This window comes from Mercenaria mercenaria, chromosome 4 (assembly GCF_021730395.1).
Source record: "Mercenaria mercenaria strain notata chromosome 4, MADL_Memer_1, whole genome shotgun sequence".
NCBI lineage: Eukaryota > Metazoa > Mollusca > Bivalvia > Venerida > Veneridae > Mercenaria > Mercenaria mercenaria.
The window spans coordinates 51762396-51828135 of record NC_069364.1 but is presented as its reverse complement, the minus strand read 5'-3'; the positions used below and the strand labels follow the sequence as shown (position 1 = coordinate 51828135).

The window sequence follows — 65740 nt, the reverse complement described above, 5'->3', positions numbered from 1 at the left end:
ATTTAGGTATACACCTGTTTCCAGTTTCAAAATGTATCCGTTTGACACGATTCTTCAAATTCCTGTGTTTTTTGAAAACGTTTTTGCACTAAGAACACGCGTAAGTCATTTTTCTTCGTAATTCAGGTTTATATTTTTCACCTAAGAGTAACAAAACACTAAATGACACAGGACAGCTTACATTACAATTATTATATGATTAAATGTTGACAATTTACATATGAGTAGAGTTTGTGTACATTAAAACAGAAGCAAATATTAATTGAATACTACCTAAGGGGGAAGGGTAGATATCTGAAACACTTATCACTTACTTGGACCTTTAAAGGACAAAACACGTATTTACATACCACTGCTAATATAATACTACTGTTAATATGAAAACACTAACTAATTTTTCGCATATGCCACCGTCCCGCCGCAGAAAAACAAAACATGATTATCATAGATCCTTCTGCATCATATCATATCTATTTACACTCAACTTTAAAATTCAGCTACACAATATACATATTTCCTTCTGAACATTATATGCATGTTAATATATAGGTAATTTCCATTGAAAACACTTCACAGTCTAGTATTTTCATACAATTTTCATACATTCTTTTATGCGTTGCTTCTTGTCGGCATGGTGTACGCTGTGAATTTTCGTTTCTCGTAGGAGGTTATTTTTTTAATCAGCAATACAATTCATACATAAGGGCTAAACCTTATTTTCCCCATTTTCTTACAAATTGAGCGAGCTGGGTTTTTTTTCAAACGGGAAAAATTCTCTCTCTCTCTTTCAATACAACCGAGAACAGTTTTGTTGTATCCACCAGAAACTCGCACGAATAGTCACTTGTTTGATTTTCACCAAAATATCTATACAAAGTTCAACTAGCACATATGCATGTACCATAGTTAGTTTTGCGTACATGGTTGTGTCTAAAATGGTTTGGAAGTTGACAATTTGTCTGGTCTGTCAGATTTTCATTTTAAGGAGGAATTAAACCTTGCCCGTGCCACTAAACACCACGCTTATAAATATGGGCCTGGAGATCTACAGAGTGTTTCATGGAAGGCCCTTGATGTGGCTAAAGGTGGCCGATGTCATGGATTGGTAGTGAAACTGTTAGAATATCAAAAGGTCTCGAGCGTTTAAGCAATGTTAGATCCGTTTTTTTTCTAACCAGTAATATATATATAAACATATGTTGACTTTAAAAATAGTCATACTGAAATGGCCCCACTACAATATTCATAACATTGGCTTGCCTGTCTCCTCTGCAAAGTTCAGATCTGGTCATGAAAGGTGTTCTTGCAAAAGTTTAGTAAATGGTTCTTATCAAGGTGCCAAAAATATTGCCTAGAAGGGCACCTAGAGTCATTATCCACCATTAAAAGCTGAGAATTTGCTACATTACCTGCAGTGTGTCGGTTTGACTTAATCCAAAACAAAACCCAAGCGGGGAAGTTGTCAGTTATTTGGAGAGAAAACATGCGAAAACTGCGTAGCAATCTGGGTAAGTAATCTGGGTAAGTAATCTGGGTAAGTAAACTGACCATCGTTACATTAGTGAACATTCAGAGTGATGTAAAGTGCAGTAGCTATCCAGCTGCCTTGTGGACGGACGGTCGATGGTTTTACTTATGTGTCGTTCTACACATAGTTCGATAGGCGCTCTGTTGAAAGATGTGTTTCAATGATTTAAGGCACTGAATAAGTTCTTTCATTAGCTATTCCTCTCGCAAAATGCGTCGAGAAGTTTTTGCCCCATTTCCCCATGATTTAAATACTGTCTCATCTGTTCTTTTATCATAATTTGAAATCTTGACCATCCTGTGAAAGATCACATTCTTGAATGCCTGTTTTAAGATTAAGGCAGATGAAGTGCCTGGGTGTTATCGCAAGATTTGAATTGATGTCATCTCCAACATAGACTAGGGGTCTGGAATTGACCACAGTTTCAGGTGTTTAAATGGTCTTTACTCAGTAACCTTCTTCCGGTCACTCTGCTGAGGGATCTCTTTACAATACTCACTAAGCGTTCATAAAACCAACTGATCTAAGGAGTACGTTCGACGATACATATCCATTTCCTAGACTCGTAGAATAGTTTTGAGTTTCAGTATTTTTCCAGACTAATTTAATTGATTTTTGGCTTATTTGAAGTGCTTTCCATTGTCAAAAACTTTATCATTAGGTGTTTGTTTGCTTGAAATGAATTTTCTCAGACAATTCAGATAGACAACCAAGCACTTACATTTCTGTTTCCTTTTGCCCCCTAACATATAATGGACCAAGATAGTTTATTCCCGAGTGTGCGAAAGGAGGCGATTCTGTGACTCGTGTTTGCGAAAAAGGGCTATTAATGGCATGGACCTTCAGTCTGACGACATGTCAAGCTCTGATTTAATACTTTTCTAACCGTCGATCTACCGTAAGTAATGGAATACTTTTGTCGAATTAAACTCAATGTCTATAAAACACCACTATGCAGCGATCTTTTTGTTTTTAAGTGAGTAAATTTACTATTTCCGTGTAGTAACATTGGACATCTTGTCCACTCGTATAAGTATGCGTGTTCAGCAATTTACTCTTTTCACTTTAACAGGTTACAAGTCTCCTTTCCTGTTCGCATTTCTTCTCAAGGTGATGCCATTGTGCTAATCGTGCTGTGATAAATGTGAATCGAGTAAAAATGCGCACGTTTTGTTTATAGATATTTGATAGATGTTTAGCTTTTGACAATGCAGTTTGCATCAAAACCATTTCGCAAGATAATAAAAGAGCATTTCCTCTAATTCTGGTGTTGGTATAAGTTCATCTGAGACTTCCCAAGAAACATAAACGCTCTCCTGTTAAAGCAATAGTTCTGAAGCGTAACCAGTCAGACACATGTAATATCTTGTAAGCCTGCTGTTAAGGTTTAATGGAACAATTGTCCAGCCGGACAGTATGAAAATAATAACAAATGCGACAATCCTACCCATCTTTCAAGTATACCTGAGAAAATGTCCAATGATCTTTTGCCTACAATAATGAAAGAAACCTTTGGATCAGTTCAGGAAAATTTCGTATTAAAGCAAAATTTGAAACATGATGCAAAACTCAATTTGAAGGACATCAGTAATGGAATAGACAAGGTATCTGCCTATAGTAAAATTAGGAAGTACATTTGAAAAAAGACTTCAAATTACCCTTACTGGACCAACTGATCAGACTTATATCACACTAGTTCCGTCTGTGAAACAAAGTGCTTATGCTTTTGTTGATTTTATGGAAAATGAAAACGGCATTTGTTGTTATTGGCAATGCAACTTTCGATGATCAATTAAAGTGTACCTAGTACCATGCCTAGTTCATGTATTAATGAATCTCACCGAAATTATCATGATAATAATTAGGACGGAGAGAGGGAGAGAGGGAGAGAGTGTGTGTGTGAGAGAGAGATGCCTGTTATAGGGTTCTTAAATTTACAGTAGACTTATGTTAAGTTAACTGGGCCTTATTTTGAAACAACACAGAAATGTTTTCAATAAGTTTGTTTGCAAATTGAATATCTCATATAGAGCAACATTACTAGAATGTTATAAATACAAAACGTAGAGCATTCTGTGAATACCAAACACCTCGGAGCCTTTTGTCCGGGTTTCACAGATGTGCGATCGATATTGTCAAAGTTTTGATGAAATTTTACAAGTAAAGCTAGTAAAAATGCAACTCAAAGACATATATAATTTCATGTTTTAAGATTCATTATGTCGAAAGCTTTTATTGTTGATAGGTTAAACCTTAAAGATAAATGTGATAAAATATATGTACCCGTTTTTTTTTTTAAATAGTTAACAATATTCAAATTTTATCAATGATAAAACTCAAGAATATATAAATACAAATTTTATTAACACAGATTAAAATCAAGAGTTGAAAATTGTCTCACATGCGATTTGACGATAACAAACTGTTTATTTTTACCGTCCGCTCGGATAATTTCATGCTTTAACCGGACATACTCAGTAATTTATTTACAGCTCGCCGCGTTACACCATATAGCATATAAATAAAAGCTGCATTACTATGATGACAAAATTAGTGGTTTTATGTTACATAAATACTAGTAATAAGGGAAGTGTTCATTCTCAGAGTAACCTGTTTTTTAACATGGACATCAACACGGAGAATATGATATAGGATACAGATTAGCAGGCATTGACGAAGCATAAAAGATGTATATTGCATTTTCAATAAGGTAAGCCAAAGTCCTTATATTTCTAATTAAATAATCTGGCATTGTGAAATCGTTAGTTCCCAAGAAGTAATGAAAAACATCAAATCTGATTCGATGAATCTACCAGAGGCATGCTCATAATCAAGAAAACTAAATTACGGGTGGTGCACTATATATTTGATAAAATGTTTTGTAATATATTTTTTAAAGTTCATGTACAAGTGTAAAGCTAGATTATTTAAAACTAGATTATTTTTGTTGAAAACTCACAGTAATTATTTGTATATTTTATAAAATAAGTGTTATTTTATCTTTCTTTTTCTATTTTTCAAACATCTAGTTTGGAACTTTTTAATCAGAATAAATATAGTTCCTTTGTTAAACCTATTTTTCAAATATGATGCGATGATGAACCAGCCCGTTTGTGTCTGATTAAGATGAAATTCTAAATAAAGTTTACAAGTTGTTATAACGCATTTTCCTTTTTTATTTCAAGTTCTTTTCAATGGTTTACTTTTTTATTTGAGCATTCACTGTCTCTTTCAACCATTGAGATAATCAAGAAATTATATCCCTTGATACGCGGAAGATTATGAAATACAAGTAATCGGAAGCTTACAATAGAAGTATTTGAAATAAGACACGGATATGCATATATACCACCAAGAATACAAAATACACACCCACCATACGAAAAGGAGACAAAATCATGTATGTGAAAATAGTTTAAAATTTCATCACATTTCAAAATGATATATTTGCTTAGTCAGTACAGCCAAATACATTTCACTCGTAACATAAAACAAAGATTAGGTAAAATTTGAAACAAAAACATGTTAACATTACAGTTTATATGATTTTCAATGCAGTTGGAAGAGCTCTTGAAACAATCTATTGAAATAGAGCGAAAGACGCTCATGATAAAATGAGCCTGACATTGCCCTTAAGATAAATAAAGGTTATCGTTATCAACATATTGTTCATATCGTTAGATTATTTCATATTATATTGATATGTTAACATCTTTTTTTCTTTAAAACGCATAAAATAAATATACCTTAAATATCATTTAAATGTGGGTTGTAAATTTTAGAAAATGTGAAATTTCTCAACTATTATGCTTCACGAAGGGGCCCCTTAAAGCTCCATATGCTACAGAAATTGCGGGGAGCATCCATCGGTGTTACCAATTACCTTGTTATTATCTTTAAAAACAACAACAACATCATTACCTATTTGATATTTTTATGTCAACATAATATTCTGATTTATTCAGATATAGAATCAGGCACACATGTGTTCAAAATAACAGTCTGAAACATGTTACATAGCGGGTCGTTTGCTGATGTTGCTGTAGTCCCATTTGTATATGCTGTTCAACTGCAGTGGTTGCGCATATCCCTTGATAGCGAAAAAAATTAACTATTATTAAACTAAAATATGGTTTAAAATGATGGAATTACGCAAAACTAAATAATTACTCTTTGATTCATGAAAAGTTCATATAACAACGTATTTAATATTATAAAAGATTACATAACATAGATGTAATCAAAAACATATTGGGTAAAACAAAGATAAGGCATCCCGATGATAAAGTGGTAACACACTTTGACTGTCAATTCAGAGGTCTTTGGTTAGATTCCCAGTAACGGACTGGAAATTTCCCATTTAACTATGGGGCAAGTACTGGCTCTTCTCAGGAAAGGCGGCTTGGCGTGTAGACTGACATTTGGCAAGAGCTAGGGTAAATTGGTTTTAACAGTATTTTATTGATATAATTTCAATCGTTACAGTAATTTGTTAAATGTACAACAACAATGGATTGAGTAGGAAGCTATAAGCTTTTTGAGAAACTCTCTCCCTAAGCAAGCTAGGGTAAATTGGCTGCTCTCTCTCTCTCTCACACACACACACACACACACACACACACACACACACACGCGCACACACACCTACTCTCTCTGTTGGGGGGGGGGGACTTTTCTGTCTGTAATAAGTTAATAACTCATTAGTGTGTTGTTATAACTTGCTTCTGGTTTGGTCTGATTTTGTACTAGTCATGAAGAATAAAAATATGCTTTTACATTTTAACAGCGTATGGTTTTTATTTGACACTTTTTGATGATTATGTTTAGGGTTGATAACCAAGATAAACACCAGTATTCTTGATGTCATTATAATGTAGCTATAATCCAAACAAACTGTCTATTTTTCAGAGGGCAATTTACTGCGAAACCTGTTTAGTATCTTACGTAATTTGTACAAACTGATTAAACGCTCTTTGATATATTTATCTAGGTCACCGTTTAAGTTATGCTGTTCAAGGTTAATATAGCAATTCTGTTTACAGACATCTGCATTATTATCTCTTGCGGCACTCACCATAGAGCGGACATCTGACTAGTTAGGTGTAGATAAGCTATTTAAGATAAAAATAGATCAGCCTTTTAAAGATTTACATTGTCAGTCTCTCACAATATAAATTGATTGTATATGTAGAGCTACATATATAATTAAACGACATGCAATGACGATTGTTAAAAAACCTTCCAGTTTTTACTGGTAGTACAGATTTGCTCAGTCTTAAGCTATACATATGTTAAATATGTACTATTTTAATGTACTATTTTAAACATTATGCACAGTGCTGTTAATATACATAAAATGTTAATTAAATAGTTTATATTGTTAAATATAAAATTTGCGTCTGGTAAACCTTAAAAAACAGAACGAGGCTTAATCGGATCCCAAACGTGAAAGGATGCTCTCAGAACTACTATTTGAAACTTACAGAAATATAAAATGAATGGTACTTTCTAACTCATATTATATTAGCTTCTTATTGTTCTGAAGAGTCAAGTTTCTGACCCATCCTACTCTTCATATAGCGCAAAAACGGAAAAGAGATCTCTTATTTCTTATTTCTCATTTCTTACATTTCTTATTTCTTAGGTCTAATTTCTTACATTTAATGACTTATTTCTAAGGACTGACGTGTGTTTATAACTAAATAGAAACATTTATTTTATGCTAACTAATGAAATACTGTATTCTATCAGTTAAATATTTTCATATTTCATCACTCACACTGTGAAAATATGAATTCTATATTTTCACATTGTGAGAGATATAGCTCCATCCCCTCATTACATTGTGTATGAATTTTAAATTATTTGCTTAAAACAGGATGAAAACTGTAGTCGCACTTTGTTCTTTATAGTTTATTTCTAGAATCAAATTATTTTACTTAAAGAGAATTTCATAACGCTATGCAGCAAAAAATAAAATAAAATGGTACTTTATGTTGTGTGCGTCTTATTTGTTTACGCGCGTCTGTTTCCCGCGCCGAGATTAAAAATAGTTGCAAAATGCAAATTTCAACGTAACTGAGCATAAAATAAAAAGAAAATTTGTTTGTTTTCGTGAATATGGAATATATCTCACCTAGAAGTGAGAAAATTTTCACATTTTTGAAATTTTCTCACTTCTCGGTGAGATATATTCCATATTCACTCAAAACAAACAAATATCCTCTATGCACTCGTTCATCTTCTTCTGATAAACAACTCACCATTGATTTATTTATAATCTGCAAATGACATGCTTCCTAAAATATATCGTACATAAAGTGTATTGAGATAAAATAAGGAAACAAACAAATAAACGCACGTACTTATTTACGCATATTCGTGCACACAGTAATGATATATACCTGTAACTGAACCTATTGTGAAACATGTAGTCAACTTAAAATGGCATGTGTTCTATAGACAGTTGACCTATATATCCAGCTTTTTGGTGTAGGACATAATGCAAAACCTAATTATGCTTATATTTTGTTTATAATAATGTACATATTCTTGTATCATGTTACGTATAAACACTCCGTTAAAACCTGATAGGCTGATGGAAGAATTTTCTCTTCTCAAAAAGATGATGTTCCATCACTTTCTTAAGGAATGCATACTGTGTCGTGAATGATGATAATAATTTTCAGTGTTAATTTTTACATCCTTACATAGCAGCTATAATATTGCATTGATGAATTTGTTTTGAAAATGTTGTTACAATGCTTTTAGTCTTCCGTCATCGACACACAAATAATTTGATTTGTGGCAGCTTTGTGCACATGAGGCATGTCGCTTACAATCGCATTGACCTACTAAGAGTAACAATGCATTAAATTTATTTTAAAACTACACGTCACTAGTAATGATAATGAAACGTTTAAAGGAACAATTCATGGTTGAAATAAATTATTAAGAAGTAGCCATCCATCGCATATGATACAAGCATTTGGTGGAAATATACTAGTATTGAAGAACTTTGTTCTTCCGAAATGTGTAAATATGGAATAAAATTGCAACGGGAATTTAGAGCATCGAATTCAATCGTGGAAATACCCAGAGTTTACATACTTCAGGTAAACATTCAAAATAACGTTATATGTAAGAGCATCCTAATTACCAGCAAGTGTATCGGGTATTATCAATATCTTATATAACACTGATGACTTTTTAGAATTTGCTTTAAGTTTATAAGCGTTTTCCCTTCTTCATTGTAATCAAGCGAACTTTTCAAACCGAAAGTAATATTCATAGGAACAAGACGTATACGTCTAGGTGTTTTTCCGTTTCTTTGCAATTTATTGGCCAATTCACCTAAAATGCTCGACCTACTGTGGTACATATTACATAACTGCCATTTCTAAAGACAAAAATAACTCAGCATATCAAATGGAAATATACACAGTACGAGGAATGCAACCAATCTTTGCACTGGTTAATCTTTCAAGTAAGATACTCTTTAAAGTAAGATACAGATATTCTGATATCTGTGTTCTGGCCTTGGTCATCGGGCTGTTTCTCTTGATATTCTGTCCTACAAATGCATCGAGTACATACGTTTTTGGTTCTAAAGGTTTGCTTTTTATATAAGTTTACAAGAGCATTTTTGTGTTTTACATACCATGCATTTTGTTGCCATTGCATGTGTTAGGGATTCATATGGAGAGGATAACTTTTTTTAAACTGTCCTGTGACTTTTGAACATGGTGGGGTTAAGAGTGACGTTAGCTGCACCATAAACATGCTAAAGCTCCCCTATGGCGGTTTGCCACTGACCGTTACAAGGCTGTGCCACACCGTATTCCTTTTCTTTTATCGTTTTCTCTTTCTGTTTCTCTATCTGTCTGTCTGTCTGTCTCTCGCGAGCACGTGTGTATGCGAATGTGTACGTGTGCGTGCTTATCGTATGCAGGTGAGTTATGGTTTTGGAAAATAATAAATAAACTTAAAGTTTCATATGTCAGCTGATTTAGCACGTTTGATTGGCTATAAGACGTAACTGAGCTACATGTTTTAGCAACCAAAAGTGAAATAGTGTCTTTACAAATTTTATCAAATTCTGTTTTGGAAAAAGTACAAGCTGTAAGTTCGTGAAGAAATAGCCCACTCAAAGTTGACATTTACACTAAACGTAGGTATCTCGTACATGTAGTATAGAAATATATGATAACCCGAACAGGAGTTTCCGTGAGAAAAAAACTTTCGAATGAAAAAAAATGAAAAGAAAACTGCCTTTGTATTTAGATTTTTATAATTTATGTGAAGACTAGAGTACTAGAGTTTGGTACAGGTAAGAGCGGGGATTCGGGGACCCTCCTTGGGGATTATTGAAATTCAAATAGAGAATATGAGGATTAAAACGTCACTTCATACAAACTACTCAACTGTTTAAATAAATGTTATATTAAAGGGCATTTATTATAAAATTTTATAAAACAATAAAATACATCAAATTTGATAAACTTTAAATATTAAGTGAAAACAATCAGGCTATGAATCTTTTTCATATAAATGCTATGATAATGACTTGAGCATTTTTAATGTAACGCCTAAACAATGAGTTTATCATACTAACACATTTAACATTAAAAGAAGTCTAACTACAAAGAAGATTTGAATAAATGATTTTTAATTGTTTTTTCTCATCGACTCAGGTTTATAAATGAATAGGACATGATCTATTCGAAAATTTTGATGAAAATGTATTGAAAAACTAGGCAACAATTCAGTCATTCTTCATATGCGTAGATATATACACTCTTTCTACTTCGGTTTTTATTTATTTTTAATATATTTTGAAGAAAAAAATATTGAGATGTTTACTGTGGAATGCTGCAGCTGTCTTATGTGGGAACATTTCATGTTATCATGTCAGAGTATGGTGTTAACTTGTGGAAACAGTGTTAAAAACTATGTTATCATGTTCACTGTTTTGACAAGTTAACACCACACTTTAATATAATAGTACGCTCAATAGATAAGATCGCTCGGTACACTGGCTCCAGACCAAAAAGAAAATGCCTCTGTACATGTTATACCCTACCCCTAGGTATTCTATAAGAACCATGGTCATGAACGTGAAAGTGCACTAACCCATTTCAATCGTACATTTCTCACCTAAAACGCGCAGTTCGTTGAATGTGTACCCAGCATATTGAACAAGCGGTAATTTATCTTCCATCGTGCACCAGTCACATTGTCTCAATATTTGATATTGCAGAGATACACCACATATTTTACGCTTTCGTTAACGTTACAGAAAAACACTTGCGTGAACTTCCCTAATGAACATCCGGTCTAGAGGCCACAGTAGTGTCCACATGTTAGGCGAAATGTAAACAAATAAAACAGAACGCAAAATATTCACAGTTTTACAGTAAAACACAAAATGATGAATGAAATTCATCTTATATATGATCTTGAATTTGGAGTCATACATTGGTATACCTCTGTACTGTTTATCTAATTCATATTGCACATTTATGCTGCATATGCACATACTAGCGTACACGTGTAGTTAAACGACGACTGACATACATTTTCACATCAGCCAATCAGAATTGTTTTGTAATCTAGACCTGACTTTCACTAGAGAATTTCAACGATGCATTTTTTGCAATGTGGAAGAAACTGTAAGAAACTATAAACTACGCGTTGTTTCTCCCAGAAAAGAAATATTGAAGAAATGTGACCGGTACACAATGGAAGATGATATACCACTTGTTCAATATATAAATATAATAATGAAATGCGCGAATAAAATGGGTTAGTATATTTTCCCATTCATGACTATGGTTCTTACAGAATACATAGGGGTAGGGTATAACATATACAGTGGCAAACATCTTTCTGCTCTGGTTCCAGTGGCTAGGTAGTTTGAAAAGATAACATAACTTTTTTAACATTATAGGCAAGATCACATGGTACTTTGACAAAATAACATAGCATTTAACATAATAAGACACTGCTTTGACAAGTTAACACTACACTTTAACATGATAACAAGGCTTTATAACATAATAGCACTCTCGGTAGACAAAATTACACGGTACGTTAACAAGATAACATATTTGTTTTACATGACAATACGCTCTGTAGACAAGATCACACGATATCTTAACAAGGTGACATAGCTTTTTAACGTAATAACACACTCTGCAGGCAAGATCATACTCTGACATAATAAAATGGCTAGTAAATTTATTATATATAAGACACTGTTTCGACAAGTTAACACCACATCTTGACATAATAACAACACTTCCTGTGTTGACAAGTTAACATCACGCTCTGATATAATAACATGAAATACCCCCACATAAGACAGCTGCGGCGTTTCATATTTACTCGTGTATTGAAAAATGCAGTTTGCCGAAACAATGAATCAGTGTACTAAACGGCGCAAAATATGAATGATGCGCGGCCTTTAAATCTATGTTTTGGCAATTTACAATAATTCTCTTACTATTGTTTTGTTGAATTTGGATTATGATATTTTTGGTAAGTGCAAATAGTTCTAACTTTTATTAAATATAATTTTATTCTTCCTTTGCTCCTTATTATCAAATGATTGTTTGTATAAAAATAGATAGCCATTTGTTTACAACTGCATTAACATTGTGTCCTAGTTATTAACATGAGCATTTTTATGTGGTCATATTATACTGAAATAGAATACACAAAATTGAGTATTTTTAAAGTGGAAGAAACTCCACAGGTTGCTCATAATGGTGTATCACAGACGGCTATATTTATCGAAATATTGCCCTTGTTTCCACCTGCTTTATTTCTAAAATGGACTGGTTCATCATTCAATTTGGGGAGTACCACTAATTATTTAAAGGGGTGTTCACTGAAAATTTACTGACTAAATAGCGAACAGTGCAGACCATGATCAGCCTGTACGGATGTGCAGGCTGATCTTGGCCTGCACTGGTCGCAAAGACAGAATCACTTGCCACCAGCAGACTAAAGTTTCAAAATAGGTTTAGGTTCAACATCAACAGGTTTAAGCTCCCTAGTGGCGGTTTTGCCACTGAGCGTTCCACTTTGTTTATTTACATATTCTTTTTGTCCTTTGTGTGTTTGCTTTGGCTGTGTGTGCGTGCAGAAGTGCGTGCTAGTCGTTAGCACGTCCACGTAAGGTGTGTTGCCGTCTGCGGAGGCGGCGGTTTTATTTTCAACGTGGCTTTCCCTCTTCGATACTTAACCCTGTTTTTAATTAGCTCTTCGCCCGCGTTTGATGGCGTATTGTCATTTATTTGGATAGACACATAACAATATTGCTTAGTCTGCGCACCCCATTCACAAAAATTCGAAAATGATTTACAGCTGAAATAGGAAGTTTAAAGACAAGAGTTATTTTTTTTCCTTGTAATATCTGGCTAAACACGTGCAGAAACGAAAGGAAAAGTTGTTGCATTCTTAAAATAGTTCAAAGTCATAATTGTTGAAACGTAAATCAGTAGTGACCCGAACGTCAACCTTGTCTCGGACTGGATTTAGTAAGCACCTGTATTTATAGAGTTATATATTTAGTGCTATACAATATAACTACTGTATTTATTTAACATTCACGGATTCACTAGACCTCAAAAGAGACGTATATAAGATCAAGTATTGTTTTACACAATGCATTTATTTACGCAGAGTTAGGTAGAAGAATTCTTCAAACTTACAGAAATTACAATACAATCAAGTTTTTGCGAAAAGTATGTAAAAAGCAATGAATACAAATACATTAAGCATGTGTATAATTATTTACTAAGATATAACGAATGAATTGGGTTTCGCAAGTTGAACAACTATTAGCAAGGTTAGGTTTTTACGAAGTTTGGCTCTCACAAGGAGTAGGTGATGAGAAACTATTTTAGCAAATCTGAAAACAAAGGGTTATGGATATCCTCTCATAGACTGGCCGTTGAAACAGGCTGGTAGAGAAAGCCGGTAAGCATCCCTTTTGAGGAACGTAAATGTACATCTCGTAACGTCTTGGAGGACGAAGTTTATTTTGTCATGGAGTGCTCAGTTTTTTTGGCAATATATAAGAAAATACTATTGGCAAAATTCGAGTAATTTTAAGTTTTTGCAATTGTTACAACTTGAAAACGTAACAGAAATAATTCGAAATCTCTCGACTTACATCTATAAAGCATTTCAATTGAGAAATTGGTAGTCAAGTGAACATTTATGTTAGAAACAACATAGATACTCAATCTGACTAAAGTACAGTTCCTATTGCGCTACGATTAAAATCTGAACACGAGCTATTGATAGCCTCATTTTGACGACCCTTCCGCTAGCCAATCAAAAGCTAACTTACAACATTCTGCAAGCTTAAAAAAGCCTTGGGTTTTGATATCTTCAATTCTTATGTTGCGAGAGGTCAGATAGCCGGTTAGCTCAGTCAGTAGGGCACTTGCTCTGTAAGCGAGGGGTCCCGGGTTCGAACCTTGGACTTACTGCAAATTTTTCTTACTCTTTGACATTCGAACAAGTCGTCTGATTGGTTCAAATAAAATTAGATTTGCGAAAATAAAATTAGCAATATTGGAACTCCAAAATATACAGAAGACGAATGTGAAGGGGTCATTCTCAGATCTTCGTTTAGAAGATCCAGCACTTTATTCAGATTGATAGATACTTACACCTAGAACATTTTATTAAAGATCATTGTCATTGTTACAATATAATCATTTCTGTCTTTGTTGTATTGCATTGTGAAAGGCAAAACATTTTCAAGTTATTGTTTTTAAATTTTTATCTAAAAAGCAATTTATGCTGTTTTTATACTTGAGATTTTGGATCTTTGCACTTACAGGGTATTAAATCGGAAATGTTTGCCGTCTTGCCATAATTTTGATATTTAGATAAACTGGATACATGTATTTATCATCCTATGCTGGCAGATCTTATAGGATTCCATGCATAATAAAGATTCTTCTTCTTGTTCTTCTTCGTATGCATAATTGGAAAAGTCTATGCTGCCACATAAACCAATAAATAACACAACTTTGAAATTTGAGTCACTACAGCTACATCGAGCATAGTAACAAGCAAAAAGCCAAAATATGCAAGATAACTTTGAATGAAATGATATACTTTAGATGTTTTTATTTCGAAAGATGTTAAGAGTTTGTATTTCCTTCTTGTAACAGTAATGAATGAAATCTAATTGTCCAAATTTTCTTTTAAGTGATTAGGTTTGGAACAAAAACGGTTTAAGTGCTATATTAGAAAGATAATATAAAATGGATTTGCGCCAGCCTTCGTTATGATAATACAGGAAAGAAGCTATCGCATAACGTATTTGAGTAATATGTTTTTTTATGCAAACAATCTTAGCTAAGTACAGACACGTTTACCAAACGCGCAAGGCAGTTACCCAGCGCATATAACAAATGTTAAATAAGGTTGTTGCCCGATTTACAAATCGCTGTGCGAAAAGGAATTTTTGCTGTGCCATTTACCGAATACGCAGATTGGTTATTTTCGCGTAACAGATTTTTAAGGGCCTGAAATGTGTGGGTTAGTCCCTTTAAATCTCTATCTTACACATCACAAAGGATCAATACAATTTTATGAACTTCTTTTTGTACTACGGAGGAGTTGTGATATAAAATATAATGGGGAACTTTTAAGTACATCCTTGACGACATTCATTAAATATTTGCCAGTTTTCAATTGGTTTCTTTTCCAGCGCGCCTCTATGCCGTTTGACGCTATGACGCAAAAATTGTGACATCAGAACAGTGAATTATTGTATAATAATTCACTGTTTTCAGCCTTCTTTGTTTTAATAGGAAAATGAATCGGATCGTGTTAGAATTATGCACAATGCTATCAATTAAAACAAACCAAACAAAGTAACAAACAGAGTGCTTTGAAAATTTAGTTACTATGTGCACATCTACCATAACAAACAAAAGTTTATGAAACTACACGTATTTTACATGTGGTTAATGTAATGAATGGGGATGTTAAATCGTAGGATCATATTTCGTTTTTATTTAGAAAGCTGTCAAGTATGTGCATTTTCTTCCTGTGATCTGATGTGTTTAATGAATGACAATGGTGTGTAAGGCTTGTTTGAAGTATTCAGGTTTACGCAACGCTCTATAATTGCTACATTAAGACGAGAATGTTCCAATATTTTGGTACAAAACCCTTGTTAATATTATACTGTAGTCAGTGACAGTTAAGTAGCTTTCATTTTTTTTTTTTAAATTTCAGTTTCATTTCAAACTGTTTTTCTAAATATACTAGGAGAAGAATTCTATAAGACTTGTCTTTCATTCTTATCCTTTCCTGTTTTGCTTTCATCACAGTATGACATTTGTATCAATATATGCACTTCATTTTGGGAATAAATATGTTTAAACTAAAAAGTGCACTTTGTCTTTTAGCATAGGCTTTCGATATTTAGCAACCTTTCGGGGATATGACTAGCTTAACGTTACTGTCCATTTGGTCGAACTGCATGCCTGCCCACTGATCCATAAACATGTTGTCACTAATATCTTTATAAAAAACAGTCGGCTAAAAATGAGCCCCGTTCTCTAAGTTCATATTACATAAGGTATACAGTCTATTTTCTGGTTTTTCTCCGACATATCGTCCTGTTTCAGTTCTTAATGGCAGTATACCTATACGAAATTGTGTAATTTTCTTGCGTAAACGCCAATTTAAATGTAACATATGTTCATAATTTTCTAACTAACACTATTTGGTGAGACCATATATTGGAGTAAAAAGTTTCTATTCTAGATTTACACAATTCGAGTTCAACAGCTATCTTTTGGTCAAAGTATTCCGTTAATTCTAGTTTATGTATATTTCTGCATTTATCATAATCCATATTGAAAACCTGTTTAGAAATTCTGTTGTCATCAAACACTATAAGCCTATTCCAGTACTGTATCAGACAATACTAATCCACCGCCTGTAATCGCTTGGTAGCCATGCCGTGTTCTCCGTTATAGCCAAAATTAGAGCAAACATGTGTACCCCGAGGAAATAACGAATCGCCCTTTTTGTATATTGTCTATGGCTTGACTATATTTAAATCACAAGACAGCAGCTGAGTAATCCAGTATAAACGTGGCATGGGAATAGAACATTTTTTCAAAGGTTTTAAATCCAAAATCTTTAATCTTATGTATCTTCGAGATAATTTTATTGAGTGCACCTCCACCACTTTTAGCAAGCGCCAGGCAGGTTAAAGAAAAGTCCTTATAACAGTGAGAGACGATCCCTAAATACTTATATGATAGGACTTTTTCAAGTACATTATTGCCAATGGTGAATTCATATTCCGTCTGTGCGGATCTTGGTTTTCTGAAGTGGATACATTTCGATTAGTGTTAAGTAGCACTTTCCACTATTTACACCACCTATGCATAACGTCAAGCAAGTCGCAAGTTAGTTTATGATGTTGCTAACTGCGTTATCGTCTGCATATAACAAAGCTGACAGTTTCTATTCACCAATTTTGAAACCAATGTCAAGGGCATTTAATTCTGACAATCATTTATCGGGGACTAATTATCTCCCTGTTTTACGCCTTTGAGGCAACCAGTCTGTGTATTTCCCGTTTATACATACACAAGATGTTTGGCAGGCTATATACTCTTTTAATAGAATTGTAAACTTTTCCAGCAACTTTGTTCAGAAGTATACATAGTTTGTACAACATCATATCACGGTCTTTGAAATCAAAACACTTACGTAAATCTATTAACGTCGTGAATAAGTTATCGTTATTACGTATAAGACTGTTCAATGTGAGTACATGGTCTTTGCAGGAGCGGTTCCGACGGAATCCATTTTGTTTGCTTGCCCAATACATTATTTTGTGCTAGAAAAGCCTATTATTTAGGAATGATATTATATTTTTTACTTATACATAACAGTAAATTCCATAATTCATTGTCACTCTGGCCTCTTTAATCAATTTCAGTAGTGTTTTGATATTTCTGAACTGTCGAAACTCGATAAACTTGATGTTCACATTTCATAAATCATTCTTATTTACAAAAGGCCATATTCTTCTCATATTAAGATAAAATACTGAAAAATGGAAGTCCAGGTCTCCGTGGTGGATGGTCATTGCACCTTTAGTCGCTGCAAACAGTTAACAGACTGGAGTGGCTAAATCAGCTTCACGTAATCAGCAATTATTAATTGTCCGAAAGCCTGAGAAATCTAGATGCATCTTTATTTCAAACTCGATAAACCCGTCTTGTCATCATAATTGGGCATATTTATTATTGATGATATTATTTTTCTAATTGTTGACTTTACATGTAACTGATATTTCTAAGATTTAAATGTACATTAATAAATAAGGAAGTTAAAACGGATAGGTATATTGAAAAGGACACGTTATCTAATAAAATAGTACATAGCATAACCTAGCATTGAACCTGACAGTCCTGCCTCGGACGTTTGTTTGGTGAGTTACATGTTTGTTACCAATATCGGACTCTCGTATAGTTCGAGTCAATTAATTGGACTACGAACCTATTAGCATTCTGAGTGATCAGTTTTGGTTTGCATTTATAAATTTTTCTGAGAATATTGTAGTCTGTGCAAATGTCATTTAAGTAAGGTATCTGTAAGGACACATCTGACAGTTTCCTATATGTATGTAGGCAAAATGTTTCCTACGGACAGAATTTCTTAAACTTTGTGTACTGACTGAGAATCAAGTTTAAAACGGAAATATGTACTAAAACCATAGGTACTGATGTTTGATCTTGAATTATCTGCCCTTTAAAATCAGAAAATGCTAAAAGATCCGATTTGCAAGGGCAGATAATTCAGGATTAAGGCAAGGAAACTGTGCATTTTAATTTATATTTTTGTTTTAGTCATAATTTGCATTCAGTATACAAAGTTTAAAAAAATTTGGTCCATGGGAAAGACCAGGACTTTTAGGTATCATTTTGTCATGTTCATAGTCAAGGACAATTGCAACAGTGTCTATATTGACATGGAGCAAAATTTTCCTACGGATAGAATTTCTTCTCTAAACTGTGTTTACTGACAGAGAATAAATCGAAAACAAAAATATAAAATAAAGCAAATTATTGGTACCCAGTTTTGGTCATGAATTGTCTGCCCTTGAAAGTCTGAAAGTACTGAAAAATCTATTTTCAAGGACAGATAATGCAAGATCAAGAACCGGTACCTATAATTTTTAATACACATATTTCCGTTTTAAACTTGATTCTCAGTCAGTTCACAAAGTTTAAAGAAATTCTGTCTGTAGGAAATGTTTTTACTATATACATATAGGAAACTGTCAGATGTGTCTTTATTTTTTATGTATTTTTTTCTTTTCTTTTTTGTTGGGTTTAACGTCGCACCGACAATCATAGGTCATGCGTTAATGGTGGAGGAAGACCCCAGGTGCCCCTCCGTGCATTATTTATTCACGAGCGGGCACCTGGGAAGAACCACCGACTTTCCGTAAGCCAGCTGGATGGCTTCCTCACATGAAGAATTCAACGCCCCTTGTGAGGCTCGAACCCACATCGATGAGGGGCAAGTACCCGCATCGATAAGGGGCAAGTGACGGAGGCCCCCTATGTATTTTATAGTATTTTATAGTGTTATTGTTGTGATAATCGCATTGCAGTGAGTCATAGCAACGAAACTGTCAAAAATATCTAATGTGTAAATTTAGTAAGAAAACAATAAAGCGGGTAAAATGCAAAATGTATAAAATTGTTTATATGAATGATGCGCGGCCTTGAAATCTATTTATAGCTATGTACTGTTTTCCCAGAATTCTATTTTTAGCTGTAGTTGACGTTTATCTGTATTTTAGCTGTCGTTGACCTTGATCTTTTGTTTGGATTTTGATGTCTGGTACGTGTATATTGTTGTTGCTTCTATTGAATATATTCTCCTTCTTCCTTTCTTGCATTATTTTGCACTTATTAACTTACGGTTATTATAGAAAGTATCGCCCTAAACCTAGTGTCCTAGTTTTTAACATCATGTTTACAAAATATAAATTGGGCTATTATACTATACAACTCGTTTAATGGGCAAACCGTGTTGTTGCACTTATAAAATAGACTGGCCCGGTTTATAGCTTGGAGAGGGCTACGGATATGTATTGTATTTTGCCATCGAAATATTTCTGTAAAATGCTTCTTCCCCTCCCGTTTGGATCCGTCCGTGTTTACAAACACGTTTGTTTATTTCATGGACTGTATATATAAGCGTGTTTAAGTTGCGCAGGTTATATTTATCGAAATACTGCATAGATTCCTTATGAAATATATCGTATTTTCTAATTTTCAAAATGTATTTATGTTAGCCTAAATCCAACATAATGAGAAGCAAAATATTTACAACGTATAACCTACACTACGCGCTAAAGGTTTGTAGCACAAAGGAAAGATATGGTCACAACAACAAACATGTCACTTTCAGTAGATGGGAACATCATTACATACACCTGCCTACAATCAACGTCAATATGACCAAAAGTAGATTCAAACCAATTACTACAGAATACCATGAATAGTTAGGCACTGTATGTGCTTGTACCAAAATGTGCTTGAAAGGCTCAGCACGGATTTATTACGAGTTAAACTTGCCGTGAACATTGGTAAATTTAATGTGTATTGTTTAATATTTATTTTAAAGATATATCTAATATTAAAAACCTGACATTGGTTCCAAAGGTATCATTTACCATTAATGACTTATTCATCTAGGGCGAAATATGGCAAACCTTTCGTATGAAAATATACATAAAATTTAGTGTAGGTAAACAATGATAACGAAAGAAAATTCCTAAAATGGAAAAGTTAACTATTCGTCTAATAATACTGTATGTTAATATATTTGTGCAGTCTGAGTATTGCTTGAGTGATGTGCATCCGAAATACCTTTTAACTAGGGAAGTGATGACTAGGATTTACCTTTCTTTATCCTTGTAAGCTTTTAAATTTCACAGAGAGAGATCATTTGAATTTTTCAAAAATTGCAAGTATCATAAATACTTATTATTAAGTTTGTGATGGAATGAAATGAAGAAAATTAATAGCTTTATTAATCATTAGTATTACAACTTTTATATGCTTGTATTTATTTGTGGCTTTGTGGACGTCGCTTAAATTTGCAACGGGATTATTTACATACTAATATTAAGCATTTCCATAGTAACAAACACCTTTCTCTACAGACGGTTTATCCTGTTTCAAACCAATTCAGAAAACATAAAAATTTGTTCTGGAAATTAAAGTATATTTCAACAAAATACAATTATATGTTTTTGTTTGATATGTTACAACAGAAGCTGAAAGTCAGGGGGAAGTTGTCGTATTCTAAATATAATCTAAGAGCATTTATAAAATTCAAAAAAAATCGCAAAATAGATAGAAATGTATAACAAAGATAACTGGTGATGATTTATTAAATTACTCTTATTTTTTTCTTCATTGTATACGTACCATTGACATTCCATTCGTTTTGTGACAAGAATTGATAAATTTACAGAATGACTACAATTGCTGATTGAAGAAAAAAGAGTCATTGGACTAACGTTTTACATTTTTTTCAAACATGATTCTAAATTTTCAAAGTAATTCCAGAAAGAGCACTTTCAGTATAAGTTTGCATCCCTTTAAAAGAACTAGGCTATGACTAGTCCACAAAGGATAAAACCAGATCGAAAGTCCAATTTATTCCAAACAAAACGGGGAAGCAGTTTACAATGTACCCTGGGTTAATGGTGTATGGTTTTAAAACATAAAATAATATAAAGTTTATTAATAAATCTTATGCACTGAGCATATCTATTACAAAGCATAAAGTAGTACAGGAAGTTAATTATCATAAGGCGCGAGGATATACGGTGTTTTCCATATTGATTAGAGTATAATAAATGAGATTAACATATTACAAGATAGTTGACGTGCAGGGTATCGAAGCATTTAGCAGTTTTCTCCGTTTATCAAACGCTTTCAGCAAAGAGGAAGCTTATATGTCGCTCCTTTCTTGGAAGTTTATAGCTGATAAATGAATTTAATCTTTCTAGGGCTGTTCCTATACATAAACAGTATAAAATGTACACGAAAACTACTATAGACAGGATAGACAGGGCATGCCAAGGTAAGATGGAATTCATCTAAAACTGTATGTTACACACTGTGCATAGGTACATGCCTGTAACTGCAAATGTTCTATTTTTAAACCGTTTGGTGACAAACGAAACTTTTGAAAAAACCTGCCTATATTTACAGTTTATAATTAACAACAGATACCAAGTCCTACAGTTTTTTTTTAATAACATCAGTGCAAGGCTACTGTGTAAGCTTTGTGGCCATTCAGCAGCGAATATGTCTTTAATCCTACTTTATTTAACGTTATAGACTGAGTTGGGGTAAATCAATACTATCACCGACACCATTTTAATTTCATAACGTTTAAACTTTATACAGTGGTTTTTTTATTTCTGTCTTCAACCCATTTTAGAAACAATTCATTCATACTTAGTCTGGTCGCTGTAAGCAAGTTTGAACCAGTAATTGATAATCCTGCATTTTCTGATATCAGTAAATAGGGCCATCCAGCTTATTTTTATATACTATGGGTAGTTTTTGTTTTCTGAAAGGGACTAACATATATTTTTTAGACGAAAATAATTTCTCTCATTCTCTTAAAAAATCATAAAAAGCGAGTACTCTGAAAGTGACATGTGGTACAAACTTATTGACCTAAGATTTTTGCAAGATATTCTAATAAATAAACAAAAGTATTGAGCAAAAAGTAAGTAAACCGTTGCAACGCTTTTGAAATAATGCAGAAAATTTACATTCGTCTTGCATATTTACTAATATCTAACATTTATTTTCACACCATCTTTCATTTTGCAGCATCAAAAAGATATTCTATGCCAAAATTCGTGGAAATAGAATGTTGAAAAAAATCACCAAACTGAGGGCAAGAAGCTTTAACGATCTGTATTTGTGTTTACATTTTCACCACGCTGCGAAGCCCATGCATACTTCAGATTTGTAATAGATGATGGATGCGACATATGCATCGAAAATTTTCGGCATATCGATGTCTGTTAAAAATATTAATAGGGAGTTTATTGATTTATTACCTTGCTAGACAACGCGTAAATGCTGCGCGTTACTGATTAAAACGAATCTTAAATAATTAAATGAGTCTATATTTTCTATGTCTGTACTATCATATGTCTACCTTTCTACATCACTTTGTCGACATTTCCCCTTAGGTATTGTTTCACACGTTTTTTATGTTTGTTCTGTTTCATTTTAGAACACATTTGCTCAGTGTATGTGAAACTGATGAAATATGATGTGTTTCAACGCAAAGGCATACTTAAACATGTTCTGCACTTACAGTCGATTAGAATAGGTTGTAACAAATATTCCCGTATTCCCGGTAGTCAATTAGATACAGTTTCTGAACAACCGACCCGTATTATGTTTGCTTTCTTTTAATGAATAAAACGACTGCATAAATTATTTATTTCTTTATGTTTGTGCAGCTGTAAGCAAAGACCTCAACAGCTGGTTGAAGTTAAATTCATGTAGAAATGTTCTATTTTGAAGAAATTAACCTACACTGCCAATTGAAATATCAACACTTTGATATGATAAGCATTAATATTGCTAGATATTTAAGCAAGTTGTTCTGATTTCAGGCATCTAAATGAAATAGTTAGTGTATGACAACAGACAGTTTGTGTAAATCACGATTTATTGAAAAGAAAAAGGCTTACATCAGAATACAGACAACATCCTAGTATCAAATAATGGCAGAATTTGAAGCCTATGGATATCAGAATAGTTTGTAAATGTGTATTTCATCGTTTTAAACAAGTTTGTTTAAAAAAAAGAAAATAGAAAAGAAAATCCTTTCAGAAATTTAAATACAATGGCACGGCAAAGTCAGTTTTGTGTAGGAATCTTTCAAAAAAAAAAAAAAAATAAATTCAAAACTGATGAAAACGATGAGAAACATGTTTATGTGTAGCTGCATCAAAACAAAGATATGTACATTATGTACATTATTGTAAAATTTCTTTTAGACAAAATATCTTAAATAGGGTTTAGATTGCTCAGAATATTTGTAAATTTACAATTGTTTTGAAGAATAATATTCAATTTTATATAAACAGTTGTTTCTTTCTGCGAACGATGATGTTTAGCTTTCAAATATTCAGATAACAAATAACATCTGTCCCATTGAATAAGCATGTTTGGATAACGTCGAATGTGTGTTCTGAGATATACTCGATGTAGACCTTAAATGAAAACTTGAATATATTTTAAACATTTTTTTCAGTTGTTGATTTATATTCGTTTTAGGTCTCATCAGCAGTCATCATAGGTAGAAAGGAATATATGTAATCAATTCTTCCTGTACTCAAAAGCGACACTTACCTTGCTTTACCTGCAATGACTTGTTCACAACGGAGCTCAGTTTAACTTTTGGTAAAATTCATTCGTGCGTTTTGCATGGCAAAATCATGGGAAATTGTCAGTCTCTTCAAGGCAATATAGCTACAAACTGGAGATTTGTTGGGCGGGATAAAGACCTGGAATCATGTATGGACTTGCTTTCCAAGAATAGATCAGTTCTTGTTTTTGGAATGAAGAAAATTGGAAAGTCGAGATTTATTGAAGAACTATATAAACAGTTATTAAAACAGTGTGAAAGTAAAAAGTACGTGTGGAAGGATTTTGAATTAGACAATATAGACTCAGGTCATACGGTATATTCTTGGTTCATTGAATTTTTGACTTGCATAAATGCGCTGGAGGAAAAAGAACGTTTTGAAAAGACGTATCCATCAAAATCAATAGCATGTGACTCTTGCAAGAATAGCCAGCAGCCTGATAGACACAAGTGTATTGTTCGAAATGCCACCAATGACTTAATAGATGCCCTGGGGAAATATAAAACTGAAATTATACTTTTCCTAGATAATATCGACACTATCATGGACAGTCCAGAATTGAGAGATTGTTTTCTACATTTTTACAAGCAATCAGTTAAACTCTCTAAGTTGCAAACAATCCTCACGTCCGCTTACAAACCTAAACTAACAACAAAAGGTATTGCATCTCTTGAACTCAAACAATTAGATAATTTAGCAATACTGGAATTGCTCTTTGAAATGACTGAAGAAAGAGAAAACAGTTCAGAGGAGGAAGAAGGACGTGACAAAACTGTAAAATACTCGCCAGAATTACAGGTATTCACACCAGAGAACAAACCATATATTGAAGCAATTGTTGGTTTATGTGACGGACTCCCATTAGGTGCAGCGATGGCAGGTACCTTAAAAATATTTGTTTAATCTTACCTGGTTAAATTAAAATATAAAAAGTACTTTTATTCTTTAAGGTTTTCAATATTTTATATCGGTTTAGTTTTACGTCTTAAATATATAGTAATGTTACATTAGTATTGTTTTCTATTCAATTCTAACTATTATATAACCATCAAAAGAAGTGTTACATAAAAATGGTTGAATTGAAACACTGTTGGAAATATGGAAAAATTGGAGTAATGATAATGTTGCTGATATTAAAAGATAAAAACAATGATAATTCATGTCATAATGCAATTCGTTGGACTGAACGTCTTTCGTCATATTATTTGTAGTTTAATGCATATTCATTTGTTGATGGATTTTATGAAATCGTTTATATGGCGCGATAAAAACTGCATAGGTTACGGACCACTTTTATTCAAACATATTTTATTGGTGTTTTATTATTTTACTCGTGCTATAAAACAATTCAGATATAATATCCAGAGAATAACAAGAGTGAAACAAGTTCAATAACAAGAAAAAAAACAACCAATTTCAGGTTTGCTGTTGACCGAAGACGATGGATTTCTTACACCTGAAGACCTTGTAGAAATTCTCATACGTGTAAGACTACAGGGACTTAGTCCAGATAACTGCCCGCCAGATGAACGCTTAGGTCAGTATAAACCAGTACATATGATCAAGAACATATCTAACATGTTTGCCTTGCCTTAACTCATAACCATTATCATCATAATTTAAGGAGTCCAGATACCAAGTTTCAAATAGTTATGAGCTACATAAACAAATTTTATTCCTTATTGTAACTACATTTGTACTGAATTCAGTTGTTGCATTTGGTAAAACTAGAATGTTTTTCTCTATACAATCATTTAGTTTAGATCATCTTGTTTTATTTCTATAATATGATATATATACCTAATAATACTGACTTTTATTTTACTACAGATATCTATACAGAAGAAATGAAAAAGTTAATGGAAGATGTTGCGTTGTTTTTCCATTGCTTAAATGAAAATATGACTGGTAGCCATTTCAATATAGACGAGGCTGTGGCAGCTGCAAGTGCTGCTGGTGATAATGCTGGTAGGCTGAATATATAGCTGTGTCATACAACTAAACATACAGAGGCCTCGATGGCCGAATGGTTAAGGTTGCTGACTTCTAATAACTTGCCCCTCATCGATGTGGGTGAATATCAATCGGGGCATTGAATTCATCCATCTGGCTTACGGAAGGTAGTCGGTTCTACTCAGGTGCCCGCTCGTGATGAAATAATGCACGGAGGGGCACCTTTTTGGTCTTCCTCCACCATCATTGCTGAAAAGTCGCCATATGACCTCTAATTGTGTCGGACCTCTCTATCTGTCTCTTTGATGTGTATATATCATACTTTCAAATAATATTTAAAATTAATCTTTGGATTAAAATTTGGAAATAATTGTACCTACCTTTATTCATATTGAATCGTACAGCCAAGTTTTGTGACGAAACTGTTACTCGCTCTTCCTCTTTATTAATGACATATAGAGCATCCATGTAAATAAACTAATGTGACCAAAATCTATTTTTGTCGAGAACTAAATAGAATACATGTATATGGTTACAATACTTGGAAGCGAAAAGCCATATGAATCATCTTTAATAGTTTTATGTATGATATTGTATTGCGTAAACTAGCCTCAGAATGGCAATGTCACTAAACTTCAAAAACGTACTTTCATATTGCAGCAACAGGGGCTATGGTGAAACACAAGATCTTGAAGCCCGGTTTAGATAGATCTATCCTGTCCATACAAAAACTACAAGGGAAACAAAAGTTGAAATGGCACGGAATATTGCGAGAGTGTCATGCTACATTAAAAGCCACACAATATATACCTTCTGATGGTAAGTATTCAACTCGGTACATATTGAAGATACACGTATTGAAAACGAATGCCTTACTGGTCAATTTGTTTCTTTTAGTTGATAATAGCAATTGTTGATAATTATCATATTAAATTTTTCAATGCGCTTTATGGTTAACGTTATAAACAAGAATGAATCGAACCTGTTAAATCAATTATACGCCCAAAAAAATTATTTTCCTCGTCTTCAGCGTTGAACTTATACCGGTTGCTATATTTACCTTTCACCATAAAATAGAAAAAGGTGGAAAACCACATGTAACGCTTCTCTACAGAAATGGAAGTGCCGGACTCTCGGCTTGATTGCGTCTATTCATAGACGACAGTAACAATGAAAGCTACCATCCACGCCTTCTAGCACCGGGTTGAGCAGAACTTATAGCTTAAGTTCAAACCAGCTTTATCATAAGCAGGCTTCGTGAAATAAGACCCTGATCCTAACAAAAGCATTCTACCATCCATAGAAAGAATATGATCTGCTTCCCGTTTCATTTTCCTACCATGGTTTTGGCTTATTTTATGTTTTTATTGATTAGGTGTTGGCTCAGCGAAAGATATGATTTTGAAGTTCATGAAGGAGAATGCTAAGAACGCTGGTCTAGATTTAGACGAAGAAACACTCTGCGACCCAGCATGTCTTGCGTTAGCCATCAGGCGTCTCGCTAACCAGGTGGAACCCTCATCACCAGGTATACGAGTTTGTGTTAAATGATGTTATACTTAAAATGGAAGCAATATAAGATATTGAGCAGCTATATCTACGTCGATAGTGAATGCAGGCGGTAACACCTTTATTATTAAGTCTTATATAAGAAATGTATTCAGGTTTTTATTTGGATATGGAATTAATTGTTTAGTTTTCTGTCTCATATTGCATAATAACATACTATCAATAATAAATCATAGGTTTAACATCACGTACCGTCGCCCGCATTTCATTTGCTGCGTAAGATTAAAGTGGATATTTCCTATGAGTACCTAACGTAAGTAAACATGCAAAGTAAATTTGACTACCACCAGACCTGTGATAAATAATCAAGCGTTATTCGCTCGAAATGTTCCGTCAATGAGGTAATATAATTACTGAAAAAAATGTTAATAGTAACGTAAGAATATATATATATGTTCTTTGGAAACTGAAACTTAAAAATTCTACCAAACAGTAGGATTAAAATTGTCATTAACACATTGTTATTTTAGTGCAAGCCAATGAAGACTGTGAGAAAGGAAGAATGTCTATTCTGAAAGAACATGAAGTGGCTAGCAAGGTACATACAAAATATTTGTGGCCTGGCACAATTTTGATTGGAAACATTTTCTACGACCTTTTATTGTTTTGTTATGTACAATCTGTTTAGCACAGTTTATATGTAGTGTTTAACGAGGAGAAATAATACGCCAATAGTTCTGCATACCAGGACTTTTTAGTGTATGTAGGGTTATTCTATTCATCTATGCGTCGTCGACGGCGTCCGCGTCCAAAGTGGTTTCTAACTTGACATTTTCACTTTATTTCTGAATTTACCCATCAAATTCAGAACTCTTGTTCCACATCATTACCCACGAGATGCATAGCTCTGGCACCACTATTTAATAAATTGTGCCTCTTTTTATTATTATACTGACATGTTAAAGTTTTGATGTATAATAAATAATCGAAACTCCATAGGTCACGCACGACAAAATTGAAAACGCTAATGGTTCGGTTTGACCGAGCCTGTTCATGTACGGTATGGGAAATGCAAGCGCTACTGTCCAGGCCCTATAACCCAGGGTAGTGTGGGGCTAAGGCCATGTTAACACTATGGTTGTTTTTACTTGGGTAAAATAAAATAATTGTTCGACCTCATCACCTGCATAACATTTACTTGCACCAATATTTCATGAATTATGCACCAGTTATTCTTAGAACTTTAGGTCAATGTTTTATATACTTTCACTCTATCCTTGTTTTAGCATTTTTTATATTTTTTTTTCATCCAAACCTAAAATATTTTTCTCGACATATAAGAGAAGGATCTTAACTGTGGCAGAAGTATTTCAGGAATTATGCCAGGTTTACAAATTGAATAATGAACCTCTATCATTTACTTTATGGATTTAATGAAAATGGATGGCTCACGCCCTGACCCACGTCATATGACATAAGGCCATAACTCTTGTATCAATATTTCATGAATTATGCCAGTTTCTATTTTTAAATGTTAGGTTAAATTATGGATATACTTACAGGCGAAAGTTTTGGTGTACTTTTACATTGATCAGTCAGCCTGTTTCTTAAATATATTGTTTTCAGTTACGTGAACCAGAAATTAGACAAAGTTTTATCTACTTCAGCCACAAATACTTTCAATAAGGTATAGTTTTAGACAGGATATCGCTTTCTACCGTATGTGATATAAAACATGCACATTTTAATTAACATGGTATAAAGGGAAAGTACGTAATTAGCTCCCTTTGAAACAGATATAGTTTACAATGAAATCTTAATCATGGCTTTTTTCAAAACTTACTTTGATATATTAATGTTTTAGCGTTACTGATTAGAATTCCATCAACTACCCTGGAGTTACCTCTTAAAGCCTAATTGTGTATATATTTGGAATGTTATATTATTTCAATCTTCTCAGATTGTTCAGCACTTTTCTGTCGTGTCATTGGTACTGTAAAGTTTCTCAGCATGACCATTTCGGCCTGGGTGGTTCCAATACTCCCGCGTTCATAGCTTTGGATATTGTATAACCACCCCTTGGATATGGCACCTATTTTTAATTTTGTCTTTTGGAAGTTCCTGTGATGTGCAGGCTCCATAACCTCAGATCCCCTTTCTCATTTCCAGTTTGTTTAGTTCTGTCCATAGTTTTCTCGTTTGAGGCAAACACGTTATTTTATCTGTGGACAATACGGCGCTTTTCATGGAATTACACGCTAGTGTATCATTGAAGGTTCCAAGTGTACCGCTGTATAAACACATCTGCGGATGTCTCTAAATTGTTTTAGCTCACCTGTTACGTATTGACAGGGTGAGCTTTTGTGATCGCCCTTCGTCCGTCCGTACGCCGTACTTCCACCCGTCCGTCGTCCGACCGTTCACAATTTCTTTGTGAACACGATAGAGACCACATTTTGTATTTGATTGTAATTAAACTTGAATACAGCTTTTATGGGCATGATTTCTCGGTTCCTTTCGAAACCTGGCCAGATTCCATCATGGTTTGCAGAGGTTATGGCCCCTTAAAGAGTCAGAATTTGCTATTTTTGGCTTGTGAACACGATAGAGACCACATTTTGCAATCAACTTTAATCAAACTTGCACACAACTTGTATTGGTATTATATCTTGGTTCCTTTCGAAAACTGGCCAGATCCTATCATGGGTTGCAGAGTTATGACCCTAAAAGCTTTTTAGCTCACGTAGTTACAGGGTGAGCTTTTGTGATCACCCTTCGTCCGTCGTCCGTCCGTCTTCCGTCCGTCCGTCAAAAATTTCCTTGTAAACACGACAGAGACCACATTTTGTATTTGATTTTAATCAAACTTGCACTCAACTTGTATGGGCATAATATCTCGGTTCCTTTCGAAAACTTGCCAGATGCTATCATGGATTCCAGAGTTATGGTCCCTTAAAGGGCCAACATTTGCTATTTTTGGCTTGTGAACACGACAGAGACAACATTTTGCAATTAATTTTAATCAAACTTGCACACAACTTGTATTGGTATAATATCTCGGTTCCTTTCGAAAACTGGCCAGATGCCATCATGGATTCCAGAATATGGGTTTCATTATGCTTTTCTTAGCTTATACAGTCATATAGAGACTTCATTTATGTTTTGATTTGATACAAACCTGCAAAATATCTTTAACAACAATAAATTTTGGATTCCATGATGAATTTGTCAGATGCAATCATAGGATCTGGAGTTATTTTATATCTTACTACCTCCCCTGATTTTAATCGAGTATCAGTAAGTACTTATAGCACTTATTTGAATTTTTAATTACTGCCATTAATTCGACTGAGACAATCAGGATAGATAACTATGGACTGATTTATGTCAGATTACCTACCATTGTTTCAAATTAAAATGGGTGTATCTCAGTAACCAATCGAGATACTGATTTGAAATGTCATTTATGCCATCAGATGGACTCAGACAATCAGTGTAGATAACTTTTGATTGAATTTATGACAAATTACCTCTCTTTATTTTATGTAAATGATATACCTCAGCAGCATCTAATGAGATTGTTTTTAAATGTTATTGAAGTCTTCCAGGGTAAGGAATAGTCATGCTAGTATAAAATTCAGCATTTGAGCCAAGGACCCTCAAACTTGGTATGGAGATTGGCTATGACTGGTATGTGACCCATGGGTCAAAAGGAACTGTTACAAGAAAAATATTTATCCTGATGATATTTAAAGTGTATGCCTATGTGATCTATGTCAAAACTCGATCTTTTCATTAAGAGCAATGGTACTCATGTGAGCGATATAGGGCCTCTTAAATTTGCTATTCTGGCTTTTGGAGCCATATATTAACTTCGTTTACGGTTTGATTTGGCTCAAACTTGCAAAATATCTTCAATTAACGTTATATTGCATGATAAATATGTCAGATACAATAATAAATTCCGGAGTTACTGCCGCTGATTGACCCCTGAAAGAGCCAAAAATGGTAATTTTTAAATTGTGAACATAATAGAAGTGACATTCTTTAGTTGACTTTAACCACACTAAATAACAACCAAAGTCGTAATAAGATCTCAGTTCCTTTCGAAAACTGGCAAAATTTTCTATTTTGGTCCTTTCAGCCATATATAGGTTTCATTTATGCTTTGATTTGATACAAATTTGCACAATATGATTATTTTGGTGATCGAAACTGGTTCATATTGATTCAAAAACTAGGTCATCATGTCAAATCAAAGGAAAATTTGGTTAACAAACTAGAGGCCACATTTATGACCCTATCTTCTTGAAACTTGGTCAGAATATTTATCTTGATTTATAGGCCAAGATTGAAACTTGGTCATATGGGGTCAGAAGCCAGGCCATAAGGTCAAATCAAAGGAAAAGCTTGTTAACACTTTTCATGACACATTTATGACCCTATTTTCAGGAAACTAAGTCAGAATATTAATCTTTATTATTCCCAGGCCAAGTTTGAAACTGGATCATATGGGGTCAAAACCTAGATCACCCAGTCAAATCAAAGGAAATGCTTGTTAACATTCTTGTTCATTTGATGTACATGAAACTTGGTCAGAATGTTTGTCTGCTTGAAATACCGGCCAAATTTTTTTCTGGGTCATGTGGGGTCAAAAAACTAGGTCACCAGTTTAAATCAAAGAATAGGTTTGTTTACACCCTAGGGGCCACATTTTTCATTCTATCTTCATAAACTTTGGTAAGAATGTTTGTTATCATAAAGTCTTTGATGAGTTTGAATCTATTTCACCTGGGATCAAAAATTAGGTCACTAGGTCAAATCAAAGGAAATGCTTGTTTACACTCGAGAGGCCACGTTTTTTGGTCCAATCTTAATAAAAATTGGTCAGAATGTTTGTTTCCATGAAATTACTAGGTAAAATATGTTTACACTGTTACGGTGTGTTACACAGGTTAGACTTAGAGCCAGCTTAGCCCTCTTGTTTGTACTTTTAAGCATGTGTAAACGCTGAGTCATGCTCAACCGGGGCCTGAGGGTTTGGACGGTAGGCTGCATTTCCACTGCCGTTCATGAACAGGCTCTATCGAATCGAGCCTATAACATTTTCGTTTTTGTCGTGTTGAGCGACCTGTGGAGTTTTCACTTTTCTAATTCAGTAATTATCGCTGGAGTTATGGCCCTTAATTGTGACATTTTACAATTTCTGCGTGGTATATGATGGAAGATAAACATTTTTCGTGAAAAAGCATTAAACACTAAATTATTATGTATATTTAAACTATGTAATATAATTTAATAAATTCCATCAATGTCAAGCAAAAAAAAGTATGATGACGATAGATTAGATGTATAAATAATATTTTGGCATCATATTCTAGAACAGCTAAATGAATTTCACATTGTGATATTTCTGAATATTTTTTCTGAAAGGTAGCTCAAAACAAGAGATCTAAATTGTTCAAACCAAACCGATGAAAAAAGATCAAGAATATATAATACAGAGGTTAAATTAAGTCTTTATCCAATGTACTTTAATTAATTCTCCGGTGAATGCATTATGCTCTTATATTACTATGACGATTTATCAATTACTTAATTCATTGAGAGAAAATATGTAACACTATGATTATAAAGAGATACAATTTCAATAAGAATAGGAACGTTTACTGAATGGTAGGTATTGAATATGTCATAATTTTATATTATAGTAACAACACATGTTTCAAAGTTTATAAAGCGGTGTGATATAACTAAATGTTTCCATCCCTCAGCTCCTTCTCACAAATCCTTTTGTCCAGAAAATCTGAATCTTATGGCAAATATTAAATCAAGATATGTGAGAAAGAGGGAATAAGGGTATGGTTTAGTTATATTTAATATCGTTCTGTACGTTTGATAAACCGGAAGTAATGGCACAACGTCATTTTTAACGTAGAATAAAGCCTGAGTGTGTTGTACGGAAACGAAAATATTTCTATAATTTAATGGCAACCCGTGAGTAATTTTATAGAAATGACAACGCTACTATCTTCCTTAAGATAAAATATGATATTTAAACGTCCGAAACTTGAAATAATTCCAAATAATATCTTAAAATCAGCGTGTAACATGCGGATCTCTTTAGTCATGGGTAAATATTTCAAAAACAAACACAGGACCTGTACATTTTATTTCGTTATATTATAGACCACTTTTCCATTTACAACATACAGAAGTTTCATTAAAATCTACATCTTAGAAAAATTTCTATTCGCAAAATATGTTTTCAGACTTGTGATTTTCTCATAGACGCCCATTACGAAAATTGTGTGAGGTCCACCTTTTTCAAATCATTGTAGCAAAACAAATCAAACATTAGACCCTAATTTTTTTTGCCTAACTATCTACGGATGTTCTACGTGAGGGCATTCGTGCCAGGTATATGTTATTAATTAACTCGATATTTCGAGCTACTAAGTCGAAATGTCGAGTAACTAAGTCGAAATTTCGAGTTACTAATTAAAAGAGTTTACGTTGATGTATAGGTCCTGGCCAAGATTAGGTACCTTGTGTATCTATCGGGTAACCCTACAGGGTCATATGGTTAAGATGACCCGGCAGCGTTTGCTCATAAAATATCACTCATCTATTTAAACCATGTTTAAGTCTGGAAGGTTTCTGACCTAGTTTAAGACCTTATGGCAAGGAAATATAGACATACCCTACATGAACGTGTTGTAATGAGTCTGACCAAGCTTAGGTACCTGGATAGATCTAGATTTCGAGGAGAGGTCATAGAAGTTGACCGGTAAGTATTCAAACTTAGAACATTTCACTATTTTGACCATATCTGGAAGGTTTTCGATCACGTTCGAGCCCCTATCACCTGAACATACCATACATGTAAATGAAGGTATATATCCTGGATATAGATTGAAATCTGGAGTAGCTCTAGCGGCTATGGGGTAGGTCATACATTGATGTATGGTAGCATATGTTCAAATCGCTAAATGTTGGGTACAATATATGGATGTGTAAATAGAATATTCCACTTCGAAGAGTCAAAAGCCGTCCATTGCATATTTGACCTTTGACAGACGGATAGACGTTAACATTTTGCGGATAAAAGGGCAAGATACGAAGTCAAAATTTCGTGTTATTAGCTCAAAATTTCGAGTTACAAGCTCAAAATTTCGAGTTAGTAAGAGATACGAATTTGTAACTCGAAAATTTGAGTCAGTGTCTCGAAATTTCGAGTTTATTAATAAAACGCACCTGGCACTAAAATGCCGTAAAATGATTAGGATTTGCATTTTTCTCTATCTCATTTCTATTTTAAGACAGTATCATTGGTATGGTCGTTCTTTCACTTTAAATATTTATGTAGCATGAAGTTATTACTTTGGGATGTTTGAAAATGTATATGTTCAATTCCGTCTGTGCAAAGAGTTGAGAGAGGGCGTACAATGTAACAGAATTGTCACACTACGGGCTACAAGTTGAGATTAATATGTTTAATCTAAATAGAAACAAAAGGAACCATTATATTATAAAAAATATCATTTTGAAACGTCTTTTCAGGAATGGCGTCACCATCTTGATAAAATAAAAATATCCCTCGAACCATTTTGGTTGATACAGTTTTAAATGGAATTAATCTAACAAAGATCAAATGAATTCTATTGCAGCAATGAATATCTGGCATGAATGTGTTTGTTAGTTTAATTAATATGATAAAATTGTGTATTAAATTGATCTGAAGAATACCTCTTCTACACGTACATAATTTGGATACTCTCTGTAACAAAATAACGTATTTGGCAGACTTATATAAGATGCAAGTAAGGTTTGTTTGATGAAGCAAATGATCTCTTAATTACAAACATGAGATAAATGATTACTAGTAGTTCGTAAGGCTTTCTGAAAAAGTATACTAGTAAATGTTTTTTTTAAGTATGGCAGAAGGAGTGCACCAACCCCGACGTATTACATTTATTCTGTATTGAAAAAATAAAATCACATTTAGCTGCATCCAAAACAAAAGAGAAAGAGAAGGTTTGGATAAAACTGTCACATAAATTCGTTTTTAGCTTCAAATTTAACCGTATGGCGTATGAGGCTAAATTGCATTTATAAGACACCAACGTTATCAAAGTCGTTATTAAATTTACTGACATGTTGCTCAGGCCGGTGTCTACCCTTTAAAGTTGCTTGAAGGATAATATGATATTATGTTATAGCTGTACCTATGCATAATTTTTGGGTTACGAGTTTCAGATAGTCCGGTCTTGGCCAAATTGGCACTTTGTATTTAAACTTTAAATAGTTGTTCCACATCATCAACCATATCATATATCACTAGGTTCTTTTTCACGCAGCAGCATTCAAATAGTCGAGTGCGCTGAAATCCTGTTCAATAAATAGGACGAGATGTGGCGTTTATCTTCCAATGATTTCAGTATTATTCAGATTTATAACAAGAAACGTCCTTGTCAGCTGATTCTTTTAAGCTTTATTAAAACTTTCATGTATGGAAATGCCAGATGAAAACTTGTAACGTTTTTTTTTTGGCAGAAGTAGATCATTAATTTGTCTTATACAATTTACAGATGGTTGCCACGACAAAGTTTGACGCGGAACAATCATCTGTTTTGAAAGTCCACGAAGAGGTTGAAACGCACAAAGATGTGGAAAACAGTCTGCCTAGCGGCCCCAGAAAAGCCAAGGAACTGGCCACTCGGTACTCCGTTTCTGAAGGTAGTGATAACAGTGATTCCGATAGTGTGAGTTTACAATTTACAAATATTTATCTTAGACAAACTGAGGAATCGATGATGAATGATGGTAAGGAAACTTCCGAAACCAGAAGTGAACAGACAATAGGTGATAATTACTCGACAAGTCCACCATCATATACAAGTCGTCCAGGATCCTCAGAGGCACGGACAGCACCCTATCATAACCAGAATGCTGGGAGTGTTGTTGAAGAGCTTCCACCTAGCTACAAATCAACTGTCTCGAGTAATCACCTACCCAGCTTTACTACTGAAACTAATAAACAATTCGTTACACTTGATAATTCTGCTTCATTTGTAATGTTAAACATTCGATCTCCTCCATTACCATCTGTCAGCAGTGCATCGTATGGTTCACAAACTATGAAACAAAATACAGGAGCGGATATTCAGTTGATGTGTAGTCGACAGGCGAGTTATGATAATCAATATTTACGTAGAGCTAGATCAGATCCAACTTGTTATCATTCCGAGAACAATGTATCTAAGCAGCCAGTGGCTAAACCGAGGAGAGAAATAGACACATCACAGGGTGATTCTTTGAAAGCCCCACCAGCATTGGAATATATTCCGACAAGCCCGGAAATGGTAATGCGACAGTCGGATAAGACTAATGACATTTGTAGTCCTCTTGAACAAGCACATAAAGACACTAGAATGCAAGCCCCAAGTCTGCAGATAGCTGAACTGAAGGAACCAATTTCTGACATGCCTGTAGAAACTGCATTTGTTCGATCAGGGTTTTCTACGCAGGGACCAGAGGACATTTCTTATAAGAAGTTGCATTGTAATGATCTACATGTCAGTCAGGAAAATTTCAGCCACGTCTCACATACTTCATCAGTCAAAACAGATTATCTGTATAACCAAGCTGCGCAGACTGGAGAGATTCTAAAACATCAAGGTCAATTATCTGCAAGTAGGTTATCAATTAACCACAGTGTACATGAATCAAACCCAAAAAGACGATCTCCTACGGCTGTAATCCGCCCAATGCCTAAACGCCGGTCTCCTCCTAATGTTGACAAACAGTTGCCGAACGAACGAAGTATATCAAACGCAGGGCCGTCTGAGCAATCCGATATGATTTAGCCAATGTTTGAAAAAAAGATGTCTGTGAAAGGAAAATTGCTAGCGTAAGGATGACAATGTCAATGGTAAACTTTATATTTGTGTAGCTGAAAACGTTGTATATTCTTTCAAAACTATGTTTGAGTAAAAAACAAAGACAAATATCAAACAGGGAATGCCACGAACCAAAAACGCAGCCTCCTCAAAACGAAACCCACAGCACGCAGACGCGTGCACCACACACACACACACACACACACACACACACACACAGAGCCAACAAACAAAGGAACGCACACACACACATACACACAAAGCCAACACATCAGGACAAAACGAACAAACAAAGGAACACAGTGGGGCACCGCCTTGGAACGGTCAGTGGCAAAAACACCACTGGGGAGCTTAAACCGGTTTATGGTGCGCACCCAACCTCACTCTTACCCCCACCATGTTCCAAAGACACGGGACAGTGTAAATAAAAGTAATCCCCTCCAGGTGAATCTCTTACACACGTAATGGAAACAAAAAGGCATACACTCATAAGTCTTATTTATATCCTGCTAGATGTGAAAACGAAGCAAAAAGCTTATATTTATTCAGGTATTCATAATATCTGAAGATTTTGAATAGATGTACAGGGATATTTGTGTAAAAATATGGCAGCTACTGCTAAATTTATTCACTGCCGTAATTTTTTGTTGTTTATATACTAGTATATTTGTCTGTAAATGCGTATTTCAATTAATTCGAACACGACGTAGAGTTAATACGCTGTTGTCCTAGTAAATTATTTTAAGAGACATATTACCAATTCGGAGTGTTAACTATATCAAATTAGGATTCTGCTGTTGCATTTCGATTTTTATACCCATTTTGTGTAAACAAGTGGGTGAAATAGAGAATCTTTTTTTTTCATTGCGTATGTATGGTACCAAATATAGCAGGTCAACGTGAGGCAACGTAACAATGTTTTAATGATACTAAAACTTGGGAAATAATACGTCCTGTGAAGGAGAAAGAATTTAGGAATGCACAAACTATTCTGTATGCCTAATCATTGATTCAGACTGTGTATATTACGTGTAACACAATTCTGATGTATGGCACAAAAGGATGTATCGACGTGACGTCAGTACCGCCGTGTTTTAATGACAGTACATGACTATTTACCATTTCCACCCATTTACCTTTAATGACAGTTTGCCATGAGTTATTTATAAGGAAGTTATACCTTAAGTATGACATGTTTTTCTTTTCTGTTATATGTTTTTATTTTTTAAGTTAGTCTGTTGAGTTAATTCGTTTCATACCCCAATACGAATGCCGTGAATGAATGGAACTTAGATCTATTGTATATACAGCTTTGCTAAACTTCCCATGCTTATTTTAATGTATTCAATATGTAATAGTTGTTATTGGTATTATGCGTTTCATAATAGCGTCATAAAGTATAGAATTTATTTTGCCTAAGATAATCTAAAAAACGTAATTAAAAATTCAGTCAGTTTAAGAATTTTATGTTAAGTATTACCAAAGAGTACGTTTGTTGCTTCAGTGTGTATTCGAAATTATTTTAACCGAGAAGAGACCAGATATAATATTTTGATGAGTGGCGAGGCCGCCATGGGTGATAATTATTTCATCTTTACATGTAAACAAATTCATTTTCTATTTCAAGTTTTAAATGGTTATAAACTATTTTATATGTTTGATAGTTTTCATCCAGTCCAATTCTGTTTGACGACGCGAGAGTATTATAAAGCCTTTATGTGATCTGGTGTTATATTAGTGTAATTATACTTGCTGTTGACGTCGTTTCAAGTATAGGGGATGTTGAACAAATCGCTTTTATCTGTAATATACATTTTAAAGACATGTGCTGATTCATGTGTTGGTATTTCATTGTTAATCAGATGTCGATCAGTATGCGTACTGGTTGTATATAGAACATAGACTTTAAAGAAAATTTGTATTGTGTTTTTGAATATGTAAAGAAAGAAGACACTTTGATGTTTCATCAGGAAAAGGTAACATGGAATGAAAAGATTTTTAAATTTTTGATTTTCCACAATGAATATTTCAAACTTGTTGAGAAAATTGAATAAATGCTCGGCAGAACTCGAAAATGTACACAAACCATGCCATCAGGTCCAAGGTCAAGGTCGCCTCTTGAGGTTAATCGTCAAATAATTTCAGGCCCGCTCCGCTTTGAAGATTTTCATACAACGAGAATAAATTATTTGCCTTATTAAAGGGAATTCCAATTGTTTTTTATGTGCATCTTTCTGCGCAGCCGACACTTTCTATGGAAAACTGATCTAAAGTCAACATTTGTTGAAACATGTTACAGACAATCTTAAATATGAGGAATCTTGAATGAAATAACATTTTTGATAAGTTTTATCAGTAATCAAATGTTGATACTGATTTATATTGTATTGACAAGTATCATGCCCGACAGGTATCTTGCTATTTTTGTGGTTATGTTTTCACATCGCATTTTAGTACAAAGACAGTGTTGTTCATATAAGATAATTGTACTGATAAGACATTATCACCTTTCAGATTAATTAGTATTCAATTATAGAAAGAATAAAGAATTTTTAAAACTTTTTATACTTTTAGCAGACATACATGTAATCAATTTAAACAGGTTCGCGCCATTTCCGTCCGAACAGGTGTTGTATTCTAGCGGTCTTATCATAAAACTTAGCCTGGTGACCCATCTATTTTTAGCCATTTTTATGCTCACAATACAATTATCTGTACACTTGAAAAACAGAAAAAAAATTCTATGAAAGAGTTTTTTTAAAATCTAAAAATATATTCTTCACTATGGGTATTTTTCATTGAAAAAAGTTCACCAAAGTAAATTTGAAACAATATATTTTTTTTTTCATTTGTACCCATTATAGTAAGGATAGAGTATTACAAATATGACTATGATATCAAATAAGTATATAATAAATTCTGTAAAAAGGAAAAACCGTATTGTGCAGTCTTGATGTATATTTTGGTTGGTATTTATAAAAAAGCAGAAAATTATGAAAATGTTGAAAAATCGCCGGCAGTTTCAGCAACAGTGGGTGTGTTCAAAACAATTTTTCACAAAAAAAAGCCTGGTGACCTATTGTTTTTATTTGTTCATTGTTTTCAGCACAAATTTTCCTGTCATATATGTGTATTTAAAAAAATTCTATGAAAGGAAAAAAATATAGGAATTCTCTTTAAGACGACGTTCAGAGACACATCCAATGTCACTGGTCCGAGGTTAAGACCACACTTTGGTCAAGGGTATGATAGCTTAAACTCACACCAGCTTAATATCTTCTAAACCACTTGGAAGGTTTTCATAAAATTAGTATTCATTATTTACCCCCATAAAGACGACAAGCAGAGCATATGACTCGAGTCACTGCGTCCAAGGTCAGGGTTATACTTTGAGGTAAAAACTCTAAGGCTTACATTCGCGCCCACTCCATGTCTCCTAAACCACCAAAATAAACTTCGTAAAATAAATATCGATTGTTAAACTCATCCAGACGACATATAGAGTGCACAACGTAGTTTAACCTCATATAACTAGCAAAAACTGTTAACCACATAAAATGCAGACCCCATGTCACTACCTTCAATGTCAAGGTCGCATTTGAAGGTCAAAGATCATAATCAAACATTTTATTGTCATTGTATCAAAGCGGCGTCTTGAGATACTAATAACCTGAAATTTGTAGTTGAAAATTTATTTTCGTCTCGTTTTTATCGTTATTTAGTGGAATGAACTTGATGTTTTACCTGTATGTCGAATACCATAATAGTGTAAATTAAAGAAGTACCGAAGCTTACAGTTAAAAATCCATAGATGATCATGAAATGTTATGCTAACAAACTTGATAAGTTAGAAGGCTAGTATCAGCCTTGAATGTAGATTCTACCTGAAATTTCAAGCTTTATTCAATGTTTTATTGAAATTATGACTGTCTAATATGTTCGTTTCAACATTTTCTATCATTGATCAGAAATATTAAATATATCAATCCACGGTAATTTTGGAAAACATCTACTTTAATTGTAAATCTCTTTGAACTCTTCACCCTTCTTGTCACGTCATGATGTTTTGGGTTATGTTATACTGCATATTTTCTTTTTTATCTTTAGTTTTCCACTGTTGAATAATAAATTTTATATGCTCATTTGTGACTACACCAAACTAAAAATATTGCACCTGGTTTTCAGGTGCTGAAGTCGAGCAATAGTATGCTTGTAGGTTGGCTTGCAGTGTTACCTGAAGCCTATATTTATTAGAGTGTGAATTGCAATTGCCGCGTAATTGCGTGTATATGTAGTGTGCAGTGGCAATTAATTGGTCACCGTGGAAATGATAAAATAGTTCTTTAATTTGCCAACGTGTTCCACCAAATGCATAGGATTACATATAGTTAATATCGTAAGTTTGTTTTTGAAGTACTCCTTTTTATGTAAATTTCTTTATTTTTGTTTTTAGATGTACATGTAGTATTACAATGGATTTTCTTGCTATGAGTATGCTTAGATATATTTTGGCAAAACTTCTCAAATAAAAGACATTGACATTTTTTCTTGCCATTTCTGTAACACCGGTGCTTTGTTTTAATGTTCATTTTGTGTTGAAGAAAAACTATATAATTTTGAGATTTGATCTTACGACATTTTACATATCATTATACTGTATAGATTTTGTATAAAGGTGCTTTTACATAAGGTTCGTTTTTCATCATCAAACATGTTTGTTATATTTTATTATCCAAAATGATAAAAGATGAAGTAAAATATGTTTGATTTTGTGTATACAGTTTGATATATAAGATATATAATGTATATGTATCTTTGCTAGGAACTGACAATAGTGTATGTTGTAGGAAGTTAAACTATGCTGACTTTATAGTTTTGAAGAGAAACAGGGCATGAGCAACAACGTGGCATGAGTAAGATATTGTCTAACATTTAAAGTCAGTAATGTATCTGCCAGTTCGTATGACATTAGTATGCTAAGAAATTGAATATTTGAATGTATTTTTAACTGTATATAGCGCCATATGAATATCTTTTCTTCTCTTATTTTGACTTTATATGTAAGTATATATATATATATGTGTGTGCATGTAATCTTAGGTTTAGAATAATGCAGTTCATGCATATGTTTACGTGTTTACTATATGTGTCTTCTTGCTGCGTGCATTGTAAATGATGTGCATCGGTTTCCAGTTTCTTTTGTTTAAGGTAGTTCTGCGCGTTTGATAAACCGGAAATACTGAATGGCACAGCGTCATTTGATCGGATAACGTAGGATAAAGCCTGGACTCGTCGTACTGAAATAAATCTCATTTTATGAATTAATGGCATCCCGTGAATAAATTTATTAAAACGGCAATATTACTTTCTTTCTAAAGGTAAGATATGATATGATATAGTTTTACACGTTAAATAATTCCAGTTAGTGTCTTAAAATCAGCTAGAAATCTAAGCGTTTTATTTCACCATATTATAAACGATATATTTATTTACGACTGTGAGAAGTTTCATTAAAATCTACGTAACAGAAAAAATATATTTGCAAAATGCCATCGGAACTGTGATATTCCAGCAGATTAACACTATGAAAACTTGTGTGAGGTCTACATTTATCAAAGTAAAACAAGAATATCAATGATATATTTTTTATTTATTTCCTGAGTATATTCTGAAGGTTTGAAAAATCAGGGTTTCATCAAATTCTTCATTGTAGAAAAACTGTTCCGAACATGCAGAACTACCTTACCGCTACCAACCAGGGTTCAAATCGCATTCTTACAGTCGTCTTACAATTCTATGAAGATGCTTTTTCGAATGACATAAAACTTACTTTGACTTATAATGTATTTGTGAACACATTTTGGTAATTAATTTCAGGGTTAGATTAAGCAACGATTTATGTTGTTTATGTAAGATCTCAAGCATACACATAGGCTAAGACATATTTATTGCAAATACTTGTTTTTGTAACATAATTTGATTAGATAAACCGTAGTATATGGGACCAAGACAAGTTATATATATTTATATTTCACACAGTGACACAAAGTGACAATCACCTGTAAATTATTTCATTTTTTGATATGACTGTTATATTTGACTTGTATTATACGCCCGAAGGGGGCGTTTTATGTTATGAAGCCGGCGTCCGTCCGTACGTATGTGTCCGCTCTGTAACTCTTAAACCCCTTGAAGGAGTCGAAGAAATTTGACACAATTTGACACAAATGCTCACCAGATCAACACGACGTGCGGAGCGCATGTTTTTGATGACTCGCTTCAAGGTCAAAGTCATGTTTGTATAAGCATGTGCTGGTGTAAATGGGGCCAAGACAAGACATATCTACTCTATAGAGAAAGCTGGAATGGCAAATATCAAATAAATATTTAAAACGTGTAATGAATAAATCAATAAGTACACTTATAGAAACATTTAAAAAAAGAACTTGAATGTTCTTCTTGTAGTACTAAAGTAAAACAGACAAACACACGTAAATAATCTTTATCTAGAACCCAAGTACAACAAGCAAACAAGCTGGGGCAATTATTTGAGAATAATTTCAGTATCGGTATGGTAAAAATGACATGAATTTGACAGGTAAATTATTTTTTAAATGACGTTCATTTGCAAACAATTGTGAAAAGTTTATTTGAATCATGTCGATTTCAATTTGTCAAAAATTAGTAGGAAAAATAATTGAATCAATGAAAAACTTACTTATTTATCAATTTTATGAGTCAGACAGTATTGCAAATACATAAAAACATGTTAAAGCTCTAAACTAATTATCGTAATGAAAACGTTGACCTACTATTGTATTCTTTCTTTGGTTTGGTGATATGCTGCCTGACCTTGAATATTCGAACAGCTGTATATACATATGATTGTGAATAAATATTGAGAAATTGAAAAATATATAATCTTTCATTAACTAACTTGTTTTCACTTAAGGCTTATATATAAGCGTTCTTTTTTAAATGTCTAACGTATAATTTCAATCATGGGTTTTAAACCTTTATGTAATCATTTTTTGCCAGCCTGAAAAATGCTGCAGTATTAATTTGCATGTTTTATGAGGGTAGTATAATTAAGTAATTGATTATGTATATTTTCCTTTTTTGCCAAACATATATTTTTCACGAAATGATAACTACGTATTCGTCGTCTATCTATGAAAGCAAAGGTTACAACGTGTCTAAAGTATGGTGATAGTAGCAGTGCAAGTGTCACGAGGTCCAAAACCGCTGAATCTCAGTATTTTGTCTATGTGTTGTATTATTTTTGTACCTTGTATATATTGAATAAAAATGTCTATGTGTTATTATTTTCGTACAGCCCGATCCTATATGAATTCCTATATCATTGTCATTTCTTACCAGTTTATTAAAGGCCTAATACGATTTGCATACCGGGCCTTTTTTAAAAAATTTTGTCCGGATGTAATTACACGCATGCGCACTTGGGAAATATATTCTTGGTATAGTCTCTTATAGTTTCACGATAATTGTGCCTTGATTAAGAAGTGTGACGGGTGTGGTATTTTCTGCGGGTAGTTCAAAATATTGGTACCTATAATTAAAAAGAGTCAGTGTCAGTGTTAGAGACAATCAGAGTAAGGACTGGAATGGTAGTTGATGTAAAAGATGGAAACGAAACATCTAAAACAGAATACCCCAAATATGGTATCTGAGAACCATTTGCATCAGTAATGTCCATACAAAAGTCTGAAAGTTGATACAACTCTGGCTGTGGATCTAAATATTTGAAACGGATTTACTGATCCGGTGTCTATCAAACCTTTTGTCAAAGAACCATTGATATCAGCCTCATTAGATGTACCAACAAGCGGCAAAGATGAACTAGGGCTAACACTGTGATGACATTGACCTTCAATCTGCCCTACGATGAAGGGCGGTCGGAGTTTAAATCCAGCTTGTCAATATTCTCTTCCTTTGGAGTGTTTCTGCTCCAAGCTGGTATATTTAAATTCTTTTGAAAGTCGGGACGGCATTCCCCGAAGAGGGGGAGTATGTCACAAGGTCCAAAACCACTGAATCTCAGTATTTTGTTTATGTGTTGTATTTTTTTTCGTACGTTGTATATATATATACATATTGAATAAAATGTCATCATGTGTTATTATTTTGTATTATTCCCGTCCAGGTATTGCCTGATCCTATACGAATTCCTAAATCATTTTCATTTCATTCATAAATCTAACATTTTCTAACAGTTTATTTAAGGCCTTAACAAGATTTGCATGCTTGGCCTCAATTTTGTTTTAAAAACATTTCGCGCATACGCACTTGAAAAATATATTCTTGATGGCTTGCGCATGAAGGTTTTTCCTCACTGATATGTGTATTTATCAAGACTTTGTTTCAGTGCCTTTAAAGGTAATTGTTATTGCTTTCATTATGGCATGTATTCTTGCTTTTTTGAATCATATCTAAGTATTTCGACGCTGTATTTATTGAACTGCATTTGGAAAATATATTCTCGATGGCTTGCACCTGAGGTTTTTCCTATCTGATAATATCAATTATCAAGGCTTTGTTTTTGCGCCTTTACAGGCCAAAACATCCCATCCCAGAAAGAAAGAGAACACACTACACAAGTTTACCTATGTGGTGTTACATTTTTATGCTCCAGATGTCGATGACCAGGAAGACATAAATAAATTATACTATTTGTATTTGAAATGTCCCTCTGTCCGTTCGTCATATTTTCTTGTGTTCTCCTCTCCTGCGTCAATTTCCAGCAAATTGCAATGGCACTGGGTTTCCGCCTTGTTCTGAGGCTACTTACAGTAAAAGAAATTTAATTGTTCGTCAAATTTCCTTCACTTCTATTCAAAAAGAAGTATTGTTCCTTTGTTCATTTATATAAACAGCATGTCGTTGTGTTAATAAATGAAGGATATTTTATTTACTTTTGTTGTTGTTTGGTTTTGCTACCTTGGTAGGACTATCATTCCTTTTAATATTAATTATCAAAACTTTGGCAATATTTCGCTCCCACGGCTTAAGTTTGTATCAATATATAACTGAGAAACATCTTAAGAGACCTAAACTAACAGTCTTAAATTTCATGTTTTCTCTGAACAACCATGTATCATCTTCGTATGTGTCGTATGTCTTTTTGACCACGGTCTTACCATTGATACATCGTGTGCGACCACGTACTGTGAATTGCGGTATGAGGAGGCTGTGTATTTGCGACGTGGTTTTACTGTTGGATATGCATCTTTGTTTTTTTAATAATTCTCCACTTTCCTTTATTATTTGTACTGTCGTTGTGTCCAGATACCGAATCCAACGTCAAGTTAAATCTATAATACTACTAAATATTATCATGGAAAAGGGCACGAAATTACAGCAGCGACCGATGGTACAGAATGGTACAGGTCAATGTGAGGTAGCAACAACTTGTGATTTGAAAGATTAAATCACTAGAGTGAAGAGTTGAACATGCGTGTACAAAAACGAAATCGTGGCAGCATATCACACTTCAGTTTGTATAAACATGAGAAAAACTTGTTTCTACTGGTGTAAATGTATTAATCTATCAGCATCTCCTTATTTAAGTGTCGCACTGATATTACAAATAATCAAAGAAAGGTGTTCGAATGAAAACAATAGAAAAAATAATACTGTAAGCACGACAATGAAAATCAAAAAACAATTCTAACAAGACCACGTTCTTATGCGAAACAATATATCACTCAGGCCTACGGCCTTCGTGATATATTCTTACGCATAAGAACTCAAAACACGGGTTGTTCTACGATAAACCACCCTGGGGAACTTATTATTTCTTGAACATAAAAAGTCGTAATCACTTTCATATGCATATTATGTGGCAAATTCCTCTATTTAGTACATCTTAAACTCGGTTGTCAGCGATATGCTTAGATATCTACAAGCCCGCCCGCTTAGCTCAACAGGGGGAGCGCAGACTTATGGATCGGGGGTCGTGAGTCCGACCTTCCTATCTGTTATTAAATGAGAAATTCCTACGATAAGCTTTAATAACAACTGCAACAAAATTTGATTTCTCAAGTCATAGGCTGAACACTATGATAACAAATGCAAAATATTATTACGATAAAAAACATGTAAATATCGAAAATCGAACTGAAGATAGTTTATGAATCAAGTGCCTTGAGAAATAGCAATACTGCTTCCGATGCAGTATTGCATACTCCAGTCAGTACGCAAATAAAATAACAAAGGTAGCTCTACAAGTTCGGATCCAATAATCTTTTTTTTTTACAATATAGAATTTTTTTAAGCCATGATGTTTCAAAACTTTATAATATACCTCGAAAATTTGGCAAATCAAACAGATAGAATCGTGCGCTTGATTCTTTGCAAGACTGATTCGAAAAAATGAACGTCACACTAGTTTTCATAATGGGTAGCTATGTGAAAATCACTACTTCAATAACATTGCTGCTATTAGCAATTTTTCTACAATGTAGATATTTAAATTCTCACATATGGTCTATATTATGGCGAAATAAAATGAACAGGTCCGTAAACTTGTTCTTTAGTTACTTGCCCGTGATTAAAGAGATTCGCACGTTTCATGCTGATTTCAAGATATGCTTTTGAAATATTTTACGTGTCAATCGTTTTAATGTCAGATCTTATTTTTATTCACTAGTTGCCATTAATTCGTAAAACATTTTGTCTATGTGTACCATGTCTAGGGTATATTCCATGTTACCCGGATAAATGAATTTACGCTATTATTTCCAGTTTATCAAACGTGCAAAACTGCCTTAATAATACCATTTTTTTTCAGTACCTCTTGGATTACATATATCATATGACAGTGAAATATAGCGGGTAATTTCATGGTGAAAAACATTATTTCTTTCACTGGTACAGCTGGTACGAAATGCAAGATGGGTAAAGTTTTGTTGAAACCGCTGAAAATAAATGAAATAGAACTAGTGTTTCTTCTAACGAAATCTCAAAATATTTTTCACTTGTGAGTTCCAGGTCTTACATGTATGCTACTGATGTTAAAAGATATTTCGAAACTAAAATCCTCTGTGTCAATAGGCCAAACATTTAAAACTATGTTATGTTGTCCGGACACACCTGCTAAACTAAAATGTTTCAGGATATATAACTTGTCCCTTAGGAACAAAACCGTCATCACACACACGTTTTAATGCTATTTGTAATAGGGTACCGTTATATGCTATTTATTTTTCTTGTCAGAGACATAAATTCAAGATAAAGATTGCGATATGGCTATGAACACGGTATGTGTTGTAATAGGAGGTGCAGATAATACTTGATGGTTCTCGTATCACATATTTGTATCGTTCAGGTGTAATATGGATAAAATTACAAACTATTGAAACTGATAAAGATGATAAAGCACTTATGTTTCTCGTGTCAGCCATTGCTGATAAGCTTATCGTATTCATGAACTTAATAAAAACCTCATTGATATTCAATAGCTGTATTCGTTATATAATGTAAGGGATTACTCTGATAGAATGGGGGTGGACGCTAGTAAAACTTCGGACGTTAGCTTGGACTGGACCTTTGTAGGGAGAGAAAACGACACGAAAAAGGTCAAACAATTATTACAGGAATATAAAACGGTAGGGATATACGGGATGTGGAAAATTGGAAAGTCAAGTTTTCTTGTAGAATTGTATAAGGATATGAAGGAAAGTGGATCTATTTGCCTAATGAAAGATTTTGAAACAGAAGATATTACATCGTCGTTCGTTCATTTTAAATGGTTCAATGATCTGTTAAGCTATTCTGACATGCATTCGGAGTATACTGAATTCACCAGTAAATTTCCATGTGAAAATGTCGTGTGTGGTAAATGCAATAATTGTTTTCACAATATATCTGGAATACAGGACAAAAACTGTTTAGTAGAGGCAATAAATGAAACAATAGCAAGTCTGAAACTCTGTTGTAAGCAAATAATTCTGTTCTTTGACAATCTGGATAAAATAATTGAATCAGACCTAAAGGACTGCCTTTTATATTTTATTCATGAACTGAACGAAAAGTGTCCAAAGATTAAACTTGTATTTTGTTCAAGCAACGAAGCACATTTTTGTCATAAATCATATGTAAGATTTGTTCTCGGTGCTCTTGATGAACGTTCTATTCTCAACTTAATTTATCTGACAACTGAAAGTTCAGATGACGCATCAACCACCGAGTATGACGAAGATATAACAAAAAATGAGGCTGATCAGAAGAACAATGGAAAAATAGAAACCTTAGAGAACTTTTTTAAACGAGAAAACAAATATTTTAATTTAGAAAATAAAGTTTACATGGAAAAAATTGTAACTTTATGTGAAGGTCATCCATTAGCTGCAATCATCTGCGGTATGTCAAATAATATACTCCGAATTATATTTAGCGATCACATATCTTTTAGTAAACTGCATTCTTTTTTAAGATTCACATGTGAAAATAATTTATTTTCCTTAATTATTCATCATTGCAGTATTTCTGTCTTATTTATTTTAAACAGATGAACGAAAGAGATATAAAGATTTACATGAACAAATGTTATCGTTGAACTGATGTGTATCATAGATCAAATATATTTCTCTAGGTTCGCTGCTTACTGAGGATGAAGGGATCCTAACTCCTGAAGAATTAATGGAGATTTTCACAGAGGCACGTCTGGAAATTCTAGGTCAAGACCATTGTCCACTAGATGACAGATTAGGTATGAAACATTGAAATAACATTTACTGCTTTTAAAAGAGAATAAGCAAAGAATAACTATGTTTGCAACTTTATAATTAAAGCGTTTAATACGTGATATTTAGTTGATAATCATATGAATAAAATTTTCAGATGTGAAAAAGTATTTTCCTTGCAAAGAAATTCAAAGGAATGACTAAATTGAAAGCAGTTAATGGTACGTTTCGAAATACAATGCCAGCTATTTGATGTAATATACACATTTGAATTTCCTATTAAAGCGTGATACATTTCAGATGCTTGTGAAACACCACTGCAAAAAGTAAAGTCTGTTTACCGTGTAATATTCAATGAGAAACGAATTGCATCAGAAGGTAATAGCGAAAATCTATCTTATATTAGTAATTTAGAGAAAAGGTTCATCAAAAAATGAAGTGTTGATGCACACAGGCTTAGGCCCGTATTCATTGTTTAAAGTACGAAATTGAAATTCCATGACCTGACATGAACAGAATGACATTAGAATATTAATTTTTAGTTTGCTTCTGTTCCCTTGCAACTTCAGACAGCACAGCAAATTCAAATTAGTATAAATTTGTTATCAGCAGAGATATTGCAAGTTAAAGATTTGCTGTTTTGATATTACATAATTTGATTAATACGGTCACAATATGATTAATGAATGTCAGTATACATTGAAAATTTTAAGAGATCATTTATTTTTCATTGTTTTATAATAATTATGACAAAACTAAGAGCTTTAAATTCTATCAAGTAACAAATTACAGTTGCTTTATTACATTGTAGGCATTCTTGGCGATTCGAGTGTACTTTGATATTGTGGTGAGGAGGTAAAAGGTAAATTCACCTTTTCACTTTGGATAACTGTGCTCCAATAATTGACAGTAAGCTCTACATTACATGGAATAGTGTTTTGCCGAACGGAATGTCTAAAAACTAAACCCTATATCACTGCACGGTAGTGCTTATCCTGACGTCGCCCAAGTTCAGGCCATAATCGATAATCAAAAACTGAACAAAAAGGAACAATTTCATATATTGTAGCTGCTACTGACGTATTGCTTGGAGATCGCCAGTTTAGTACATACAAAGTATATAAAGCAATTTACTGTTAAAACGTTTTACATTTATCTGCCACAGAAAAATAACCCAAATATATATTGCCTCAATAAGTCATGTTCAGAATGAAGAACATTTTAACCCTGTTTAGTATGCATTTTGAGTTGTTATTCATTAAACTATATATACAGCTAACACAAATGTTTAATAAAACAAAACAATTATCGTAGTATTGGTTGGCCCAGTTGCTACGACGAATGCATTTAGGCTCACAATTGTTTAAAAAAAATTATCCGTTTGATGTATTTTGTTAACATGATTCTTCAAACTCCTGTGCTTGGCAGTAAGAACAAACGTAAGTCATTTTTCTTGGTAATTCAGGTATACATTTTTCAACTAAGAGAACAAAACACTAAAAGACATTACAATTATTATATGATTAACTTCTGAAAATTTGCACGTGAATAGCGGTTGATCACATTAAAATAGAAGCAAACATTAATTAAATACTATCTATGGAGGAAGGTTAGATATCTGAAACACTAATCAGTTATTTGGACGTGAAATACATGCTTTTAAAGGACAAAACACGTACATTTGTATTTGCATACAACTGCTAATATAATACTACTGTAAATATGAATACACTTTAAATAAGTTTTCACATAATATGCCACCGTCAACCCGCAGAAAAACAAACATGATTATCATAGATCCTTCTGCATCATATCATATCTATTTAGATTAAACATTTAAATTCTTTTACACAATATACATATTTCCTTCTGAACATTATGTACATGTTAATATATAGGTAATGTCCATTGAAAACACTGAACGGTCTAGTATCTTTAAATTACATTTTTCATACATTCTTTAAAATGCAGTCACATATACGGATAATGTCCATGCGTTGAGGTACGGTGCGGATAGTCTGAGGGCGGTGGACAAGGATAAGTACGGAGCAGTACGTCTTAGTACGGGAAAAATGGTGAGAAACGGGGAACAAAAAAAAAATACAGGACGCGAATAAGTACTACGTTGAATTACAAAACTAATTAGACTAATTAATTGCTTTTTCACTAATTTGAAGTGTTTTCTATTGTCAAAAACTATATCATTAGGTTTATTTTGCTTGAAATGAATCTTCTCAGACAGTTCAAAGAGACAACGTACTACTACTAGTTCTAGGTGTAAGGATTGGATAACCTAGCACTTAAATAAGCTAATCTATATCTGTTTCCTTTTCCTCCTAACATGTAGTTGGCCAAGACAGTCTATTCCAGAGTGTGAGAAAGGAGGCGATCTTGTTTGTGGAAATGCGACCATTAATGGCATGGACCTTTTTTTTTTCATTAGTGCTTTGTTGTATGGGATAGTCATAATGCGCATTCGTCAAACATTCCGGCCAGTGCTACCCAAAATTTTTACTAGACAAAATTTCGGTATCTCAGGATTACATCCTTTCCATAGCAGTGTTTAGCACAATGTTTGCTGTTTGAATTTGGTTTTGAGCAATTTACTCTTTTCACTTTCACAGGTTACAAGTCTTCTTTCTTATTCTCTTTTCTTCTCAATGTAAACATATTGCGCTAATCGTGATGTGATGTACGTTGAGACCCTAAATCAAGTAATATGCGCACATTTTGTCTATAGTTATTTGATAAATGGTTAGCTTTGGACCATGCTGTTTGCATCAAAACAATTTCGCAAGATAATAAAAGAGCATTTCCTCTAATTCTAGTGTTGGTATAGGTTCATTTGAGACTTCCCCAGAAACATTAACTCTCTCCTGTTCAGCAATAGTTCTGAAGCGCAACCAGTCTGACAAATGTATAAAATCTACTATCTTGTAAACTTGTTGTTAAGGGTTAATGGAACGACTGACCAGCCAAACAATATGGAACATAATAACAAAGGCGACAATCCTACCTATCTTTCAAGTACACCTGAGAAAATGTTTGATGATCTTTTGCCTACAGTAACGAAAGAAAACGTTAGACTAGTTGAAGAAAATTTTATATTAAAGCAAAATTTGAAACATGATGCAAAATTACTTGAAAGAACGTCAGTAATGCAATAGACAAAGTAACTGCCTATAGTAAAATTAGGGAGCACGTTTGAATGCGAATTACCCAGACTGGACCAACTGATCAGACTTACATCACACTAGTTCCGTGCTTATGCGTTTGTCGATTTTATTGAAAATAAAAACGGCATTTGTTGTTATCGGCAATGCTCTTGGTGGCAATAATGTTTACGATGTACAGTAGACTTATGTAAAATTAACTGAGCCATATTTTGAAACAATACAAATATTTTGCCCAATAAGTTTGTTTGCAAATTGAATATCGGTATCTCATAATATTATAAAGCATCATTACTAGAGTATTATAAATAGAACACAACAACACCTCGGAGCCTTTTGTCCTATTTTCACAGATGTGCGATTGGTATTGTCAAAGTTTTGATAAAATTTTTATCCATAAAGCTAATAAAAATACAACGCAGAGACACATATAATTTCACTTGTTAAGATTCATTATGTCGAAATCTTTTATTGTTGTTAGGTTAAACCTTTTAATAATCATTATAAAATATATGTGCCCGTTTTATTTAATAAATAACAATATTAAGATTTTATCAATGATAAAATTCAAGAACATATAAATACAGAATAAAAAAACAGATTAATATCAGGAGTTTAAAATTGTGTCACGTGCGATTGGACGATAACAAAATGTTTATTTCTGTTCAATTGATTACTTATCGTTCGCACGGATAGTTTCATGATTTAACCGGACATACCCATAGTAATTTATTTACAGCTAGCCACATTACGCCTGATAGCGGATAATTAAAATCTGCAATACAAAATTAGTGGTTTTATGGTTCCTAAATATAAGTAAGCGTTCATTCTCAGAGTCACCTGTTTTTAATAGAATATGATACAGGATAAAGATTAGCAGGAGAATATGATACAGGATAAAGTTTTTTTTTTTTTTTTTGGGGGGGGGGGGGGGGGAGTTTAACGCCGTTTTTCAACAGTATTTCAGTCATGAAACGGCGGGCAGTTAACCTAACCAGTGTTCCTGGATTCTGTACCAGTACAAACCTGTTCTCCGCAAGTAACTGCCAACTTCCCCACATGAATCAGAGGTGGAGGACTAATGATATCAGACACAATGTCGTTTATCAAATAGTCACGGGGAACATACGCCCCGCCCGAGGATCGAACTCGCGATCCCGAGATCCGCAGACCAACGCTCTTACCTATTGAGCTAAGCGGGCGGGCTACAGGATAAAGATTAGCAGGCATTGGCGAAGCATAAAAGAGATATGTTTTTGAAATTAAAATCCATTTTCAATAAGGTAAGCCAAAGTCCTTACATTTTAATTAAATAATCTGGAAATCATTAGTTCCACAAAAATGTAAGACAAGAAGTAATGAGAAACATCAAGTCCGATTCTATGAATATACAAGAGGCATGCTCAGAAAACAAGATTAGTCATCCAGCACGGTCTACAAGATACCTAAATTACGGGTGGTGCATTATATCTTTGATTAAACGTATTGTAATATCTTTAAAGTACGAATATGAACTAGGATTACTTTTGTTGTAAACTCACAGTAATTATTTTTTATATTTTATACGATTTTTCTTTTAAACATCTTAATCAGGGTAGATATAATTCATCTGTTAAACCTATATTTCAAATATGATGCAATGATGAACCTCAGATTATATCAGAATCTGTTTGTGTCCGATTAACATAATGATCTAAATAAAGTTTACAAATTGTTGTTAAGGCGCCTTTTCTTTTTTTATTTCAAGTTCTTTTCAGTGGTTTACTTTTTTTATTTGAGTATTCACTGTCTGATTTTAACCACTGACATAATCAAGACATTATTTCCCTTGATACAAGGAAGATTATGAAAATAATACAGGTAATCGGAGCCTGTACAAAATACACACCCACCATATGAAAAGGAGACAAAATCGTGTATGTGAAAATAGGTTAATATTTCATCACATTTCAAAGCAATATATTTGCTTAGTCAATGCAGTCAAATATAATTCACTTGTAACGTGAAACAAAGATTAGATAAGGTTTAAAATAAAAACATGTTTACATTACAATTTATACATTTTTCACTGTGGCTGGTAGAGCTCTTGAAACCAGCTATTAAAATAGAGTAAAAGACGCTCATGATGAAATGGGCCCGACATTGCCCTTATACCCCAGTCACACATACGGCGCGGATAGCTACGTCTAGCTACGGACAGAAACGTAGTAATCCGTATCGGTCTGTACCTGAGCCGTACCTCAGAGTAGTCATTTGTATTAATCCGTACCAAAACGTGGTCAAAACGTATTCAAAAGTTATTCCAAACTTGCAAGTTTCTCCAAGTTTTGAACATGCACAAAAGTTTGAGCGAACCGTAGCCATTTTAGCGTGGCTTTAGTCCAACTTGGCTGAAACTTATTCATCCGTAGTTAAACGTACTTAAACGTAGTTATCCTTACTGTTACGTACCTCGCCGTAGCTGAACGTAGTTATCCGAGGCTGCTCGTACTTAAGCATAGTTCAACGTAGTTTACCGCAGACCCGTCCGTGCGCTGGGCAAGTTGCAAGGCGCAGTAAAACGTAATTCAACGTAGTACCTCGTACCTATCCGTTCTTATTCGCGTCCTGTATTGTTTGTTTCCTGTTTCTCACCATTTTTCCCGTACTAAGACGTACTGCTCCGTAATTATACACCCACAGACTAATCTTATCCGCACCGTACCTCAACGCACGAACATATCCGTATGTGTGACTGTAGCTTTAAGATAAATGAAGGTTATCGTTATCACCATTTTGTTCATATCGTTAGATTATTTCACATCATATTTATATGTTTACATCTTTTCTACTTTTAAACGCATGAAGTAAATATACCTTTAATATAATTTAAATGTTGGTAGTAAATTCTAAAAAATTAAAAAAATTCTCAACTATTATGCTCCACGAAGGGGGCCCCTTAAAGTTATGCTACAGTAATTGCGGGGAGCATCCATCGGTGTTACCAATCGCCTTGTCATTATCTTTTTTTTTTTTGGCAAAACATTATCTGTCTATCTTTATATATTTTTATGTCTGCTTGATATTCTAATTTATTTAGAACAGTCTGAAAACAAATAGAATCAGGCTCACATGTGTTCAAAATAACAGTCTGAAATATGTTATATAGCGGCCCGTTTGCTGATGTTGCTACAGTTTGTTGCCCATAAGTATATGTTATTCAACTTCTTCATATCATTGCAGTGATTGCGCATATGCCTTGATAACGAAAACAATAAACTATTATTAGACTAAAATATTTTGGTTTAAAAGGCTGGAATAACGCAGAACTAATTAATTACTCTAATGATTAATGAAAAGTTTATATAACAACATATCTAATATTATAAAACATTACACAACATAGATGTTATCATAAAAATATAAGTAAAACAAAGATAAAGCATCCCTGTGGTAAAGTGGTAACACACTTTGACTGTCAATCCAGAGGTCTTGGGTTAGATTCCTAGTAACGGACTAAAATTTTCCCATCTAACTATGAGGCAAGTACTGGTTCTTCTCAGGAAAGGCGGCTTCGTGTATAGACTGACTTTTCGCAAAGAGCTAGGGAAAATTGGCTACTCTCTCTCTCTCCCTCTCTCTCCCTCTCTCTCTCTATCACACTTCCCACCCTCTCTTTGTTTGGGGGCTTTTCTGTCTGGAATAACTCATTAGTCTGTTGTTATAACTTACTTCTAGTTTGGTCTGACTTTTGTACTAGACATAAGGAATAAAAAGGTGCTTTTATAATGTAGATATAATCCAAACAAACTGTCTATTTTTTCAGAAAACAATTTACTGCGAAACCCGTTTTTGTACGTATCTTACCAAATTTGTACACACTGATTAAACGCCCTTTGAAATATTTATATAGTTAACCGTTTAAGTTATGATTTTCAAGGTTAATATAACAATTCTATTTACAGATATCTGCATTATTATCTCTTGAGGCACTCACCATAGAGCGGACGTCTGACTGGTTAGGTATAAATAAGCTATTCAAGATAAAAATAGATCAGGTTTTTAAAGATATCCACTGCCAGTCTCTCACAATATATATTTTTTTCTTCAGATATTTACTTCCAATGAATAAAAGTCCAGGTCAAATGTATTTAACTTTGCTAAACTTATAAATTGATTGTATATATTGAGCTACATATATGATTAGATGTCAAGCAGTGACAGCCGATTGCTACAAAAAACTTCCAGTTATTACTGATAGTACAGATTTGTTCTGTCTTAAGCTATACATATATTAAATATGTTCTATTTCACAACCTTATGCACAGTGCTTTTAATACACAATAAATGTTAATTTAATGTTTACATAAACTATATGTAGAAATTGTTTGTATTGTCAAATATAAAAATTGCGTCATGTATACCTATAAAAACCCAGAACGAGGCTTCATCGGATCCCAAACGTGAAAGGATGCTCTCAGAACTTCTATTTAAAACTTACAGAAATATGAAATGAATGGTACCTTCTAACTCATATTATATTAGCTTCTTATTGTTCTGAAGCGTCAAGTTTCTGACCCACCCCACTCTCCATATAGCACGAAAATGGAAAAGAGACCTCTTATTTCTTACTTCTAACTTCTTGCACTTCTTACCTCTTAGTTCTAACTTCTTACATTTAATGACTGACGTGTGTTTATAACTAAATAAAAGCTGCACTCGTTCATCTTCTTCTGATAAACAATTCATCCTTGATTTATTTAAATCTGCAAATGACGTGCTTCCCAAAATGTATCGTATATAAAGTGTATTAAGATAAAATAAGGATATGTTATCTAAACAAACAAATAAACGTACATACACACTTACGCATATTTGTGCACACAATAATAATACTTCATGAATATAAACTGACAAGCAGAAACCCTGATATGGATGCCGAAAAACCCAGTGTGGAACCGGTAATGTCTCGAGCTCCAATGTCAATATAACATGAGATGCTATTGGGAAAATCACTCTTTCCGCGTAAGCAGAGCGCTGTTGGGACTTGTCATGAGCGTTACCAGATCGATCCCTTTAAGAGCCACGTTTTCCTGTTTAAATCTGGGCACTTGTCACAACATTTTGATATATTTAGGGCTCACAGAGAATGTATTTCAGTTGAACTTATAATTGTCATTGTTGTCTGAAAGACACTTATTTACTAAAACACGATGTCTACAGGTAAGGAGTTTTAGAACATGAACACATTCCACAGAAATATTATTTACGTACTGCCACCATGTTTTATGCTTTTTTTTCATAAATCTAACTATCGTATTAATGTATTGTTATTTTATCAATGTTTTACTCCTTCGCCATTTCTTTTATTTTTGCACAATTACACTATATATACCTGTAACTGAACCTATTGTGAAACATGTAGTCAACTTAAACCGCAATGTGTTTTTAAAGTGGCCACTATAGACAGGTGACCATTATATCCAGATTTTTTTATGTAGGACATTATGCAAACCTAATTATGCTTATATTTTGTTTATAATACTACATGTATACACATTATTGCATCATGTTACGTATAAACGCTCTGTTAAAACCTAATACGCTGAATTTTCTCTTTCCAAAAAGATGATACTTCATCTTCTCTTTCTTAAGGAATGTATAATGAGTCACGAATAATGAAAATAATTTTCAGTGCTAATTTTTACATCCTTTTATAACAACTGTAATATTGGGCAAGTTCACGTCGGAGCTCTAGAGAAGTGTAGGCTGTTGTGTAAATGATACTTGCTCCCACCAGTAAAGTAGCCGACCAATCAAAAATTGGGCCCTGGAAATATCTAAAACTGTTTTTCCCCGGCACACTGAGCGCTGTGATGAAAAGCAAGGAACCAGTAAACCCTATCTCGCCGTGGTGTTTGCAGAGTTCTGCTCTTCAACAGGGAAAGTACGATTGGTGTACTAATTTATACCGTTCAAGTGGGTTATCGAGTATAGAGTCGGTCTCTATTCTACCCTAGAGCTTCCATGTGAACTTTGCCATTATATTGATGAATTTGCTTTGAAAATGTTTAACAATGGTTTTAATCTACCGTCATCGATACACAAACATCTTGATTTGTGGCGGGTTTGTGCAGATGATGCATATAAATGACCTACTTAAAGTACCAACACGCATTAAATTAATTTTTATACTGAACGTCACTATAGAGATAACGAAACTTCATAGAAGGAATAAGCCATCCGTTGTATATGATACAAGCCTTTGCTGGAAATATATCGATGAATTTTGTTTTGTTGAAATGTGTAAATATGGCATAAAATTGTAACGGGAATACTGTGCTTTTTTAGATCATCGAACACAAACGTGGAAATACAAAGAGTTTACACGCTTCAGGTAAGGCGTAAAAATTATTTGTTTCCGGTAATATGCTAACAAATTAGGGTAGGTAGGTCGGTATTATTTTTTTTGATGTTGTTAAATTTAGTGGGACTTTTCGGAAATTATTGTTGTGTCAAAAATGAATACAAGTACGGGGGTATGCCTTTACAACATCTGTAAGTTGATTTCTAACATCTCTGGCCATGTTTAAAACATAAAAAGTGCAGTTTTGCAACGTTTTATTAGAAAGTTGAAAAAATTGTCTAAGGCCATAAAAACATTCAGGGTCGGGCTAGGGTAGGTCTTGATTCTAGAAACAAACACTTTTTTACACCTAAACATTCAAAATGACGTTATATGTAAGTGTATCAGAACTATCAGCAAGTGTATCGGGTATCATCAATATTTTATTTAACACTGATGACTTTTTTTAGACTTTTCTTTAAGTTTATAAGCGTTTTCTCTTCTTCATTGTAATCAAGCGCACTTTTCAAACCGAAACTAATTTGCATAGGAACAAGGCGTATACGTCTAGGTATTTTTCAGTTTTTTTGCAACTAATTGGCCAATTCCCCTAAAATGTTCGACCTACTGCGGTACATAATACATAACTGCCATTCTAAAGACAATAATAACTCGGCATATCAGATGGAAATGTACACAGTACGATGAATGCAACCAATCTTTGCACAGGTTAATCTTTCAAGTAAGATACAGGATTGAACACATTTGTTTAAATCAACGTTGCTGAGATATTCTGATATCTGTCTTCTGGCCTATGTCATCGGGCCCTTAAATGTGTTTCTCTTGATGTTCTGTCTTCTACAAATGCATTGAGTACATGCGTTTTTGGTTCTAAAGGTTTGCTTTTTATATAAGTTTATAAGGGCATTTTTGTGTTTTACATACCATGCATTTTGTTGCCATTGCATGTGTTAGGGATTCATATGGAGGGAATAACTTTTATTTACAATGTCCTGTGACTTTTGAACATGGTGGGGGTTAAGAGTGACGTTAGGTGCACCACAAACATGTTTATGCTCCCCTATGGCGATTTTGCCACTGACCGTTACAAGGCTGTGCCACACTGTATTCCTTTGTTTTATCGTTTTCTCTCTCTCTGCCTGTCTCTCGCTTTCTCGCGCGAGCACGTGTGTTTGCGCGTGTGTGTACGTCTGCGTGTGCGTGCTAATCGTATGCACGTGGGTTATGGTTTTGGAAGGATGCGTTTTTGGGACGTGGCTTTATCTGTTAGGTATTTATCCTTGTTTTTTAGTTCTTTCAGTACAAATTTCAGCAGAAGCAAATAATAAATAACTTGGCTATCTCCACTTATAATTTCATATGCCAGCTGTTTAGCAAGTTTGATTGGCTATAAGATGTAATTGAGCTCCATGTTTTAACAACCAAAAGTGAAACAGTGTCTATACAAATCTTATCAAGTCTCTGTTTTGGAAGAAGTATGTAAGTTCGTGAAGAAATAGCATTTACACTAAACGTAAGTATCTCGTAGTATAGAAATATATGAAAACCCGAACAGGAGTTTCCGTAAGAAAAAACAAACTTTGGAATGAAAAAAAATGAAAAGAAAACTGCTTGTTTATTTGGATTTTTAGAATGTATGTGAAGACTAGAGTACTAGCAATCTGACTTAAGTACTTGATCTTCTAAACGAAGATCTGAGAACGACCTATTCACATACGTCTTCTGTATATTTTGGATTTCCAGTATTGCTATTTTTATTTTAACCAATCAGACGACTTGTTCCAATGTCAAAGAGTAAGAAAAATAGGCAGTCATTCCAGGGCTCGAACCCGGGACCCCTCGCTTACAAAGCAAGTGGCCTAACGACTGAGCTAACCGGCTATCTTACACATTACAACATAAGAATTGTAAATATCAAAAGTCATGGCTACAGGTAGATTTGCAAAATGTTGTAAGTTAAGCTCTGACTGGCTAGCGAAAGGGTCGTCAGAACGAGGCTATGAATAGGTCGTTCTCAGATCCTATGCGTAGCGTAATTGGAGATGTACTTTAATCAGATTGAGAGTACTAGAGTTTGGTACATGTATGGGTGGGGATTCGGGGACCCTCCTTGGGGATTATTGAAATTCAACAAGAGAATATGAGGATTAAAACGTCACTTCAAACAAAATACTCAACTTTTTAAATAAATATTATATTAAAGGGCAGTCATTATAAAATTTTATAAAACAATAAAATACATCAAATTTGATTAACTTTAAATAATAAGTGAAAACAATCAGGCTATGAATCTTTTTCATATAAATGCTGTGATAATGACTTGATCATTTTTAATGTAACACCTAAACAATGAGTTTACCATACAAACACATTTAATATTGAAAGAAGTCTATATTGCTAAAAGTACAACTACAAAGAAGATTTGAATAACTGATTTTTAACCTTTCTTTCATCGACTCAGGTTTATAAATGATTTTTTCGAACATTTTGATGAAAATGTAGTGAAAACTAGGAAACAATGCAGTCATTCTTCATATGCGTAGATATATAAACTTTTTCGACTTCGGTTTTCATTTATTTTTAATATATTTTGAAGAAAAAATATTGAGATGTTTACTGTGGAATGACGCAGCTGTCTTGTGTCGGGACATGCCATGTTATCATGTCAGAGTGTGATGTTAATTTATCGAAACAGCGTTAAAATCTATGTTATCATGTTCACTGTTTTGACAAGTTAACACCACACTTTAAGACGATAACATAGCTTTTTAATATAATAGTACGCTCAATAGATAAGATCCTCAGTACACTGGCACCAGACCAGAAAGTAAATGCCTCTGTACATGTTGTACTCTAGCCCTAGGTATTCTATAAGAACCATGGTCATGAACGGGAAAGTGCACTAACCCATTTCAATCGTACCTTTCTCACCTAAAACGCGCAGTTCGGTGAATGGGTACCCAGCATATTGAACAAGCGGTAATTTATCTTCCATCGTGTACCAGTCACATCGTCTCAATATTCCATATTGCAGAGATACTCCACATATTTTACGCTTTCGTTAACGTTACAGAAAAAATCTTGCGTGAACTTCCCTAATGAACATCTGGTCTAGAGGCCACAGTAGTATGCACATGTTAGGCGAAATGTAAACAAATAAAACAGAATGCAAAATATTCACAGTGTTACAGTAAAACACAAAATGATGAATGAAATTCATCTTATATATGATTTTGAATTTGGAGTCATACATTGGTATACATCTGTACTGTTTATTTAATTCATATTGCACATTTATGCTGCATATGCACACACTATCGTTCACGTGTAGTTAAACGACGACTGTCATACATTTTCACATCAGCCAATCAGAAATGTTTTGTAATCTAGACCGGAACTTCACTAGGGAATTTCAACGAAGCATTTTGTGCAATGTTGAAGAAATTATAAGAAACTATGAACTACGCGTTGTTTCTCCCAGATAAGAAATATTGAAGAAATGTGACCGGTACACAATGTAAGATAAATTACCACTTGTTCAATATCTATAGTACACGTTTACCGAACTGCGCGTTTTAGGTATGAAATGCGCGATTGAAATGGGTTAGTATATTTTCCCGTTCACGACTATGGTTCTTACAGATTACCTAGGGGTAGAGTATAACATGTACAGTAGCAAACATCTTTCTGGTCTGGTTCCTTTGGCTAGGTAGTTTGACAAGATAACATAACTTTTTTAACATAATATGCAAGATCATGTGGTACTTTGACAAAATAACATAGCATTTAACATAATAAGACACTGCTTTGACAAGTTAACACTACACTTTAACATGACAACAAGGCTTTATAACATAATAGCACGCTCGGTAGACAAAATTTCACGGTATGTTAACAAGATAACATATTTTTTACATGACAATACGCTCTGTAGACAAGATCACACGATATTTTAACAAGATGACATAGCTTTTTAACATAATAACACACTCTGCAGGCAAGATCATACTCTGACATAATTACATGACTAGTTAACATATTATATATAAGACACTGTTTCGACAAGTTAACACCACATCTTGACATAATAACAGAACAGGTTGCTCATAATGGTGTATCACAGACGGCTATATTTATCGAAACATTGCCCTTGTTTCCATCTGCTTTATTTCTAAAATGGACTGGTCCATCATTCAATTTGGGGAGTACCACTAATTATTTTAAGGGGTGTTTACTGAAAATTTACTGACTGAATAGTGAACAGTGCAGACCATGATCAGCCTGTACGGATGTGCAGGCTGATCTTGGTCTGCACTGGTCGCAAAAACAGAATCACTTGCCATCAGCAGACTAAAGTTTCAAAATAGGTTTAGGTGCAACATCAACAGGTTTAAGCTCTCTAGTGGCGGTTATGCCACTGAGCGTTCCAAAGCGGCGCCCAACTTTGTTTATTTACATATTCTTTTTGTCCCTGTGTGTTTGCTTTGGTTGTGTGTGCGTGCAGGAGTGCGTGCTAGTCGTTAGCACTCCACGTAAGATGTATTGCCGTCTGCGGAGGCGGCGGTTTTATTTTCAACTTGGCTTTCCCTCGTCGATACTTAATTCTGTATCTAATTAGCTCTTCGCCCGCGTTTGATGGCGTATTGTCATTTATTCGGATAGACACATAACAATATTGCTTAGTCTGCACACCCCATTTACAAAAATTCGAAAATGATTCACAGCTGAAAAAGGAAGTTTAAAGACAAGAGTTATTTTTTTCCTTGTAATATCTGGCTAAACGCGTGCAGAAACGAAAGGAAAAGTAGTTGCATTCTTAAAATAGTTCAAGGTCATAATTGTTGAAACGTAAATCAGTAGTGACCCGAACGTCAACAATGTCTCGGACTGGATTTAGTCATGCAAATATATTTATTGCAAAAACGACTTGAGGTTTATTTAACAAAATAGTAACAAGAGGACCTGAATCGCTCACCTGTCCCCGCATGACCCAGTTTTAAACCGGGTATGACGTCTTTTTTTCTATTATTTGACATTGTGACCTAGTTTTTGAGCTCATGTGACCCAGTGTTGAACCTGACCTAGATATCATCAAGATAAAAATTCTAACCAATTTTCATGAAGATCCATTGAAAAATATGGCCTCTAGAAAGGTCACAAGGTTTTTTATTATTTGACCTACTGACCTAGTTATTGACGGCACGTGACCAAGTTTCAAACTTGACCTAGATATCATCAAGATGAACATTCTGACCAATTTTCATGAAGATCCATTCAAAAGTATGGCCTCTAGAGAGGTCGCAAGGTTTTTCTATTTTTAGACCTACTGACCTAGTTTTTGACCGCAGTTGACCCAGTTTCGAACTTGATCTAGATATCACCAAGATGAACATTCAGACCAACTTTCATACAGATCCCATCAAAAAATATGGCCTCTAGAGAGGTCACAAGGTTTTTCTGTTATTTGACCTACTGACCTAGTTATTGAGGGCATGTGAGTCAGTTTCGAAAATAACCTAGATATTATCAAGATGAACATTCTGACCAATTCTTCTGAAGATCCATTTATAAGTATGGCCTCTTGAGAGGTCACAAGGTTTTTCTATTTTTAGACCTACTCACCTAGTTTTTGAGCGCAGTTGACCCAGTCTCGAACTTGTCCTAGATATTATCAAAATGAACATTCAGACCAACTTTCATACAGATCCCATGACAAATATGGCCTCTAGAGAGGTCACAATGTTTTTCTGTTATTTGACCTACTGACCTAGTTTTCAGTGCAGTTGACCCAGTTTTGAACTTGACTTAGATATCATCAAGATGAACATTCAGACCAATTTTCATACAGATCCAATGAAAAATATGGCCTCTAGAGAGGTCAAATTTTTTTTCTATTATTTGACCTACTGACTTAATTATTGATAACACATGACCAAGTTTCAAACTTGACCTAGATATCATCAAGTTGAACATTCTGACTTACTTCTATGAAGATCCATTGAAAAGTATGGCGTCTAGAGACGTCACAATGTTTTTCTGTTATTTGACCTACTGACCTAGTTTTTGACCGCAGTTGACCCAGTTTCGAACTTGACCTAGATATCATCAAGATGAATATTCAGACCAACAT

General features: G+C 33.9%; 1 protein-coding gene and 1 long non-coding RNA gene across 4 annotated transcripts; both read left to right on the top strand.

The window, feature by feature from the left end:
- The first annotated feature begins 11929 nt into the window (after nucleotides 1-11929).
- On the top strand, nucleotides 11930-39853 carry LOC128546118 (uncharacterized). 3 transcript variants are annotated; one of them, XM_053541164.1, is made up of 8 exons: nucleotides 11930-12067; nucleotides 23932-24903; nucleotides 25444-25560; nucleotides 25854-25991; nucleotides 26637-26795; nucleotides 27352-27504; nucleotides 28016-28083; nucleotides 36077-39853. In XM_053541164.1, the coding sequence occupies exons 2-8, from the start codon at nucleotides 24093-24095 to the stop codon at nucleotides 37352-37354; spliced, it is 2724 nt and encodes a 907-aa protein (XP_053397139.1). In that variant the 5' UTR covers nucleotides 11930-12067; nucleotides 23932-24092; the 3' UTR covers nucleotides 37355-39853. The 3 variants fall into 3 exon arrangements, with proteins under 3 accessions (XP_053397139.1, XP_053397138.1, XP_053397137.1); XM_053541163.1 differs by lacking the exon at nucleotides 11930-12067 and adding an exon at nucleotides 22024-23409; XM_053541162.1 differs by lacking the exon at nucleotides 11930-12067 and adding an exon at nucleotides 22024-23413.
- Nucleotides 39854-49999: 10146 nt separating this feature from the next.
- Nucleotides 50000-51364, top strand: LOC128556359 (uncharacterized). Its single transcript, XR_008370599.1, has 3 exons — nucleotides 50000-50117; nucleotides 50392-50469; nucleotides 50903-51364. It is a non-coding gene; the product is annotated as an uncharacterized LOC128556359 (long non-coding RNA).
- Nucleotides 51365-65740: the final 14376 nt, after the last annotated feature.

Excerpts from the sequence above, each read along its gene's own strand:
- LOC128546118 (XM_053541164.1), top strand. The coding sequence starts at position 24,093 with ATGGGAAATTGTCAGTCTCTTCAAGGCAATATAGCTACAAACTGGAGA. Across the intron at positions 24,904-25,443 it reads ATTAGGTGCAGCGATGGCAG|GTTTGCTGTTGACCGAAGAC; the intron begins GTACCTTAAAAA and ends AACCAATTTCAG. Across the intron at positions 27,505-28,015 it reads GGTGGAACCCTCATCACCAG|TGCAAGCCAATGAAGACTGT; the intron begins GTATACGAGTTT and ends TTGTTATTTTAG.